Source organism: Eptatretus burgeri, chromosome 10 (assembly GCF_056783735.1).
Source record: "Eptatretus burgeri isolate ZD-2024b chromosome 10, Ebu_testis_v1, whole genome shotgun sequence".
Lineage (NCBI taxonomy): Eukaryota > Metazoa > Chordata > Myxini > Myxiniformes > Myxinidae > Eptatretus > Eptatretus burgeri.
In genome coordinates, this window is record NC_140970.1 from 99,850,948 (window position 1) to 99,921,657 (window position 70,710).

The following is a 70,710-nucleotide window of genomic DNA, read 5'->3' on the forward strand; positions in this document are numbered from 1 at the left end:
CCAGATACCTCCACCATCGAAGGTGGACATCGGTTATGTTTCAACCCTTGTCTGTCTGGCTGTCAGCAAGATATCTCAACACGTTATGGACAGATCCACATGAAACTTGGTGGACATGTCGGGTGTGTGACAAGGACAAACTGATTCGATTTTGGTGAAGCTCCGAATCCAGATCCAGATATGATAATTTTTTTTAATTTTTTAGTGATTCTTCACCATTGAAGGATGGGGCCCAAGAACGATATATATAGGATGATATTTCAAAAAGTTGTGGACGAGTAATGACAAAACTTGGTGGCTGAGTTGGGTAAGTGACAAGAACAAGCCGATTCGATTTTCGTTATGATCCGGATTCAGATCCAATCTATAAGTGGGATACAAAACATAAACTGTTCAGCCTGGTGGAGGAATACGCTCCACCGCTGTTCCAGTTATTATAATTACTAGTGCATGTCCGTACGTGCGTGGTCATACGTGCAAACAAAAAAACTTTCAAACCGCGTACAAGAAACAACCACACAGGCTGTTCCTTCGCTCTCGTAAACGACACACACACACACACACACACCTCTTCATAAACAACATTGCTGAGGAAACGGCGCTTCTTCTTTGTTTCCTCGTCCAGGGCAAGAATGCGGAGGCTGCTGGATCTGCCAACATTTTGATAAATTATTAGTTTTTATCCGTACGTTGTAACCCGTAATGGGGTACGCGGCTGAGCTTGCCTTCCCCCATCGGCCTCGCCCACGCAGCAACGTGTCCTGTGATTGGTTGGTAAATAAATGGCCATAACTTGGGAAGCACTTGTCGGATTAATATCAAACCTTGAAAAAGCACATCCTCAGGTCCCCAGCAATATATCTGGCAAGTTTCAATTAGATCGGACCAGAGGTTGTCGAGAAACCACGGTCACAGACACACACACACACACACACACACACACACACACACACACACACACACACACACACACACACACACACACACACATTGCTGGAATTATAGATAGATGATTGTGTTTTGGTTAATTGGTGATAAAGAAGAAAAAATAATGATCGAACATGCACATTTACTATTCACTTCACAAATGAAATAATTTACCAAAATGTTTAGGGTTTATATAATTTATTTTTTACAATTCAAGAACAAGTGTCATTAAAATTTACACAAGTGTTATGAAAGTGCGTCTCAACAAATGTTTATAGCTGCAAGATAAACCTCAACTGTTGCTTCTGATAGGACTTATTTCTACTTAGAATTACAACAATCCTTATCAGACGATGTTTTTGCGACAGAGAAAGAAGACGGAGAAGACAAAAACATCATCTTTATTGCCTGCACCTGACTTATTTAGAGAGATACTTGTACCGAACGTGCAGGTTATTCCAGGTAAGTACAATTGTAACTCATTGACTGTGAATATTGTTATGGTGATTTAAAAGATATACATATGTATTGTCTATAAAGTCGAGGCTCGTGGAAGAGCTAGGACCAGTACATCAAATGGATCAGGACACAACAGGACAAAAGGAACAACTGAGAGAGGGGGGGGGTGCACCAACAGCAGAGTTTAAGGCCAAGACAGAAGCAGACTTAGACAAACAATAGGTGTGGGGAGGAATGAGGGGCAGGAAAGGATGCATGGGGTGAACCAGATGGATACAAAAGGAAACTCTCAGTGACTGGAACTATGAATGTGTGTATGTGTGTATAAATAAACAGGCAAACATACATAAAATGTATATGTGGGAAAACTACACACCCAAACCAGGAATCAAACCTAGGTGCTCTGGTGAACTGGACCAGTGCTCTGCCATCTGAGCATGCAATTTCTCCCACATACAGAAATGACACTCTTTCCACCACTGATTTCAGAACACTCACTGCCAACCTTAGGAGCAGCGCCGGCCTGTCCATAAGGTACACCAGAGGACCTGGGTTTGATTCCTGGTCTGTGTGCAGTATGTATATATATATATATATATATATATATATATATATATATATATATATATATATATATACATACATACATACATACATACATACATACATACATACATACATACATACATACATACTAGACGACCCGTGAACCCGTTGGGTTGCCATTGTGACAGCGGTTCATAAAAAAAATCATTTCAAAAAAAAAAAAGAAAAAAAAAGATAGCTCCAGCAAATTATACCGTTGAAGTTGTTTGCATTGATCAAATTCTCCCGAAGAGTACTTGACTCAATCGGGAATTGATTTTTTAATAATTTTGTTCATTGCCCGATTTGAACGAAACTTGCTGTTGTGCGTCAATGTGAAAAAAAAAACAAAAACGGAGAAAAGAAAGTCGAAGAAATTATTGTGCGTAATCTTCTAAACACAATTTTATTCATTAATGAACTCAGAAGTATTAGATCAAAATGGCGATGTTTCTTTTATGCTTAAAAATAAATCGTTCTTTGTCTATACTAAATGTTTGAGATTTTTAAATAAATCATTTCAAGAAAAAAAAAAAAGATAGCTCCAGCTAACTATCCCGCTGAGGTTGTTTGCATTGATCAAATTCTCATGAAGTCCCACTTCGGGAGAAGACAGAGGTTGAAGACAGGGGTTGAAACATAACCGATGACTGAATCATAAACATAACCGATGACTTGACTGAATCGGGAATTGATTTTTAAAATAATTTTTTGCGTTGCCCGATTTGAACGAAACTTGATACTGCACACCGCAGGTGAATGGCGAGTAAGGTGGCACTAAAATTTTTGCGCGATCGTGTACCGTTTTGGCTGTATTTCAGGATCATACATACATACATATATATACATTTCTATATATATATACATATATATATATATATATATATATATATATATATATATATATATATATATATATATATATATACAATCATATACATACATACAAGAGGAGAGTTTTATTAATATAATATGTATATACATAGATATATATACACACACACACACACACACACACACACACACACACACACACACACACACACACACACACACACACACACACACACACACACACACACACACACGCACGCACGCACGCAATATTGATAATTCCATTAACTTTCAAGCATAGACGGTTAAGCGATCAATCATTCCATTCTCGGTACAATGGTGAATATACGAATCAAGAACGTGTGATGGAATGGTATGGGATGTGACAGGAGAGGGTGACCTTCGAACAAAAATCCCATAATGGAATGGTACCACAAGCACCTGGCTGATCTACTCAAGGACAGGCGATGGTGCAGAATATATCCCTGGTGTTGGTTTAATGGTTAGGTTGGTGGGCTTGGGATCCTAGGGTCTCGAGTTCAAATTCCACTTTGCCATTGAATTAATACCAGGTGGGGTTGACTCAGCCTGTCATTGTTGTGAAGTTGGCAAAAATGAGTACCAGCTTGCTGGGATGATTGATCTATTCAAGTATCCTGCGTTGAAGTGGTGACCCATCCAGGATTGTGCCCAATAGCTCAGGAGACTGCTTTGGCAGCAACAATGCTCTATTCAGAGTGTGGTCCCAATGGATGGATGGAAAGTGTAGAATGGGATTTGATGGTAGGGCAATACAATAATGTCAATAACATACCTCCGCCACGTAATGCCTGATCCATGAGAACATATCGGGCCCAATACATTTTTGAAATATCATGCTATACAGTACGATATCGTTTTTGGCCCTATCTCTCGATGGTGAAATGGCACTGGAAATGCCACCCACCAGAATGTGCCGTGAGGTCGTCCAACATGGCAAGTGTTTTGGAAGTGTACTTTTGATTGGGAAGGACAAAATAAATGGAGAAATTTGTAGTAAATTTAAATACCATTAGCAGAATTGTTAGTTATGCCCACAAAGTCTGAAGACAAAGCATGATGCAGTGAAAGAGAAGATAAGAAACTAAAGAAGAAATACAGGCAGACGGATGGACAGACAGACATCATCCTTTTATTTATTTCGATGAGGGATCTCACATGAATTGCAAAATTTTTCATTTTTAACTTAAGACTTACTTGAGTGAAAGAAAGTATTTCTTTACAGCTTTTTGCTTTTACTTGCAGTTGAAACCGAAGCGGCCTACCTTGGTCAAGTGAATCATCTTCTTAGTCAGAGGCAGTTAATGAATTCTCAAGAAGCAGACGCAATGGAGATGGCAATAGATCTGTTTCCCGGACAAGAGCGTTTGCACCAATCGAACATGACCGATGACAAGAGCGTAATGATTGCAAGACATTTGCGTGGTGCCCTGGGTCCTTTATGGGCTATTCCGCAAGAACAGCTTTCCCTGAGAATGCTTCTGGGACAAGGAGAGTTTGGGAAGGTTTGGGCAGCAAACGTTCTGGGAGCTCCGCTTCGTGGCCATTCTTTGGTGGCTGTCAAGGTTCTGAAAGGTGACTTTGATGACACTTATTCATCTATTTTTTTTTACAATTCATGAAATAAATGTGTTTGATGAAGCTATTACGTTTTTGTTTTTAATGTTAATTTGTTTTGTTCCGATTGCCTTTTACAGTCGAGCAATCCGTGCTACCTATGGAGGTGAATTTCTGGCACGAAGTGCGGTTGATGACGATGCTCGGCCGCAACGTCAACGTCATCGGCTTTCTTGGTTACAGTAAATCATCAGATGGTAACTGATCGTATTATATTTTCTATGTACATAAGATTATATCGTATAATATTACGTCCCTTGCAAGGAACTTCAAGGCAGGAGGTGGCCATTAGGTCCACCAAAGCCTGCGCTATGGTTGTTGGAAGATGTATTTATTGATAAGATGATCAGAAATAAAACATTGTTGGAGGGTGAGAATAAATTTTTTTTAAAAGTTGGAAGATGTATTTATTGATAACTCGTAGGGATTACCTGGGGGGGGGGGGTGGGGTTAGGGGGAAAGGGAAATGCCCGACTGGCTGATCTTTTCCCGGCAGTGGTTTCGGGACGTTGGACATTGAAAAGCTATGGAGTTATTGGCCTCATGGTGGTTCCATTTTCACCCGTGCCAGCACTGCCTGACCCCATATCCCAATATACATTTTAGGGCGGCCTTTGTTGGCCTCAAAACACACGTCAAGGCCAACGCGTGGTAGCTTCAAACCTTGCCCAGATCCTGAAGTATCTACACCCAAAATTTTGGACCTATTGGTGCTATGGTTTGGCCATGAAAGAAGAACGTACAAGCAAACAAACACACAAGCACTTAAAAATATTTACAAGATAATTTGGAAAACTCCCAATAAGTTTCCCCCCCCCTCCCCCCATTTCTCTTTTTCCAATTGACTTTTTAAGCTCCACGTCATTTAGTTTGAGAGAAACCCTTTAAAGTAACATCCGATTAACCTTGTTTTATTTTTTCCATTCTCCTTCATTTGGAAGACCCTGAATGATGAACAGTCAATCCGATTTGGTGCAAATGACGCCATTACATGGCTGCTGCAAGTCATCTTGCTCTTTCTTTCTTCATTGTTTTTTTCCTTGTTATATTCCTTCCCCGTTTGTATTCTCTGTTAATGGATCTCACCTTGCGAGTGTCAGTCCAATAGTTTTCTAACATTTTCATTTCCACGAGTAGCTCAGCAAGTTTGGCAATTGCAAGAATTGCTCAAGAATTTGCATCGATCGGCATGTTTCGATAAAGACAACTCAAACCTGATAAATGTTAAAGATTGATTTGTTGACATCAGACAAACGCTCATTTTGCTCGAACGAATCCCTTCCCTTTTCTTTTCAGGAACTCTTATGGCCATCATGGAGTACGCACCGGGTGGAAGCCTAGCTAACTACCTACGTGCACATCGTCCATTATATGGGAATGTAGAAAATCCAATTGGAAGTCACAAGGTTCCAGGAAGTCTAAGACTTGTCGAGATAGCACTCGGTGTGGCCCGCGGATTAACTCATATTGCTAACCATGGGGTAAGATTTCCTCTCGAGTCGGTTTACTCAAAGAGTAACTTGTAATAGGTCACCTTACCATTCCTCTTTCAAATGACAAAGGAAGTTTGGCCACTGATCTAATGACAATCTAAAGACAAAATTGACATCATGTATAAACTGGAGTAATTCGACTGCGCGCAGTCGAGGGGTACGCCTCCGCTCTCCCACACAAGCACTTGAGTCTTGACATATTTGACCCTTCACCTTCATCATATCTGGCCCAAAATCTAATCAGTTAATTGCCCTGTCTAACTTTACCATTGTACCAAGTTTGATGAAATTCTGTCCAACATTTCTTGAGCTCGGGCGTAAACAGTAAAATTTCAGAGTTTGACCTTGACATTTGACCCTTCACCTTTATCACATCTGGCCCAAAATCTAATCACTTAATTGCCCTGTCTTACATTACCTTTTTACCAAGTTTGATGAAATTCTACAATTTGCTTCTCGAGTTATCGCGTAAACGAAAATCCGGACGGACAGATGGACGGAAACATAATGCCTCCGCCACCCTTGGTGCGGAAACATAAAAAAACGAGAAAATCATCATTTACATCACGTATAAAAACTTCACCAATTCTAATGTATTGTTGCTCTGACCTTTACTCTGGTTGTGCAGGTAATACACCATGATGTTGCTGCACGTAATGTGCTGATTGGAGCACATGACACATTCAAGGTGTGCGACTTTGGTCTGGCACGGCATCAGTGCGAATCGGACAAATTGAGCACACAGGTAAAGTGATGTCACATTTTAGATAAACAAGTCAGACACAATAGCTTTTCACATTTCTTTTGTTTATGTATTTATGACTGACTTAAAAAAGGGTTCGAAGGGAAATTGATTTCTGAGAGGTGGGTTATAGGGGTGGTAGCTCAATATTATGTGAGAGATTGAGATGAGGTGAGCTTGAGCGAAGGGGTAGGAGTACGGTATAAGAAAGAGGGGAGTGTAATGTGTGATAGAGGGGAGTGTATGCGTGATAGAGGGAATTGTAATGCGTGATAGAGGGGAGTGTAATGCGTGATAGAGGGGAGTGTAATGCGTGATAGAGGGAATTGTAATGCGTGATAGAGGGGAGTGTAATGCGTGATAGAGGGGAGTGTAATGCGTGATAGAGGGGAGTGTAATGCGTGATAGAGGGGAGTGTAATGCGTGATAGAGGGGAGTGTAATGCGTGATAGAGGGGAGTGTAATGCGTGATAGAGGGGAGTGTAATGCGTGATAGAGGGGAGTGTAATGTGTGATAGAGGGAAGTGTAATGCGTGATAGAGGGGAGTGTAATGCGTGATAGAAGGAAGTATAATGCGTGATAGATGGAAGTGTAATGCGTGATAGAGGGAATTGTAATGTGTGATAGAGGGGAGTGTAATGCGTGATAGAGGGGAGTGTAATGCGTGATAGAGGGAAGTGTAATGCGTGATGGAGGGAAGTGTAATGCGTGATGGAGGGAAGTGTAATGTGTGATGGAGGGAAGTGTAATGCGTGATAGAGGGAAGTGTAATGTGTGATGGAGGGAAGTGTAATGCGTGATAGAGGGAATTGTAATGTGTGATAGAGGGAATTGTGATGTGTGATAGAGGGGAGTGTAATGCGTGATAGATGGAAGTGTAATGCGTGGTAGAGGGGAGTGTACGGTGTGATATAGGGAAGTGTAAGGCATGATAGAGGGGAGTGTAATGTGTGATTGAGGGAAGTGTAAAGCGTGATAGAGGGGAGTGTAATGTGTGATCTAGGGGAGTGTAAGGCGTGATAGAGGGACAGTGTAATGCATGATATAGGGAAATGTAAGACGTGATAGAGGGGAGTGTAATGTGTGATAGAGGTGAGTGTATGGTGTGATAGAGGGGAGTGTATGGTGTGATAGAGGGGAGTGTAATGTGTGATAGAGGGGAGTGTAATGCATGATAGAGGGAAGTGTAATGCGTGATAGAGGGGAGTGTAATGCGTGATAGATGGAAGTGTAATGCGTGATAGAGGGAATTGTAATGTGTGATAGAGGGGAGTGTAATGCGTGATAGAGGGGAGTGTAATGCGTGATAGAGGGAAGTGTAATGCGTGATGGAGGGAAGTGTAATGCGTGATGGAGGGAAGTGTAATGTGTGATGGAGGGAAGTGTAATGCGTGATAGAGGGAAGTGTAATGTGTGATGGAGGGAAGTGTAATGCGTGATAGAGGGAATTGTAATGTGTGATAGAGGGAATTGTGATGTGTGATAGAGGGGAGTGTAATGCGTGATAGATGGAAGTGTAATGCGTGGTAGAGGGGAGTGTACGGTGTGATATAGGGAAGTGTAAGGCATGATAGAGGGGAGTGTAATGTGTGATTGAGGGAAGTGTAAAGCGTGATAGAGGGGAGTGTAATGTGTGATCTAGGGAGTGTAAGGCGTGATAGAGGGACAGTGTAATGCATGATATAGGGAAATGTAAGGCGTGATAGAGGGGAGTGTAATGTGTGATAGAGGTGAGTATGGTGTGATAGAGGGGAGTGTATGGTGTGATAGAGGGAGAGTGTAATGTGTGATAGAGGGGAGTGTAATGTGTGATAGAGGGGAGTGTAATGTGTGATAGAGGGGAGTGTAAGGCGTGATAGAGGGACAGTGTAATGCATGATATCCGGAAATGTAAGACGTGATAGAGGAGAGTGTAATGTGTGATAGAGGTGAGTATGGTGTGATAGAGGGGAGTGTATGGTGTGATAGAGGGGAGTGTAATGTGTGATAGAGATAGTGTAATGTGTGACAGAGGGAGAGTGTAATGTGTGATAGAGAGAGTGTAATGTGTGATAGAGGTGAGTGTATGGTGTGATAGAGGGGAGTGTAAGGCGTGATAGAGGGACAGTGTAATTAATGCATGATATAGGGAAATGTAAGGCGTGATAGAGGGGAGTGTAATGTGTAATAGAGGCGAGTGTAATGTGTAATAGAGGGGAGTGTAATGTGTAATAGAGGGGAGTGTAATGTGTGATAGAGGGGAGTATAATGTGTGATAGAGGGAAGTGTAAGGCGTGATAGAGGGACAGTGTAATGCATGATATCCGGAAATGTAAGGCGTGATAGAGCGAGAGTGTAATGTGTGGTAGAGGGGAGTGTAATGTGTGATAGAGATAGTGTAATGTGTGATAGAGGGAGAGTGTAATGTGTGATAGAGAGAGAGTGTAATGTGTGATAGAGGGAGAGTGTAATGTGTGATAGAGGGGAGTGTAATGTGTGATAGAGGGGAGTGTAATGCATATATAATGGAGGGGAGTGCAATGCTTAGTCGAGAATGTACAAGCCTTCTCGTGATTGGACAGTCGTCGAGTTTCAACTGATCTGATTATTCTCCCAAATCCCAATCCATCATTCCCAATGCTTTAGTTTTTTGTAAAGTTGCACCATTATGCAACAAGTGCAACTAAAGTGAATTCCCCGGTATGTCTGAAGGTGTGCAGACACTTCCTGTCTGTGGTTGGTTGTGAAACATATAACGTGAATTTTTATCACTCAGAGGCAAAACATGTTGGCTCTTCATGTGGCTGTTATTTCTCTCATTCAGGCAAGCATCCCATTTCGATGGTACCCTCCAGAATATTTCTCAAGACAGCAGTACACGCATGCAGGAGATGTCTGGGCATTTGGAGTCTTCCTGTGGGAGCTGGTGACATTTGGTCAGTACATATAATTATGTATATTATTATTAGAAAGTACTTTTTACGTAATGCTGTCATCGTGTCACAATCTCCACATCCTTTGATATATGTAACTGTATTTTTGGAGTAGAGCTTTAAAACATTTTCAAGTCCACATAGAATTTTACAAACATATGACAGTGTTTACAAAAGATGGGAAAACCGTGGAGTGGAAAATGCACAAACACAACAAACTCAAAGTTTGATGCAAAACAAAAACGAGAAAGTTTCTGAAAATGCAAAGCCTGTCCGTGTCCGCTTTTGGACTTTTTTTTTCTTCTTCTTCTTCTTCTGTATGCTAAACATGACGAAAACACCTAAAAAAAAAAAAAATACACAATTTTTTTGACGATTTTAGGCGACCTTGACCTTTTGACCTCAAAAGCAATAGGCTTCAGTGACCCAACATGCAAACCCTGATCAAATTTAACGTCAATCGGATGAAAACTGCTGATTTTATGTGACGTTGACCTTTTGATCTAAAACACGATCTGCTTCGACCTTTTGATTGTTGAACCAATTCAGTGACCCAATAAGAAAATTCTTTAAATTTCAGGTCAATTGGATGAAAATTGACGATTTTATGTAATGTTAACCTTTGTGACCAAATTATTAATTTGTCTCCTCCATATTGTCATGATAAAGTTTTGTTGAAAATCTGATGACAAAAGCCCAAATTTTTTTTTTGAAAGTTACAGCCCAGACAGACACAGACACACACAAAGTAGTCCCAAGTGGAACAGACATTCATCTCCCAATGGAGGGCGGCCGTAGTCGAGGTGCATGCATTCGGTGATAAAGTTGATTTTCAGTTTATTAGCTAATATTATCATTAACGTCATATTCATGTAATTACATTTTAGTTGATTATCTCATCATCTGGATGGAAATTGAAAAAAAAGGGCTCCATCAGTGTTTGGGCAATGACAAATCATCATGAATCATTATGCTGAGTTTCAAAATGCTCCGTTTAGTGCCGAGGAGTAGGGAATAAAACGAAAAATTGTGAATGAACCCAACGCCTGACTGACTGAAGGACATCGTGATGGTTTGAAGAGCTCGTCGACTACATCTCGACGAGTTAAAAAAAGGCTCAGAAAGTCTAGCATGGTCTTTGTCAAAGACCATGCAGGCCGTTTGTACCCAGATCCAAAATTACCACTTGAAGGGTCAGAATGACAAAGGCCTGAAATAGAAGATAAAACCCAGATAACTTTGATAAAGGCATTGATGTGAAGATTAAAACTGCTTTTTCCAATGAAATCACATGTTTTAACTGGAGAGTTCACAGAACACCTTACCCCATGCAGTGTTCAGGAATATAATTTGATTAAAATAAAATAAAGATTGGAAAAGATATATAAAGATAGGACCACTGGATCTGTAGCTTATCTGGGCACTGGCCTGATGTTGTAAACCACATTTGGTCGCATTTTGACTGGTGGGTCTGTAGAAGAAGATTTAAAAAAGGAAATAAATGCGATTTCCCCCAAACGTTGACCAAGTCGGCCATTTTGATACCCTTCTGGTTACATGATCAGCATGACCTCCATGACTGGTGGGTCTGGAAAAGAAGATTTTTGAAGAAATTTACTAAGTCAGCCATTTTGACTGACTTCGTCACGTGACCAGAACAAGCTTTGCGATCCCCGTTACCAGTCAGGAGCGGAACCTTGCTCCCAAATTTCAGTCGGATCGGCCCAATGGTTTGGCTGGAGAAGTCGAAAAAGGAGATGGACGGATGAACAGACGGACAGACGGTGCACAATGACAATACCTTATCTGGAATTTAAATTTAATCTGGAATTTATATTCCAGACAATCTAGAAATTAATTCTGGGTTTTACTGCCATTTCCCCCAGTGTTTATTACACCACCCTGTCGAACACGTTACATTAGTTCTTCGTGCCTGTTGTTTGTGTCCTTTATACCATTCTCAAAAAGAGTAAGTTTCCTGCTTGGAATGATTTTAAATTTTGTTTCACTACCAGGCAGAGTTACAAGTCTGAATGCAAAACCTGGATCTTTAATCATCGTGCTTGTGTAACGTTAAAAATTATAGATTGAAAAGTTGCAGAAAATACTAAATATGGAGCAATGAATCATTACACACGTTATTAGCATGTAATGGCAGGACTGGTCTGTGCTTGGTGTTGACCAACTGGACAATGCACCTTGCTACTGTATCTGTTATAAATTGTCTTGAGGATAACAAATTTGAAAGTCTGTAGTCGCCATCCCCAGAGTACAGACTTAAACCCCATTCAAACTACTCTGGGACTTCATTCAAACCAAGCTTCAATTTATTCACCTTCAACACATTATCTGTGGCTGAATGTCACTTATGTCATATATGCTGTCCTTTCCACTGCAGCATACACACCTTACCAAGAAATAGCATCGCATCAAGTGTTGGCATCCCGCCTACTGTGTGGTTACCGCATGCCTTGTCCATCACACTGCAGCAAGGCCATGTGAGTAGAAGTACAAGGAATGTGGATTCATTGCCATGTGATCTTGAGTACTACCTACTGTTGTGCAACGTTAATGTCAATTACTATTTTCAGTGTTTGTTACAGACAGATTCTCAGTGTACAGACAAATGAGGATCATGGTGACAAAAAACGTCAATTACATTTCACAATAAGCATGATACCTGTTTGTATGCATACGAAAGATCATGGGGATGATGTAAGATGGTGTTGCATTGCACTTGCATTAAGCAGTGGAGGGAAGGGTGCGATTGAACAAAACAGCTCGACAACTGGGAAAAAAAACAGGAACAAAAGGGTGAGGGTTGAACAACAAAATTGGATTTTGGGAGTGTCACCAGGAGTGGGATACTGGAAGAATGTGCATCTTCTTGACGAGGTATGGAGAGTTGTAAAGCTGAGGAAGTGCAGGGAGATATAAAAAAAAAAGACGACAACTACAGCCATGTCTGGAATGCGAGAGCAACAGGCGTTGTTTTTCTTCCTCATCATGGGCGATGGAAATAATATTGAGAGCTTTAGATGACATTGTATCTCGAAGAGACAGATGTAATGCTGGGGTGGGGGGGGGGAGTACCCATTGGAGAGGGCAATTCTTTATTGGGCTACAATAAAAATCCTTGTAGCTGTGAGTGCTTCTGATGTACAGTAATTACTTTGAATGATCGAGGATGCTCAGTCTACTGCCAGCTTTGCTTATGGTCGACCCAGGCAGGAGGAGTCATGGATGAGTATGATGCCTTGAAGTTCAAGACAATGAACATCCTCCAGTAGATGACCATGGAAATAGATGGGTGGGTTTGTTTCACAATCCCTCCAGAATGACAGGGTGAGACGGAGATTTTCCAGCATTGAAAGACATGTTCCATTTATCAGACCAGCATCGAAGACGACCAAGGAGTCGCAATGCTGCCACCTGCCTGTCATCGGCTGAGGATACTGCACAACAGAATGCAGAGCCATTTGCCCAAGATAGTGCCTTGAAGCACTCAAGGCGACCCTGAGAGAGGGTTCCATTGAATGCATGAGAAGAGGAAGTCATCGAGCGAGGAATAAAGGTTCCCTTGCATGCTAGGAGATGGAGATGGACCATTGATCTGCCTGGGGGATGGCCAGACGGAGGCCCCTGGAGTACCGACGGAAAGTGGACGCAGCGACGTGCTGCAACGGCGCATGCTCCCATACCTGACCTGACCTGTATGCTGGAGGCAGCGAGGTTGAGAAGTCATTTGGGATTTTTGATTGCGTCAAATGTCCGATACATAACCCAGCAGAAGGAGCTCTTATTTGAGATTTATGGCCTCTTTTTCCGAGAGAAGCAGCAGCATGCGCATAGTTGACTGACCAGGATGGAATCCAAACTGATGGTCAAAGATCAGACTTTAAGAACACGATTGACCTGACAACAGCAACAACTAGAATGGCACTCGGTAGAGTGCATTCCGCCACCAGGCTGAACAGTTTACATTTTGTATCCCACCGACTGTCACAGACCAAAATCTAACTAGCTTGTTCTTGTCACCTACCCAACTTATCCACCAAGTGTTGTCATAATCCATCCACAACTTTTAGAGTTCAGACTTAAAAAATATTATGCTGTATGTCGTTTTTGGCCCCATTACTCAATGGTGAAGAATTAATAAAAAAAATTGTCGGATCTGGATCTTCAAGAAAAATCGAATCAATTCATCCTCGTCACATACCCAACCTGTCACCAAGTTTTGTCCGAATCTGTCTTATAACCTTTTGACAGACGGACAACACAGTAGTGAAAGCATAACGTCCGTCCACCTTTGGTGGTGGAGGTAATGATGAATTCCATGACTTTGCTTACAAATGGAAGGAAGCTTACTTGCCTTTCAATGAAAGGATCCCTCTTCTTGTGAATGGGAATGATTTTGGTTGACTTACAGGCAGATGGGAAATGGCCAGAATAGAAAAACCAGTTGAAGAAAGCAAATAAAGGAGAAGCAAGAACTGCAGTTCAGAATTTGAGTCCATGGGCACCGCTGTCATCTGGACCCATCACTAATGAGCAGTCGAGGCTGGACAGAACTTTTTCTACCTTCTCAGGTGTGAAAGACACAGTGTGGCGAGAAGGCAGTGGATACAAGGGGGTAAAGTGCAGACCGGGTGGGATGGGTTAGGTACATGAGGAAATATCTAGGCCATCAGAGGTGAGCAGCAGGATGGAGTGGCAGCACACACCAGAGAAAGCTTCCCAAAGATTTTGAGGAAGGTTGGAGAGTTCAGACTTGAGATAGTAAGATGGTCTTTTCTGGTTTTCGTCATGTTAAACACACGCTTGTTGCGAACCGTGCAGGGTCGGCTGAAGTTGCGCTCAGTCGGATTCGCCTTCCATGTTGAGAAAACAAGGCTTTTGACTGCAACTGCCTCCCTCCCAGGATTCAGTGTACTGGGGAAGATAATATGGATAGGACAGCAACTCACGGGATGGGATGAACTGGTGCATCAGTGGGTAAGCTTAAGTGACAGTTTTCCCAGACGTAATCGCAACACATCAGATGTTGTGGAGATGGTAGCCTGCTAATCATTTTGTGAAAGGGCAGGATTGCATTTCCTGCCAGTAAGCCTGTGCAAACACTCATATTCTGCGGCATTGGGGTCTCTCTCGAACAATAGACAGAGATGATTTTTTTTTTAATGATCTGAGGAGCTGACAGTGGAAGATGAGGAACAGGCATGTTATGTTTGGATGCAAAGTTCTTCATTTCCAGGTCCTGCAGCTGGGAGGACATGGATCATCGTCGTCGGGTGGACGGTACACCTCACAGACAAACATTAGGTGGTTGCAGAGATTTTTGCACACCCAGAGAGCTCAAACGGTTTAACGTGGACAATGGAGAGTGAGGAATACAATTTTTGAAGAACAGAAACACCACCACAACTCGTTTCGGGAAAAGTGGCTGTTGAAACGTCTGTCAAAAATAACGTTTGTATATATATATATATATTTTTTTTTTCTCAGGTACGACCTCATGCTGGCATGCTGGGAACCAGAACCAGAGCATCGACCAACGTTCGCTCAACTGTGGCAAAGACTATCATATCTGCACCAGGCTAACAAGGTAGGACGTAGCCACAACTTGTGCTGCCTTGCTTCCTGGTGCACCGGATTCGAGTTTTCAAAGCGTGCAAAAAAAATCAGTGCATTTCAGCTCTTGTGAAAATTTTCATCTGCATCGATTGCTTTATTTCCCCTGACGCTTGTCCGTTTCATTCCTTCCAGCAATACGTGAACCTTGCTGATTTCGGATCCGAGGTCTACGTGGATTTGGTGCCTTTGCCTGGAGAAAAGCTTTGATTTCTGCTCGCACACGTACATACGAGAACTTACAAAGTAAACATTATTGTTCAACAGAATGTTGTTTTTAAGTTTTTTTTAAGCAACGAGGTTCATCTCTAGGGGGTATTATGTACATTAATTAGTTTAACATTACAATGAAACATGATTAAATTGAGTTGTTACAAAAAAACAAACAAAAAAAACTTTGAACATCATGATTGTAAAAAGAAAATACTGTACAAAATCTATCTGCACAAATGAATGAAATCCGTGAATTTAATCCACCCTTTGGATGAACTCATCACGTGACATTATCGCTCTTAAAAAGGAAGGGCAAAAAAAAAAGAAGGTCCTGACAGTTCTTGATTGTTTTCTTGTAATTCTTATCTTATTTCGGTTGGGATTTCACAGCAATTGGGAAGCATTGACAAAGTAAATCAAGAGCATTAAGTTTAGAGATCATGTGCATTTTGTCGGTCAGTGCTGTGATCAGAATCCATGTTTTCTGGAAAATACCTTCCATCCATGTTTTTTTTTTTTTAATATCAAACGAGTTTGTATGAAGTGTTGGCTCATCATGCTGGAGTAATTCGGTTTGACATGAAAAAGCTTGATGGTAATATGTTAATCTTTGAGTCCACATGCGTGCAAAACTCGTACAATGAGCTCGTACACCGTCCACGTAAAAGGAGCTAAGAGGAGGATGAATGAGCAATTTGTAGGCAACCCTCAGCAGACATATAGGAAGAGGGATATTAAATAAAGGAAATGTACATTTGGCCCAACAAGCATGTGGCATATAGACACCTCTGCACCCCACACCTCTTACAGGTAGTGCTAATTATACCAGGTAAGCTCAACCAGGGTATTTAGCCATTGTGTGGGCACAATGTGGACAGTAGGATACCACCATTGATAGCATGTTCACCTTTGACTCTGTATAGTCTGGGTTTGACCTCCCGGTATCGATATATAAAGTTGAGTGATTAATTGCATTCATTCTTCCTTTTTAAAACTTAATACTGTATGTACTTCATTTTGCTTGACATCTGATTTTTTTTTAAACATTTTATCTTTTTTGTCGAATCCAGTAATGTGATGGTATTCCCTTTTGGAGGTAATGCTAACGATTGGCCCATGTCGCAGTTTTCGGGCAGCTTCATGTTTGTACAACTCATATTATGAAAGGTAAATATCCCATAACGAATGTCGATGAAAGAGAAAGTTTGCAAGTTTGTTTCGTGTGGCATGCCGACATTGACACCCGGCATCTCACACACGCTGAGAGTTAAGGCCTGAACTTTAACCCAAAGCTGCAAGCTTTGAGATATTTTGAGAGCAGAACACAACTGTTAAATCATGGCCGATCTGCGGTGATTCACAAACTGAACGTTCCATTGGAATCTTCTAGGATCTTCGGTGACGGCAAAACTTTGTGGATCTAAAGAATTATTTGCCCTGTTGCGTGTCATAAAATAAACTTTAAATTTCGTTTTTTGGGGGTTTTTGTTTGTTCAACTGCAAAAATCAAAGGTTGGAGAAAGAAAAACTGTTGTCACCAAAGCAGGTAAGGGTTAGAAACTGAATCTGCTTTCACCGGGCCTCATCATATAGTACTATAGTACTATATTTTTGTTATGGTTGCCCTTCATAAATAGCTGTTTTCACATGACATGCGAACACCTGGGTGCATGAATGTGTTCGTAGTGAAGGAGCTGCTGTTCACATAATAACTGCATTCTGAGATATCAAGCAGTATAACTTGGTGTGAAGGAGTAAACAAAGCATATTTAATTAGACCAGTTGTTACCTGCAATTTATGGCAGGAATTTGATCAAGGTGTTGGTGATACCGTGCACCTACCTTCTCTTCGTGAAAGACATGGTGGGGTCTTTTACATCCACCAACTAATGCTAGCAAGTAGGACACCCAGCTTAACATCTGTCCGAGAGAAGGTGCACACTTGATGCTTCGTCCTGGTTGTGAAACACAAGGAGGACAGTTTACAGCTGAGTTGGCATTCAAACCCAAGCTAGGCAGCTCAGTGGTGATTCACCGCATTCACCTTTCCATCGACTCAATTATAACGGAACACGATTCACCGCACGTACCTGAACATGATTCATTCAAGCTTACATCCTGGATAATCAAGAGGAAGACACTGCACCATGTTTACCTGCTTTAATCTGAAGGGGCCGTGGCAAGACAAGTCTTGTCTTCATGCAAGATATAAGAAAGTCTTGTCTGGAATGAATTCAACATAAACATTCTGCATGTTAAAGCCGGATCTGTCAATCATGTCAATTAATGTTCCGCAGAATAAAAGATGGGGTTACAAGAGGTGCAGTGGGACAACTGGTATTTTGGGAACAACTTCTTGGCCTCAGAGGTTTTATCTCTTGGGCTGCTCAGCCTCAGCATTAGTCTTGACTTTTCCAAGCTGTTGTCACATATCAAAGGTGGCCTCCAAAGCCAGCCACAGACGAGGCATCCACTTGCAATCAAATTTTTTCTTTGGAAAAATCATACCTACTCACAATATACAAGGCCTTTGTCCATAGCTAAATGGAGCACTGCTCTCTGGTGTGGGCTAGCGCTCCAGCATCGTATCTGGCTCTCTCAAATTCTGTTCTATCTGATGCTCTCAAATTCATTGGAATCTGCCGTGATGAGGCTGAAGAACAACGTCTGTTGCTTTCACATAACAGGTAGGTCAGTGGTCTGTTTTCTCTCTGTGTTTTCTCTCTGTGTTTTCTCTCTGTGTTTTCTCTCTGTTTTCTCTCTGTTTTCTGTGTTTTCTCTGTTTTCTGTGTTTTCTCTGTTTTCTGTGTTTTCTCTGTGTTCTCTCTGTTTTCTCTGTGTGTTTTCTCTGTGTGTTTTCTCTGTGTGTTTTCTCTGTTTATTTTCTTTGAGTGTTTTCTCTGTGTGATTTCTCTGTGTGTTTTATCTGTGTGTTTACTCTGTGTGTTTTCTATGTGTGTTTTCTCTGTGTGTTTTCTCTGTGTGTTTTCTCTGTGTGTTTTCTCTGTGTGTTTTCTCTGTGTGTTTTCTCTGTGTGTTTTCTCTGTGTGTTTTCTCTGTGTGTTTTCTCTGTGTGTTTTCTCTGTGTGTTTTCTCTGTGTGTTTTCTCTCTGTGTTTTCTCTCTGTGTTTTCTCTCTGTGTTTTCTCTCTGTGTTTTCTCTCTGTGTTTTCTCTCTGTGTTTTCTCTCTGTGTTTTCTCTCTGTGTTTTCTCTCTGTGTTTTCTCTCTGTGTTTTCTCTCTGTGTTTTCTCTCTGTGTTTTTCTTTCTGTGTTTTTCTCTCTGTGTTTTTCTCTCTGTTTTTTTCTGTGTGTGTTTTTCTGTCTGTGTTTTTCTCTCTGTGTTTTTCTCTCTGTGTTTTTCTCTCTGTGTTTTCTCTCTGTGTTTTCTCTCTGTGTTTTCTCTCTGTGTTTTTCTCTCTGTGTTTTCTCTCTGTGTTTTCTCTCTGTGTGTTCTCTCTGTGTGTTCTCTCTGTGTGTTCTCTCTGTGTTCTCTCTGTGTTCTCTCTGTGTTCTCTCTGTGTTCTCTCTGTGTTCTCTTTCTCTTTCTCTTTCTTTTTCTCTTTCTCTTTCTCTTTCTCTTTCTCTTTCTCTTTCTCTTTCTCTTTCTCTTTCTCTTTCTCTTTCTCTTTTTCTTTCTCTTTCTCTTTCTCTTTCTCTCTCTCTCTCTTTCTCTCTCTCTCTCTCTAACCCTCCCCAGCAACTCCAGGATGTATGTGTTCTTCTCGTAGGCCCCAACTGGTTAAATTTCCAAAATCCAGGCTGAATGCACATCACAACTCTTTTATTCATCGCTTCAATCATCTTTGGAACTGCCTTCCTGAGACTGTTCCATCTCACTCTTCCCTCTGGGGCTCCAAGCAGGCAGGGAATCACCACCTCATGTTATCGAGCATCATCTCCCATGGTCTTTCTTACCTCCATTAACCTTTCCAAACCCAACCCTCTTAGTTTCTGGTTTCAGTGTTTCCTCTCCTTCTCTCTCTCTTGTTCTTTCTTTCCTGGTTTAGTATTCCTTTTGTGGGTTGTGCCCAATTGTTTCCCTGCTATGCCATCTTGCCACAGTCAATTTAACTTCGAGAGAGAGAGAGGGGGAGAGGGAGGGGGAGAGGGAGGGGGAGAGAGAGATTTTTCAAAAATTGCAAAGTCCCGTTGCTAGGCAACCAAAGGGGAATTAGCATCCAGTACCTAAGTGGCACAATGAGGTCATAAACTGGTCCTACCACCCAAATTTCATAAAAATCGAAAAACTGCAAGGGGGTCAAAAACCCCCGACAAACACACACACAAGGACAGACCGACACCACGATCAACAAATAAGGGTAGATCAAAAAAAATAATTTTAATCGAAAAAAAATGTATTGAAATTTTTTTTTCGACTCGATCGACTACCCAACAGCCGGACACACACCCATAACGATTATAGTGGTCACTTACTGACTCGTGAACCAACAGAAGAGATGATATGATGGATGAATGGATGATTTTCTGTGAAAGAAAGAATTCCGAGCTCAGAAATCATGAAGAGATTAAAAACAGCTTGATGACGTGGAAACCAAGGTCTTCAAGATCATTGGAATCTCTCTTGATGAAACTGAGTCTATGGGCCTATCACTTTGCCATCGCAGACAGGTCGGTGATCTCTTTGTCCTCTTCCGCCTCCTTTCTGGTCTTGTACCCACTGCCCTTTCCGTGCTTTGTTCCCCGCAGGTATCTGCAAGGTGCATGAGGTCCACCAGCATCCCCCTTCAAGTGTGGCGATGTCCCATACCTCTGAAAATTCAATGACTGGGTCCTGTCCATAAAAATAAATAATTGCTAATCCTTCTCAAACAGATGTTTTGTATTAGCTGAAGTCGAGGACTTAATGTGGGTTAGGGTGATGCGAAAAATGACATTAAATGCAAGGCTGAAGAGAAAAGCACGCTCAATGCCAGAGGCAGCGATGAGACCACGATTCACGGCACGTACCCGACCATGATTCACGGTACGTACCCGATCATGACTCACGGCACGTACCCCACCATGATTCACGGCACGTACCTGACCATGATTCATGGCACGTACCCAATCATGACTCACTGCACGTACCAGACCACGATTCACGGCACGTACCCGACCAAGATTCACGGCACGTACCTGACCATGATTCACGGCACGTACCTGACCATGACTCAGGTACGTACCTGACCATGACTCAGGTACGTACCTGACCATAATTCACGGCACATACCTGACCATGATTCACGGCACGTACCTGACCTTGATTCACGGCACGTACCCGATCATGACTCACGGCACGTACCCCACCACGATTCACGGCACGTACCCGACCATGACTCACGGCACGTACCCGATCATGACGCACTGCACGTACCAGACCACGATTCACGGCACGTACCCAACCATGATTCACGGCACGTACCCGACCATGACTCACGGCACGTACCCGATCATGACTCACGGCACGTACCCCACCATGATTCACGGCACGTACCTGACCATGATTCATGGCACGTACCCAATCATGACTCACTGCACGTACCAGACCACGATTCACGGCACCTACCCGACCAAGATTCACGGCACGTACCTGACCATGATTCACGGCACGTACCTGACCATGACTCAGGTACGTACCTGACCATAATTCACGGCACGTACCTGACCTCGATTCACGGCACGTACCCGATCATGACTCACGGCACGTACCCGATCATGACTCACGGCACGTACCTGACCATGATTCACAGCACGTACCCGATCATGACGCACTGCACGTACCAGACCACGATTCACGGCACGTACCCAACCATGACTCACGACACATACCCGACCATGACTCACGGCACGTACCCGACCATGACTCATGACACGTACCCGACCAAGATTCACGGAACGTACCCGACCACGGTTGTCTGCACGTACCCGACCATGATTCACGGCACCTACCCGACCACGATTCACTGCACGTACCTGAACATGATTGACAGCACGTACCTGACCTACCTGACCATAATTCACTGCACGTATCTGAACATAATTCACTGCATGTACCTGAATATGATTCACCACACAAACCTGCAATGACAGGACACTCACCAAGGAAGAGACAATGCTGAAATAACCAGTGTGCTCAAATAGGGAGTTTAAGTTGAAGATGCAGGATAACTCACAGCTTCTAAGACTGTTTTTACAAAATATCAGCTCATGGAAGAACAAGGTGAGAGGATAAAAATGCAATGCCAAGATAGAGTCAAGGTTCGACACAAACCCTTGGGAGTTGGACAGAGTGCCGAGAACTTTGACGTGCGCTGGTCGATGATCGCCTTCTCTCAGCTGTTCTCTCAGGAAGCTTTCACCCTCTGATGAACACCATGTCTGAAAGATAGAGATAGACTAGTGATGGCAGGATTGCTCAATTGGTAGTGTACTTTGAATTAGTTACCTGATGTGCTCGAAATCCATCAAAACCTTTTGTTCTGGTGTTCTTTCAGCAAGGGGAAGGGATTCTACATCTCAGAGCATGCCATCCTTCAAGTGTGGACAAAGGCTGCCTGTCACGTGTGCACAAAATGAGTACAGCAAAGTGTTTAAGCAACCTGATAGAATTCCTTGCACTCTTAAATTAGGTGGGAATCTTGGGATGTGCATTTGGCACAGGAATGATGGGTCAAAATACCTCAGAATCACAACAAGCTCAAATGAGCAAGATCTTCGTCCTCTTAATGATGACGTCATAAAAACAAATATGACGTCATTGTGATGCATCAGGTTTGCAATCAATTATCTGTGCTAATGCCCGGCTTAATTCCCGCAAACAAAATTCAAACAGCTTGCCTAGTTTCAGAGATAATGGTATAGACGATTTCCGTTAGCGGCAATATTATGACGTCAACTTTTTTTCTAGGAAGAATTTCCAAAATCAGAGGTGGTTCCTGCCTGTGTGTGGGTTTTCTGCATATACATGGCAAGTTTCACGAAGATCCGATGAAAACTCTGTGTTGTGAAACAAAAAATGTCAAAAAATAGGGATGACGTCATAAAAATTGATATGACGTTATAGTGATGTATAATATGTGCGGTAATTCATCTCTGCTAATGCCCCGTTCAATTCCCGCAAAAAGAATTCAAAAAGCTTGCCTAGTTTCGGAGATAGTAATAACAGGACCTAGAGTGGAGTATGACAACATTTGAAGAGGTTTGGTGGTTGCACTTGCTTGTGTACATTTGAGATCCTATCATATCCTCCATAACGAGAACAGCACTTGGAAATGCACATACAGCGGCCTGAAAAAGTATTCACCCACTCCAAAGTTTGATGCAACCTGAGCCTATTTTATGATACTTTTAAATCAAGCTTAATAAATAGTCTTCACAAACTACTCCAAAGTGATAAAGCTAAAAACAAATTGTAGATAAAATGTGAATAAGTTCTATTAACTGAGAAAATCAGATGATTCTCAGTTGGATAAGTACTCAAACTCTTTGCCAAATTAACCCGAAATAATTTCAGGAGCAAATTATCTGTTGAAAGGTTAAAAAAAAAGTGTAATAGGTTTCACCTGTATGTAATCAGTGGTTTAACTGAAAATTTAAGCTCCTTCACTTATCAAAACAGTTTTAAGGTGTAACTCACTTGGCGAACCAACAAGGCAAACATGAAGACCAAGGAACTTCCCAAAGAAGTCAGACATGAAGTGGTACAGAAGCACCGCTCAGGAGAGGGTTACAAGAAGATTTCAAAGACACTAATTATCCCTTTGAGTATGGTGAAATACATCATTAACAAGTGGAAGACGTATCGTACCACCCAGATCAGGTCACCCATCAAAACTCAGCAGCCAGGCAAGCAGGAAGCTGGTTTGGGATGTCACTGTAAATCCAACAATGACGGAAAGATCTGCAAGGCTCCATGTGCAAGATGGTGGTCAGTATTCATCAATCAACAATATCCCGCTGCCTTCACAAAGCTGGCCTCCATGGACAGGTAGCAAGAAAGAAGCCATTACTGAAAAAGACGCATCTAAAAGTTAGTATGGAGTTTGTGAAAAAGCAGCTTGATGATATAATATTGCAGGCATGTGGAGAAAGGTTTTGTGGTCAGATGAGACAAAAACTTGAACTTTTTGGTCTAAATTCAAAGCGTAACATCTGGCGCAAGCCGAACACTGCACATCACCCAGTCAATACCATCCCTACTGTCAAGCATGGTGGTGGCAGCATCATGTTATGGTGATGCTTTTCACCTGGAGAATTGTTTCTACACAATTAGTAATTCATCTAAATGTGGCATTATTGGTGGGGCGCTGTGTATCCTTTTCGGCTCCATCTTTCAATGGTGAAGAATCATTTAAAATTCAGAAATTCTCGGATCCGGATTCAGATCCTCGCCAAAATTGAATCAATTTGTCCTTGTCACACACCAAACCTGTCTGTCAATTTTTGTCCGGCTCCCTCAACAACCTGCTCAGACAGACAGACAAACAGGGGTGAAAACATAACCTCCGTGGGTTAGATAACATAACGAAGCTTAGAAGCAAGCACACACACAACCATTTTATACATTCAATATACAAAGCTCTTTCTCACCGCTGATTGATATTAAAGATCGGGACCTTCTGGGTGAAATTTTGTGTGCTGATGGATATCTAAGCCAGTACACTGGGAGACATCCAAGAATCGTCAGACAACATCCATAACTATAAATATAAATAAATGAAGACAAAATAAGTGGAAAAAAATTGCAGGTGAGCGACCTGAGACAATGGGGAAGCACGGGAATTTTATGCTGATGGATTTCAAAGCTGATACACCAGGAAAAAAAATCACAGAAACATCAGAAAGCATCCGTAAATGGGAAAAAGTGGGGGGAGGAAAAATAAAAAAATAGGAAAGAAAAAAAAGAAGAAAAAGACAGAAAAAGAAAAATAAAGAAAGACAAAGAAACAAACAAAAAAGAAAAAGAGAAAAAGAAAGAAAGAAAAAGAAAAAGAAAGAAAAAGAAACAAACAAAAAGAAAAGAAGAAAAAGAAAGAAAGAAAAAGAAAAAGAAAGAAAAAGAAACAAACAAAAAAGAAAAGAAGAAAAAGAAAAAGAAAGAAAAAGAAAAAGAAAGAAAAAGAAAAAGAAAGAAAAAGAAAAGAAAGAAAGAGAAAGAAAGAGAAATAAAAAGAAAGAAAAGGAAAAAAGAAAAAAAAAAGGGGGAAAAGGGGCAAAAGGAGAAAAAGGGGAAAAGGGGGGAAGGGGGGAAAGGGTGGGAAAAAAGGGAAAAAGAAGAAAGAAAAAGGGGGGAAAAGGGGAAAGGGGGGATAAGGGGGGAAAGGGGTCAGGTCAGGTCAGGTATGGGAGCATGTGCCAGCACAGCACGTCGCTGCGTCCACTTTCCGCCGGTACTCCAGGGGCCTCCGCCCGGCCATCCCCCAGGCAGATGCCAGGCCCATCCCCATCTCCTTGAGATGATGGTCAACCTGTTGCAACCATGAGGCACGTGGTCGACCCACTGGCCTCCTCCACTCATGAGACTCCCTCGCTGAGAGAATCTGGTGAGCAGGATCAGAGTCAGGAAAACGAGCCACATGTCCATACAGCCGCAACTGACGCTCACGGACTATGCAGGTAACAAATCTCATCCGAGTCTCTCTCAGCAACCGCTCGTTGGACACAAAATCCGACCAGCGATAGCCAAGGATTCTCCGAAGAGACCTGGTACCAAAGAAATTAAGTCTCCGTCTCAGATCCTTGGTCAGAGTCCAAGTCTCGCACCCATAGAGCAAGACTGGAAGTACCAAGGACCTGAAGACTCGGACTTTCGTCCTCCCGCACAGGTACCGGCAGCGCCACACCCCATGATCCAGTGAATCCATGACTCCTCAGGCCCGACCCAGACGTCTATTGACCTCTGACTCGCAGCCAGCAGAGACATGAATATCACTGCCAAGGTAAGTGAATCTCTCCAAGACCTCAACATCCTCACCACAAACAGACACAGACAGGACAGCAGCATCCAAGATGTCACCGAAAGCCTGGATCTTAGTTTTGACCCAAGAAACCCGTAATCCCAACGGCTCTGACTCCTCATTCAGCACCTCGAGGGCCCCCAAGAGGATGTCTAAAGTCTCCGCAAAGATGACTGCATCATCTGCAAAGTCAAGGTCCGAGATCTTGACATTCCCAAATGACGCACCGCAACTTGATCTCTCCGACATCCTCCCTAAAATCCACTCCATACAAGTGCTGAAAAGTGTGGGGGCAAGTACACATCCATGACGAACTCCAGTAACAACTGGAAATAAGTCAGAGATGGTACCACCACACTTCACAGCACTCTCAGTACCAGAGTAGAGTTCAGACATCAGATCGATCAGTTTTGGTGGCACCCCACGAAGACCAAGAATCCTCCAGAGGACATCCCGATTCACTGAATCGAACGGTTTACAGAGATCAACATAGGCTGCAAGCAGCCCCTGCCGAAACTCTCATCTGCGTTCGGTGAGGACACGAAGTGCAAGGATACGGTCAATCGTTGACCTCTTTGGTGTAAAGCCTGACTGCTCTGGACGCTGGTGCTCAAGCAGATGGTGGCGAACCCTATCGAGAATTATCCGAGCAAAGACCTTGCCCGGCACTGAGAGCAGCGTCACCCCTCGGTAGTTGTTGCAGTCTTGGCGATCACCCTTCCCTTTCCAGAGAGGGACAACAAGGCCCCTCTTCCAGTCAGTTGGGATGATGCCTGTGTTCCAGGCAGAGCACAAAACTGCATGCAACGACATGAGTGCAGCATTTCCACCAGCCTTGTGAAGTTCGGCATGGATGCCACAGATCCCTGGAGCTTTGCCCCGTTTCAACTGGTTCACCGCAGCCTGTGTTTCCACAAGCGTAGGTGGACCACAGTTGATTTGAGGGTCAGCAACAGGGATAGTAACACCCTTGATGTCCAACTCGACAGTTGGGGGATCAGCCTGGTACAACCGCTCAAAGTAACTGGCCCAGCAGGGAAAGGGGGGAAAGGGGAAAAGGGGGAAAAGGAAAAAAATGGGGAAAAAGGCAAAAAAGGGAAAAAGGGGAAAAAAAGGAAAAAAAAAGGGACAAAAAAAAGACAAAGAAAAAAGACAAAGGACAAAGACAAAGAAAAAAAGACAAAAACAAAGAAAAAAAGACAAAAAAAAAAAGACAAAGAAAAAAAGACAAAGAAAAAAAAACAACGAAAAAAAGACAACGAAAAAAAGACAACGAAAAAAAGACAACGAAAAAAAAGAGAAAGGAAAAAAGAAAAAAAGAGAAAGGGGGAAAAAAAAGAAAGGGGAAAAAAAGAAAGGGGAAAAAAAAAAGAAAGGGGAAAAAAAGAAAGGGAGAAAAAAGAAAGGGGGAAAAAAGAAAGGGGGAAAAAAAGAAAGGGGGAAAAAGAAAGGGGGAAAAAAGAAAGGGGGAAAAAAGAAAGGGGGAAAAAAGAAAGGGGGAAAAAGAAAGGGGGAAAAAGAAAGGGGGGAAAAAAGAAAGGGGGGAAAAAAGAAAGGGGGAAAAAAGAAAGGGGGAAAAAAAAAAGAAAGGGGGAAAAAAAAAGAAAGGGTGAAAAAAAAAAAGAAAGGGGAAAAAAAAAAGGGGAAAAAAAACCCGTTTTTGTTTATTCTGTCCTCATAACTCAGAAATATGGGTCGAAGCTGCCTGAGAATAGTGGTGACTCATTTACGTATTTTTCTCCTCATTTCACAAGAGCAACATCGCTTGACTTTGGGTTCGATTTCTGAAATAATGGCGATAGACGTGTTTGCTTTCCTTTAAACGGTTGTTTCGCCGGAAACGACGTCATCGAACGTTGAGATTTCAGAGTATATTTTACCACAACAGGCTCTTCGAGACGGAACCGCAATGAATAGATAAACTCGACCTGAAAAAGCTGCTCAGTCATTCCGTCCTGAAGGAGGAGTAGTACTTTAAATATTAAGATCACGAAAGGGTCGAAGGGACGATTTTTAAACCACAACAAGCGGATATAGATGGGCGTGTCTCCGCTTGTGATTGATCCGTGAGGTGCTCACGTGACGTGATGATATAGCGGTGTCTCTCCGTACTTTTTTTGGCCGCAGAAGTTTGTTGCATTCCGATTGAATTACATGATAAAGTTATTTTTTGAAAATCGTGATAATTGTGCGGGGCGTCGGTAATTCCGAGCTGAAGTAGTTGGACGAGGCGGTGTCGGTCATGCTCGCACCTCGCCGCGGTTCCGTTTTGCTCGTGCTGGGAGCTCGACATTGGCGCCATCATGACGAAAAAGATGAACCAGACTCGAACATATGACGAAGATGGGTATCGCCGACGGGCAGCGTGTGTATGCCTGAGTGGGGACAGGGACAACGAGGTACGGATGGCGCCAAAACACACATCACCCACCTTAACATGTCTTTATCACATGAAGCTCTTTTCTCCACTTTGACACAACTAAACTGGAACTCTTCGTGGCTTCTCTTCTTATTCCTCAATTGTGTTGATGCTCGGGGAGGAGATCATAGCCCATCCGGACATCCTCCATCCATCCCTCATCTTCTCCCGTCGACCCACAACCCCTCCCTCCCTCCCTCCCTCCATCCATCCATCCATCAACCGACCATCCCTCCCTCCATCCATCCATCAACCGACCATCCCTCCATCCATCAACCGACCATCCCTCCATCCATCCATCCATCAACCGACCATCCCTCCCTCCATCCATCTATCAACCGACCATCCCTCCATCCATCCATCAACCGACCCTCCCTCCCTCCATCCATCCATCAATCGACCATCCCTCCATCCATCAATCGACCATCCCTCCATCCATCAACCGACCATCCCTCCATCCATCCATCAATCGACCGACCACCCCTCCATCCATCCATCAACCGACCATCCCTCCATCCATCAATCGACCGACCACCCCTCCATCCATCCATCAACCGACCATCCCTCCATCCATCAATCGACCGACCACCCCTCCATCCATCCATCAACCGACCATCCATCCATCAACCGACCATCCGTCCCTCCATCCATCCATCAACCATCCCTCCATCCATCCATCAACCGACCATCCCTCCCTCCATCCATCAACCGACCATCCCTCCCTCCATCCATCCATCAACCGACCATCCCTCCCTCCATCCATCCATCAACCGACCATCCCTCCATCCATCCATCAACCGACCATCCCTCCATCCATCCATCCATCAACCGACCATCCCTCCATCCATCCATCCATCAACCGACCATCCATCCATCCATCAACCGACCATCCCTCCCTCCATCCAAACATCAACCGACCATCCCTCCCTCCATCCATCAACCGACCATCCCTCCCTCCATCCATCAACCGGCCATCCCTCCCTCCATCCATCAACCGACCATCCCTCCCTCCATCCATCAACTGACCATCCCTCCCTCCATCCATCCATCCATCAACCGACCATCCCTCACTCCATCCATCCATCAACCGACCATCCCTCCATCCATCAACCGACCATCCTTCCATCCATCCATCAACCGACCATCCCTCCCTCCATCCATCCATCAACCGACCATCCCTCCCTCCATCCATCCATCAACCGACCATCCCTCCATCCATCAACCGACCATCCCTCCCTCCATCCATCAACCGACCATCCCTCCCTCCCTCCATCCATCCATCAACCGACCATCCCTCCCTCCATCCATCCATCAACCGACCATCCCTCCTTCCATCCATCCATCAACCGACCATCCCTCCCTCCGTCGACCCACAATCCCTCCCTCCATCCGTCAACCCACAATCTCTTCCTCCCTCCATCCGTCGACCCACAATCCCTCCCTCCATCCGTCGACCCACAATCCCTCCCTCCCTCCTTCTGTAGACCCACCCTCCCCCTCTCAGTAGACCCACCCTCCCTCTCTCTGTAGACCCACCATCCATCCTTCCCTCTGTAGACCCACCATCCATCCTTCCCTCTGTAGACCCACCATCCATCCTTCCCTCTGTAGACCCACCATCCATCCTTCCCTCTGTAGACCCACCATCCATCCTTCCCTCCATAGACCCACCATCCATCCTTCCCTCTATCTGTAGACCCACCATCCATCCCTCCTCATATCTGTATACCCATCATCCCTCCCTCCTATCTGTAGACCCGCCATCCCTCTCTCCATCCCTAGACTGACTCACCCACCAACTCCCCCTTCATCTCCAGACTGACTAATTGACTGACCGACCTTCCCTCCACCTATCAACCAACCCCTCCCTCTATCCAAAGACCAACCAACTTATTTGAAGCATATCATGTGTTGCTTCTCTCTGAGGTTTTACTCGTGAGCAGCAGCCAAAAGCCAGAGCACTGGATCATCCCAGGGGGAGGGATGGAGCCAGATGAAGAGCCAAAAGTGGCTGCAGTGCGTGAGGTTTGTGAGGAGGTAAGAATTGTCGTGTGTACTGGTTGGTGGACGTTCTGCACCACACACTGCAAAACTTGAACTTGTGTCATTTATCACTTGGGTGCCTCAAGGAATTGGAATCCATTTTCTATTATCCATTTTATACTCATTAGCCTCGCCCAAAAGGGTGATGACTCCTCTGTAGACTCGGAGCAGTGCCTGTTTGAAAAATGTTCCCGTTCAACCCACACCACAGACAAGATCTGATTGCATATTCTGCTTGGGAAACCTCTGCACATGCCCATGGAGTGCGTAAAGTCACATTGTCGTATCATTTTTACTTTGCACGCCCCACACGTAGTGAAAATCCGGATTAAGCAATCGGTTCACTTTCTGTCTCTGTCTGTCTGTCTCTGTGTCTCTGACAGACGTCAGTCGACAATCGAGTAACTTCTTGATTTCAATTTAATTTTATATTTTGAACACCACAACATGAACCTGCAATTTAGCAGTACTTTGGCTCTGAATTTGGCAAATTGTACAGAAATCATTCCAAACAGGAAACTTCGTGTTTTAGGACCGTCAAAAAGGACAAACACAACAGAACGAAAAACTAATTTAACGCATCAAACAAGGTGGCGTAAAAGATGCTGCATCAACAGCGGTAGACTTCTGAAACAAGTTTATTTCAATTTATTTTCTCCAGCCTTTGAAAGCATTTTATTTTATTTCAATTGATTGAAATACTTGAACACTGCAGCAAGAACACGTATCACCTGGATGACACTTCCAAAACCTCCAGTTTAGCAGTACTGTACTTTGATGGAATTTTGCGCCATCTCGACCAATCAAATTTTCCGCCCGCAGTCTCTGCGTTGGGGAATATCGACATTCAGACAAAATCGCAGCTTGTAGGAAATATAGATCGTGCTCAGAAACGCAAAGCAAGTTTTTGAATGATCCTTCCAATGTCCTTTTTTACAGGACGACGTGACTCATCCCATCGATTTCTCAAAGAATGATGGGTGTTCTGTGAACTCTAGTTATTTTTTCTTCTTTTAATTATTGGTTATTGTTTGTGGTGGGATCATATTCCCAATTGATGATAACTGCAGAGGTATGTGGTTGTAACACACCTATATCTTGGTGTTGAGCGTTTTTATTTTTTCGACTGGAAAGGTCAATCATGAACATCATGAACATACATACATGCCTGGTGTTGGCTTAATGGTTAGGGTAGTGGACTGGGGATCCAGGAATCCTGAGTTCAAATCCAACTCGGATGTTGAACGAATACCAGGTGGGGTTGACTGCCTGTCATCCTTCCGAGGTCGGTAAAATGAGTGCCAGCTTGCTGGTATCCTGTGTCGGAGTGGCGACCGGTCCAGGATTGTGTCCAATAGCCAAGGAGACTGCTTCGGCAGCACCAACGCTCTGCACAGAGTATGGTCCCAATGGATGGAATGGATGGATCATAAACATAGCTGTATTCCATACCATCATATTTTATCATGATTCTGAGTCCATGGCATGAGCCACAGTCCATGGATATGGTAGATAATTGAAACGCAGTGAGTAGTTTCTGTATCTCCTCCTCTTCACGCTTCATTCTGGGTGGTGCTGCTTCTTTGTGTTGTATCGACATGGTCTGAGTTCCCAGTCCCACACCGGTCTTTCAGCAAGTTGTGTTGTTGCCGCAGCGCCCTCATGGTTTTCTTGATACCAGTCAAAACAAATACGAAATAAAATTGTGGTTTAAAAAAATAAAATAAAATAAAACTTGTGCTGATTGATCTACCTTGAATAAAATTGAAGCTGACGTTTCGGGCCTTAACCTTTGTTGTGGCAAAAGGGGGCACTACGTAGAAACTGGTACTGTAGAACACCATGTGTTGGCTTTTTCAGACAATGGCACCTGTGAATTTTGAGTCTATGTTGATTGACAGTTCCGGTACCATGTCTTTTCAGACTTCGGTAAATGCTTGGCTTTACTACCTCCATCACCGAAGATGGACGGAGGTTATGTTTTCACCTCTGTTTGTCACCAAAATCTAATCAATTTGTCCTTGACACACACGGAACCTGTCCACCAAATTTAGTCCGAATCTGTCCATAACTTTTGAGATATCCTGCTCACAAACAAACGAGTGGATCCATAACCTTCGGTAGCGGACAAATTGCACCAAAAAAAAAAAACCTTCAGTGATATCATTGGTATCTTTTTCTTTTTTACCCTCGCCGAAGGAGAGGGTATTGCATTTAGGTCCGTCCGTCTGTCTGTGTCTGTGTCTGTCCGTGCAGAACTTTCATGCTTTTACTCCGCAACCGCTTGTCGGATTGAGAAATTTTCACCATCGGTGTGATTACTCACGTAGAATGTTTTAATCATAATTATGACGTCATTGGTCACGTGATTTGGCAGCCATATTGTTTAAAAAACAAAAAAAAACCTTCAGAAATCTTCTCTAAAGTGGCTGAACAGATCGAGGTGAAACTTTGCACGTATGACCGCCTATCTCTGAGGAACAAAAGGTTCACACACGTCATGCATCACATGGTTTGGATTTACCCTAAAACCTACAAAAAAAAATCTTCTCCAGAACGGTTGGACAGATCGAGGGGAAACTTCACACAAATGTTCCCCAAGCATTGCGTGTTCAGGGTTGTTCAGGAATAATTGATACGTCACATGGTTTGACAGCCAGAATTATTTGATTTTTTTTTGATCTAGGTTATTTTAATTTTTTTGAAAGGCTCACTTAGCTGTACCTGGATGGGTTTGAGGGTGGAGTTGTCGCAGCTGAAATGGGAATCCTATCCAGGTTCCTCCTGATGACTTCATCATTACTTTTTGCTTGTTCGGGTTCTTTCTGATTACTCCAATGCAGGACTGTACCGATTTGGTCTTCCATTTGATTGGAATTGAATTTTTTCTTTTTTCATCCCATTCTAAATTCAATTGAATAATTTTTTTTTTTAAAACGTCACGGGTCAGGGTCAGGTGTCCAATCAAAGTAGGATGTCTTGGTACCTGGTCATCACTGCCAGCAGTTATAAAGTGGCAGTTCGAGTTATGTATATTATTAATTACGTAACACACCGGATCTCCAATAATACGTAATTGTTGTTGTTTGGATTGCCTTGTGTACTGTTATACATTTTCTCTTGCTTCAAGGAGTACAGTAAACCCTTACATATCGTGGGGGTTACTTTCCTGGACAATGTTGTGGTATTGAAAACCGCGATGCACGGAGTACGGTCCCAATGGATGGATGGATAGCTCCAGCTCGCTCTTGGATGCTGTGCAATCCAAAGGTCTCAACATCCATAGGATCTCAGGCATAGATGCAAAGGCACAAAGCTTGTTGCTGTCTAATTGCATACAGGTTGGGAGCCTTTTTGTTTCATACCGCCTCTTCTCAACTTGCTCCTTTATTTTTCAGCCCTCTGTGTCTCCCCAACCCTTTGTTAGATGTCGGTGTTCTTCTGGTTTCTCCCTCTTTGTTAACCTTGTAAAACCCAAACTTGCTGCTCACTTCCATTCTTTTGCTTCTCCTCTTTCTACCCATTAAATTACCTTCCTGACTCTACCGCACTCACTTGCAACCCTACACCTGATCTTCTCTACCTCCATTTTAACCCTCCATACTCATCCCTTTTACTTTTTGTAGCTTCTTTCCTCTCCTATTCTCCTCCACCCCCCTCTATAAAGTCACTTGTATCTGGTTTGGTTGTTTGATCACCATCCTGTTGTGAGTGGTTTCTGTCTTCTCTTGTATCCTCCATACCTTCTTTTTCCCCAAACCAAGGTTAGTTTTTTTTTTTTTTTTTAAAGCATTCGTTTTGTTTTTATGCATACCTCTTATCTTTGTGTTTGTCTATGCAGGCTGGAGTGCAGGGTACATTGGGCCGATTGCTTGGTATCTTTGAGGTGAGAATTGCTGTCTTGAACTGCCAGTTCTATTACATCTGTTAACTTCATACCAATCATTCCCCCATGAAAGATAACAAAAACGTGTTATTGCCTACTTTGGATTTCATTCTGCTCACATCATGTAATTTGTCTATCCTCATCCACATTCCACAAGGATCAAGATCGGAAGCATCGTACATACGTGTTTGTTTTGATCGTCACGAAATTCTTGCCGGACTGGGAAGATTCCACAACCGTTGGTAAGCAATGAAAGTCTCTTTTGTTATTCCTAAACTGGTTTTCTTACTTGTATCACATGCCAAGACATTGACATTGATTACATGCATCGGTCATCTGCCCTCCATCATACTGGCGATAACCTACCTTCCTCTCTGAACGTTCCCTGTGCCTTCTTTCACTTACTTTTATATTGCAAGAAAAGAGTCTGCCCATCAATAACATATTGTCTCCTTCAACATTACAACACGTGCCTTTGTATCTCAACAGTTGATCAGACTACGTATATATATATATATATATATATATATATATATATATATATATATATATATATGTTAAAAAAAAAATTGGGCGGGGGGAGGAGGTTATCTGGCTTTCCAAGACTGCTGGACGAAATGAGTTAAACTGGTGGTTGTACTCGGGGATTGGGGAGGAGGGAGAGGTACCTGGGAAGGTTTTGGGCTATTTTCAAAAAACAAACGAACAAAGAAAGAAAAAAAAAAAACCTCCTCACCCCAACAGTGGTTTCAGGGTGACGGGAGAACACGAATTCTCCATGTAAATGTGTATCGTATAGTGCCACTCCCCCTGGTGTAAGAGGGTATTACAAGTCAACAAAATACCCAAATTCTCTGCATGAAAACCATCGACGTCATAGAAGCGAGGGAATTGTCATACTGTTTTTGTTTTTGACTTATCGGCACTCCTGAACCACTACATGAGTTGAAAACTTGTGGTTGTATGTGGGGGTTGCACCGGTGTAGTTTTGGGGGGTAAAAAAAATAAAAATCATAAACCCTGGGGTTCAGGGTCAGAGAAGGACCCCGATTGTATTTATGTAGAAGTGTATCGTATAGCATCATCAAGTGAACCTTGTTACAAGTCATCATTCAACTATATATGAGAAAGTAAAGTGTGTGTGTGTGTGTGTGTGCGTGTGTGTGTGCGTGTGCGTGTGTGTGTGCGTGTGCGTGTGCGTGTGCGTGTGCGTGTGCGCGTGCGCGTGCGCGCATGCCTGTGCCTGTGCCGATCTTAAAAATCATTGAAAAAGAAAAAAAAACAGAGCTGAGCCAAACTCCACATCTTTGCATATGTGGTACCCATTGTTAGGTTAAGCGCACAAAAATAAAATCCCCCAATGAGGAGTGGGGGGGGGACTATTTATGATTTTGCCTGCACACCTGCCACATTGAAAATGGTTTACTGATGCCTGCTGAAAATGGAGATTACTACCCATTCCTCAAAATATATTTTCTCCACTCCCCCCCCCCACCACCCCTCCGAAACACCTGAGGGGAGTGGGTGTTTCCAGTTGATTAAATATGCTGGGATACACCATAAATGGTAGGGGAATTACCCATTCTGTAAAGACAGCCTCTTTGCTTGTATACAACAAAATGGAAACACGAGCAACACCAAAGTGGGAGAGGTTGACAGCCTAACAACAGCTTTTTTTTTCTTCTTGGTTTTTTTTTATTTGAGGGGAGTGTGGGGGTGTGAAAGTAGAGGCATTTACAAGAAAATCATCATCATGTACCCATGCTCTCAACAGAACATCGGTCTTGCCGTTGCGGTTTCTTGGCTACAGTTATAATCTTTGAAGGTTCGCCACTCCCACAGAGGAAGTTGGGGCAGGAATTGGTCATAACCTGTCCACAACTTTTTTAGATATCGTGATATATATACAATATCTATAAAAAGTCTACACCCCCTTTAAAAATTTTCACCTTTTGTTGCCTTCTAGCCTGGAATGAAATTTCATCAAATCAGACTTTTTTTCCACTTTTATTTACAGATCGTAACACACAACTTCGAAGTGAAAAACAAATGGCACAAATTTCATAAAATTAATTTATAAATACAAAACTGGAATATCTTGGTTGGATAAGTGTCCACCCCCTCATAATAGCAATTTAAATTAGCTCAGGTGTAACCAATCACCTTCAAAATCACACACCAGGTTATTTGGTGTCCACCTATGTTAAATTGTAGTGATTCTGATTATTTCAAAATAAATCTGGTATGATAATAACAGAATTCAGAACAACTCAGGATGTTCGGATCCCAAGCCCACCACTCCAGCCATTAAGCCAACACCAGGCATATATGTAACCATTTGCATTTTAAATGGCCTTATTTCTTTACTGTATTGGAAGGTTACCAGCCTACGATTAAACATCGGAGTCCCTTACCCCAAGCAGACTGGGAATCTAAATAATCTTTATAAGGTAGAATATTATTTTTATATTCTCTGTAGCTTATTAAAATACATATACTCAATATTAAGGGATCCTCGTGCATTAAATATTTTTCTGGATGGAGCAAAATGCAGAAAAATCCTAGAGGAAAACCTGCTGCCCTCTGCAAGAAAGCTGAAATTGGGACGGAAGTTCAACTTTCATCATGACAAAGACCCGAAGCACACAGCCAAAGCTACACTGGAGTGGCGAAGGAACTAAAAGATAAATGTCCTTGAGTGGCCTCGTCAGAGCTCTGACCTAAATCCAATCGAATATAATCTGTGGCATGACTTGAAGATTGCTGTCCATCATCACTCCCCATGTAGCTTGATTGAGCTTGAACAGTTTTCTCCAAAAGAATGGGCAATTATTTCCCAATCAAGGTGTGCAAAGTTGGTAGAGACCGATCCCAACAGACTCACAGCTCTAACTGCTGTCAAAGGTGCTTCCACCAAGTATTAACTCATGGGGGTGGACACTTATCCAACCAAGAAATTATAGTTTTGTAGTTTTAATTAATTTTATGAAATTTCGAGAATTTGTTTTTCACTTTGAATTTGTGGGTTACAATGTGTAAATAAAGGTGGAAAAGTCTGATTTGTTGCAATTTAATTCCAGGCTATAAGGCAACAAAAGGTGAAAATTTGGAGAGGGTTGTGGACTTTCTATAGGCACTGTGTTTTTGTTTTTTTGGCCCGATCCCTCAATTGTGATGTCCGGATCGTCATCAAATTCCAATCAATTTGTCCTTGTCACACACCCAACATGTCCACCAAGTTTTGGCCGAATCCGTCCATAACCTTTTGAGATATCATGCTCACAGACAAACAAACAAATATACATCTCTCCAACTGGTGGATATTTTACATTATTGGTACCCTACCGGTTTTACCGGAGGGGACTATTGGTTTGCTCTCCATCTCTCCATCTCTCCATCTGTCCATCCATCCATCCATCCCACCTGTAGTTTTTCACACTTCCCCCCCCCCCCATACTCTTTAACGTATTCAACTGATCCTTGGTACACGGTTTTATTATGATAAATTGCAGAACAAGTTCAGGTTTCAGGGTGTTTCGTCAATTTTTCACAGTTTTTTGTCCTTTTTGAATTTAGAAAATATCACACATTATACATGGGTCAGTGATCAGCTGCCCTGACTCCACCCCCACGGCTTTGCACTTATTGGTTAGACAGCTGCCCTGACTCCACTCCAATAAATCATGTGCTGCCATTGCATGAAGCAGCACAGATCGACAGGCCTTAGGCCTGGGTGTTGGTCCATGGCCCACTGCAATTGCAATGATTCCAAGTATATAATCACGATGTATTATATATGCACATAAGCCATACGCATGTTTTTTGCTTTGTGTATGTACATTGGGTTATTACCCTCGCCAGAGGAGAAGGTATTGTATTTGGGTCCCTTTGTTTGGCTGTTTGTTTGTCCACACAGAATGTGAGTGTATTAATTACATTCGACCCTTTAGAACCTTTTACAACCCTGAGATCCATGAAGGTCCCAAAGACCACGAAGACTCACAAAGACCCTAAGATCGCTCAAACTCTTGAGCGTCTTCGGAACTCTGAAGTCCCTTTGAGGCCCTGAAAACCTTTTAGACCCTTCATAACCCTGGTGAACCTGGTGTTGGCTTAGCGGTTAGGGTGGTAGCTTGGGTTCCTAGGCTCCTGAGTTCAAACCTTGTTTCCTGCTGAATTAACACCAGGGGGGTTGACTCAGCCTGTCATCCTTCTGAGGTCGGCAAAATGAGTACCAGTGTAGCAGCCAAAAGGCTGCACATGGGGGTATTGACGGATTTATTACAGCGCGTGCGCTGTATACAATTGCACCGAGTTTGAAATGTCCCCGGTGTCTCCCGCGTCTCCGGTGTCCCCCGTCCCCCCTCTCCCCCCCCCCCACGTGCCTCAAGACAGCCAATGACGGCCGTCCGGTAGATGGCAGTGCGTAACCTAGACGGAAATAGCGAGAATTGATGGAAATACCCGAGTATTTCAATGGAAATTTGTGAAACTAATGTGTTACAGTATATATGTGAAAACCATTTAATTTATTGCTTGACGGGAAAAAACCAAGAAATGCGCCCCTCTCATGTACGAATGAACGAAAGACGTCATTTCCGCCCACCATGGCATTTCGCGCCGAAAGACGTCATTTCCACCCACCATGGCATTTCGCGCCGAAAGACGTCATTTCCGCCCACCATCGCATTTCGCGCCGATCGCCGAATGCTGAAAGCTAACTCCTTCTTATGCTATCATTCTTTTGCGGCCCCCTGCCACGCTGTATCGAACGATTTCATTCCTTCTGTTGTATATAAAGGTGCTTATCACAATAATAACAAGATTTTTACATTTCAAATATTAAGTCCGCTTTTTAATTGTTTTTCAACTGAAAAAGCATAAATTGCATATTTTAACATTAGTGTACTCATTTCCTTCACCACACGCGCTGTATTGAAGGATTTCACTTTTTAAATCTGGTATTGGTGTGGTGCAAGCATGATCGGCCGAATGGCTTCCTCCTGCACGTAAAAATTCCATGTAAAAACCCTAAGGACCCCAAAGACCCTGCAAACCTTTTAAACCCTTTAGATCCCGAAGACCCTTTAGTCCCCAACACACCTTTTAGATTCTTTTAGACCCTTTCAAACCCTGAAGAGCCGTAAACTCCATTCTACCCTTTAGACCTTCACACCTTTCAGACCTTTTAATACCCTGAAGACCCCTTTGACTTTTCGGCCCTTTTTGGACATTTTAAGACCCTTTCGTCCCCTTCAGACAATTCCGACCCTTTAGACCTTAAATTACACCATTGAGACCCCTTTGACCTTTAGACCTTTAGATCTTTAGACCATATAAGCGTGACAACTTTTCAAACCTTTGACCCTGACACATATATAACGAGACAATTTATACCTTTCATTTCGTACATCCTTCAATTTATCTGCCACACAAAATACACCACACCAAACAAGTCCTGGTGAGGGTCTGCAATCTCTGATTGCTCTTTCTTGTTTTCAATATGAAATGGGAAAAGTCGAGAAACGATAGAAACATGGTTGGTTGGAGAGGTTGTTCTTCTTCATTTAGGTTCCAGTATCAGCTGGAGTGTATGTTGAAGCAAATTAATTTATCTCTGGCTTGTTATCCTGGTTGTCCATATTGGTTTCTCATCGACAAAATATATATAAATTAATGAAAAATTATTTTCATTTTATTTTGACAAATGGAACCAACCAAACAGGTGGGTTATAGGGTTTCTTCTTCTTCATTTTAGTTCTCGTATCGGCTCAAGCATGTCTTAAACGCAAACATATTTTTATCTCCCGGAGATTTATTGGGACCGGTCGGGGACGTGTTGCAAGGGCATTTCTCACTCTTTTTCAGTAATATTCTGTTATACCCATGCTCATATTTTCAATCTTCTCACAAAATTTATCCTAATAACGCAAAAAGAACAGACATTGCCAAAGCTTTTCATCTTGCACTCAGGGCACATCCCCTGAGTGGCTCCTGTGGACATGGCAGGCTTGTTGATATATATGGACGTCTACAATGGAACAGACGATGCTCTGTCAACCGACTTCAACAAAGGAATCTCGCAACGTGAAAATACACAAATATTGTGCCAGCTATTATTTACATGGGAGCCAGATGTACTTGGCAGACTTCCTTGAGGGAGACACCGGACCTGGTTTGATTGCTTCTTAACAGTGATGGGAAGGTCATATCTGGGGATCATGAATGCACAGGCTAAGTTTATTTACTATTAATTATGTTGGTGTGGTGGGCGTGGGGGGGGGGCGGTAGGCAAGTTGGGAGCTGTTGTGAAGATTTTTTTTTGTTATTCGGTTCCAGGGTCACAAGAGAAACTACATTGTTACTCGGTAAAGCGCATACCTCCGCCACAATGAACAGTTTCAGCTTCTTTTTTTATCCCAATGATAGGCCTGATCCGGATCTTCGCCAAAATCAAATCATTTTGACCTTTTCACAGACCAAATCTTTCCTTCAAGTTCCGTCCAAATCCGTTTCATAACTTTGTGAGATATCGCGCTTTTCATCATTTTTTGACTTTATCTCTCAATGCTGAAGAATCGCTTCAAAGAAATTCTGGTATCCGGATGTTCTGTGATTAACGTTCAAGTAGCACTATGCGTTCAGAAGAAACTGCATTGCCGAGTTGTTTAATTTCCGGATGCGGATCTTCTGTAACTGTCCGTCCCCGAACCATTCAGTCTTGGGGCGAGCCCTGACAAACCTTCTATGGAACCTTTTTGGGTCCCAGACGGTGTCCTAAGGTGGGTGGAAGGTTTCATAAATACCTCAATACAATTATGATTTTGAGTTTCGATCCGTACGATGTTGTTCCCTATCCAGATATAATGTCAGAATGACATTTATATTTGTTCATCCTCATGTGTGTTTAACATTTTATTTTGTTATCTTAATTAATGGTCTGGTATTAATTTTTATTTGGAAAGATGCTGTTTGGAATGAAAATATAGAAAGATTTAGTTTAAAGGAGAAGGAAATTACGTGAGGGTTTCCATCCGTGATATTCGCGGATTTGGCATTTGCAGTTTCGCCATTGACATCATTGAAATATTGTTGTGGGGCCGGGACATCGGCCGCAGTCCGTCCGCTGGATGGAGCCGCGAGTCGGCTCGACAGATCGCTCGGAATTCAGATCGTCGCCCCAGATAAGTCCGGAGTCGACGGGTCCTCTATCGGACCGAAATTCGCCAATGGATAGACCACGTGGGGTAGGGTCGATTGCCAATTTCAATTTACCTAAATACCCACGTGGTCCACTACCGGAGAATTTCACACTTGACGGAACTCGTACGGAAATGAGCCGCTTAGCACGCTCGTTCTGTGTGCGATTCTGAGCGGTTTAATCGCTGAGACCCGGCTGACTCGATTATCCTGTGACAACGGCAATGGCCAGCTAATCCCTCACACGCAACACGCTCAGTCAATGCAAGACTGGACACGAACGAGCTGAAAACATTGAACAAACGGGGTTTATTTATACGCAATTGGGGAAATGAAGGGAAGCACGCAAGAGCAGAGCTAAACCGATTATAAGAAATGAAAATACGAATATATATAGCAAAAGCACTTGTACAATTCTCTACTTGAAGACGGGGCTCCAGACACACACAAATACCCCAAAAATGACCGGACCAGTTGGTCTTTATTGAGACCTAACTCGGACCTGCCCGCCTCTTGCGGTCTTCAAGGACCAGGTCCTCGGGGCCGAACTGGACCCCTTGCACGATCTGGAGGATCCAAGCTTGCGAAGCCGGCAGGGCAAGGGCTGGCAGGAGAAGACCCTCCGTCCGCAGACGCTTCCCAGAGCTCGTACGCGACCAGGACAGCCGGAGAACCACGCACGAACGCGCAGAAGAACAACGCGCAGAACGACAGGAGAGCCACTCAACCACCACACGAGCGCGCAGACCGCGCCAGACCCAGAACTCGAACGCGCAGACCGCGCCTATAATTATACCCCCCCCCCCCCGCTTCGGAGGGGGGGGGCTCGCGACCCTCCCTCTCTCACTGGCTGGTCTTGGCGCGCAAAGTTGCTCTTCGTCTCTCACTGGCCAGTTTTGGTGCAAAAATCCTCACCGTCCCTCTCACTGGCCAAAACGGGCGGCAAACCCCTCGATTGGCCCGGGGGTGTGGTGACATCACGCAACCCCCGTTCCTCCTGTCGCAGGCCCGGATTGGCTGAGTGGCAGTCACCCCACTCGCTGCACGCCGATTGGTCGTGGGCCGCTTCGTGGCTCCTCCCCGAACTCCGCCTTATTCCAAAGGACCGCCCCTTACACAGTCGGGGAAGTTGAGCAACATGTGTCTGCAGGGGCTCCGCCCACCCCTGACGTCGGCCAGAGCTCGGTGAAGGAAGCGAAGTGACGGTGAGAGAGATGTGGCGTCATCGGCGTTGATGTCGGTGGTGTAAAAATAAACCTGACTATTAAAATAACTCCACAGCGCAGGAACATTTAATTACCCATTAGACTATGGTCGGGACCCTAACTGGCAATATGTACTTACCGATATAACTGATCTAAAGGACCTGTATGTTGTGTGCTCATGGCTTCCAGATTCGCAACAATATTACCCACCTTACTTCTGTTGCGGTCAGCTGCAGTAAGTTTTTTTTTTTTTTTTTTTTTTTTTTTTTTTTTTTTTGCCCAAGTCCTTCACGAACCGGCTGCCCATGCCTGATGTTCGACTCGAGGTATCACAGGAATATGGAATTTATTGGTTTATGGTTTGGCATTCGCCGTTTCCACATTTTGTCTTTGCTGTTTGCCTCCCTCCTGTGCATAGCATGGATGCCTCACTGGTGTATTATATATGCACATAAGCACTATGCATGTTTTCACTTCATATACATAACCTGGGTTAATTTTATTATCGGGAGCGATCGAGTCAGGTCAGTTGCTTAGACACCTCCCAAATAAATGGACGTGTCAGAAGAACGTGTTACATACTTGGAACAAGATCGCCTGTGGGGTGGGTACTTTGCTATGCTATTAATAATCACAAAGATAATAAACATGACCACCTCCGCCCCATTCCCTCTCCGGGGGCTCCCGTAGGGAGTGTGTGCTTCTCGTAATGACAATTGTATGAGATTGTTTATGTGGAAAGAAGTTGAACATTTGTACACAAGCCTGTCCAGGCTGGAGTTCCTCAAGGTAGCATTCTGGGCACTGTTCTTTTTCTGGTTTTCATCAATGATCTCTCCGACTCTGGAAAATCCTCTATATCTCTTTGCTGATGACTCCACCCTCTGCCGTACCATCGGTCATCCCTCAGACCGGCAAGCAGCAGCTTCTTCGCTCACTGCAGATCTGGATAAAATCACAAACTGGTCCAACACGTGGAACATGTTTTTCAATCCGGACAAATCTCACACTCTCACTATGTCTCTCCGAAAGGACTGTTTAGAACCCCCCCCCACCACCCCCCATCCACTTTCTCAACAATCCTCTGGAAGAAGTCCTTTCTTTCAAGCTTTTGGGTCTCCCTATCTGCCATGACCTTTCCTGGGAAAGCCACATTTCAAACCTCCCCTCCAAAGTCAGTTGCCAACTGGGAATCCTCCGTCATGCAAAGTCCTTTCTCAGCCCACCTGAGCTCCTGACCACTTACAAAGCTTTCGTCCACAGTCTGATGGAGTACTGCTCTCCCCTCTGGGCTGGTGCTCCTGCCTCCCACCTTTCTCGGCTTCACACTGTGGAAACCAAGGCATTTCGGATCATCGGCATCTCCCGCAATGAGGCTGAGTCTTTGGCCGTCTCACTCTCTCACCGCAGGCTGGTCAGTGGTCTTTCTGTCTTGTACAGTCTCCTTTCCGGCCTCGCCCCCCCCCCGCTCTCTCTGCGATTTGTCTCCACCACATTTCCGCACGGCGTTCAAGGTCCGCCAACAACCCCCTTCTGGTAAAACTACCAAAATCACGAATCGCTGCTCACCTTCACTCTTTCATTGCTCTTTTTTCCCGCCTTTGGAATAAACTCCCTCACTCTATTCATTCCCATTCTTCCCACCAGGCCTTCAAAATAGCTGTTCACCACCACCTCTTATCATCCCCCATCCAAATCCTCGATCTTTTCTACCCCCGATAATCCACCAAGCCCACCTCCATCAAATTCCCTGCTTTCCTTCCTGAAAGTCCCTGTAATGTCCATCTTGTATTCCCCGTGTTCCCCACTCCATCCCTCTCCCTTCCACAGATCTCCTAATGTCTCTGTTCCCCACTGTTTTGTTCTTCCCACTCCCGCCCCTCTTGTGTCATGCCCCCCTTGCTGTTCGTTGTGTGTTCGCTCTCATACGAGCCTCGACAAGGTATACAAAAAAAAATTGTAGTTTGGGTTTGTGTAATTGTGTTTTTATTACCCTCGCCAGAGGAGAGGACATTGCCTTTGTTCTGTTTGTCATTTGGCAAAAAAAAAAAAAATTTTGCCAAGTATGTTGATCTGTTCCGTTAGTTTGTTCGTTTGTTTGTTTTTTCCCGCTCGCCTACAACCCAAACAGCTCAGCCCATCGTTTTGAAACTTTCGGAGATTATAGGTACCGTCCCTGTGATGGTCGATGTATGGTCAACATAGGCCAGATTTCTAAAATTGTCAATTTTCATCCGATTGACTTGAAATTTGAACGTGACTTTCATATCACCTCAATGAATTCAACCACCAATTCTTTTTGAGTCAACATCGGCCAAAGGTCAACATCTGAGGTGGAGTTTCTAAAATCCTCAATTTTCATCCGATTTACTTGAAATTTGCACATCAGGTCACTGAATTGAACCACTAATTATTTTGGAGGTCAGAAGGTCAGCATCGGCATAATTTCTGAAAGTGGGAGATAGAGCCAAAAACTATGTTTAGCATGATCTATCAAAAGGTTGTGGACGAGTTATGACAAAACTAGGTGGATGAGTTGGTTAGGTGACAAGAACAAGCCGATTGGATTTTGGTTCAGATCCAGCCCATCAGTGGTATACAAAACGTAAACTGCTCAGCCTGGTGGAGTAAGGTATGTGCTCTACCGAGTGCCGTTATACTTTGTTATGTTTTGCCGAGTGCTGCAATGAGTGATTTTTAATCTGTTTGTCTCTGTCTGTCTGTCCGCACATGATGTAGACCACAATTTATTTTTATTTATTTCAACCAAGTTCCTCTTTAAAGTATTACAATTTGAATATGAGTATTTCTATAAAGTATGTTTGGTACAATTAGAACGCGTTTACGTCTGTCTATAAGATACATGCTATAAAACCACACAAAACAAGTCTTTGATTGCTCATTCTCATTTGTTGTTGTGCGACAGACGTGAAAAATGTCATGATAGTAATTCATAAAAGGATTGTGGTGTCATTCCTTTTTTCTTTGAATTTCATCCCAAGATGTTTTTTGTTATTATTGTTATGCCTCCGTTGACGAAGTCGCCGGTGGCATGACGTTTTTTGGGTTGTCTGTCAATACGTATGTCCATGCGTCCGTCTGTCCATGCTAATTAACCTCCGCCATCTTCGAAGATGGATGGAGGTTACTGTTTTTACCCCTTTCTGTTTGTTTGTTTGTTTGTGAACAGTATTACGGAAAAACTCCTCGACGGATTTCGACGAAACTTGGTGGGGGGAGGGGAGGTTAGGTATGGTCCAAGGATCATGCCATTAAATTTTGGACTTGGTCCCCCCCCCCAAAAAAAATTGTTAGAGAAAATTTTTTTTTTTTTTTGCATTTCTACATGTTTTAATTGATTTCCAACCCCCGCACCCAAAATTTTTTTTCACCCCCCCCCCAAAAAATTGAGAATTTTTGTTTTTCGCATTTCTACATGTTTTAAGTGATTTACAACCCCCCCCAAAAAAAATTGTTACCCCCCACCCCAAAAAATAGAGAAAAAATTTTTTTTGCATTTCTACATATTTTAAGTGATTTCCAACCCCCAAAAAAATTGAGAAAATTTTTTTTTTTTGCATTTTTACATGTTTTAAGTGATTTCCAACCCTCCCCCCCCAAAAAAAATTTAGATAAAAAAATTTTTGCAACTTTTTTTTCAACAAAATTTCGACTTTTTTTTGCATTTTTACATGTTTTAAGTGATTTCCAACCCCCCCCCCAAAAAAAAAATGTTGGATTAAAGAACTATAACTCAACCACCAATTCTTTTTGACATCAACATCGGCCAAAGGTCAACATCTGAGGTGGAGTTTCTAAAATCCTCAATTTTCATCCGATTTACTTGAAATTTGTTGACTTTGATGTCAGCACTGTTGACATCATATTTCATGAATAAGATATAAGGTTCACTTGAGTGACCCAGCAGTATTGGCGGCGGAGGTTTTGCACTCTCCCGAGTGCTTCCCCTCTAGTTTTCTCTGTTTTCTCTGCAGTCGCTTATCCGATTGACACAACATTTTCACCATATGTGCGACTACTCATGTAGAATGTTTTTATGATAATTGTGACGTCATAGGTCACGTGGTGTAGTAGCCATGTTGTAAAAAAAAGGAAAAACTTTGGACCTCTATCTCCGAAACCGCTCCATGGAAAAAGATAGGAACTTAGCACATGTGAAGTAATCCTCATGGGAAACAAGTGTGATTTATTTAATTTTTTTGATGTTGGAGGTGGCTTCGTTATGACATCATAATTGCATACGTCAAACGCTTTATCCGATCGGAATGAAAAATTTTGAGGGTCATCCAAGGCTAAATTGTAATTGGCAAAAAAATTGATGTCATCGGTCACGTGGCTTGGCAGCCATGTTGCTTTTTTACATCAAAACCTTCAAAAATAATCTCCGTAACGGCTGAACAGATCGAGGCGAAACTTTACAGGTATGATAGCTTATCCATGAGGAACCAAAAGTTCTCCACCGATGATGTCATAGGTCACGTACTGTAGTTTGGCAGATATGATTTTTTTTGAAGAATAAACATTTTAAAATCTTCTTCTGCAGAACGGCTTGACAGATCGAGGGGAAACTTCACTTACATGTTCCCCAAGCCTTGGGGATACCAGGGTGTTCACAAATAATTAATAGGTCACATGGTCTGGCAGCCATATTGGTTTCAACGAAATTCTTTAAAAAAAAATCTTTTTCTTGAACTGCTTCATCAGTCGATGTGAAACATCACAGTTATGATGGAATGGACGTGTGGAATATACCTTATAAATTTCAACCTGATCGGACACATGGTCTGGCAGCCAGAATTATTTAATATTTAAAATCTGGGTTCAGGGATTTAAATCAAACATGGTACAAGTATGTATGATGATGTAATAATGTGGGCGGAGTTATATCTGGCGACATCATGACGTCGAAGGTTGTCGTTCTCGTTTTTGGGTGGTCGCTGGACTACCCTTATTCTCAGGTTTTCCGTCTGTCTGTATGTATGTAATGGACAGCTCTGGAGGCCAGAGGAGTCAACCGATTTTGATGAAACTTGACTGGTAGGTTCATACCAGGATCTAGTTATATGCTTTTGAGCACCGTTACTATGGACCCACCGTTGCACAGCAACGGGACTTTGAAATTTTTGAAAAAAATCCGAAAAATATTTTTATATATTTTTTTTTTCGAAAATCAAAAATCGGCTTCCGTGTTTTTATGCGCACTTTAATCCTCTTTGGCAAAAAATTTCAGCCCGATCCGTCAAAAACTGTATGACTAGTATGCGATTATATAGCGACCACCCATGTCGCCTACCGGCTTGTTTCTTTGTTTTTTACATAATTATGTTTATTCTGGCCCATTTTCCTTTATAAATAATGGATTTTGTCGTAACTTGCAATCCACGAGGCATTGCCATTTACGGCAGACATTGTTTATGGCAGATTGAGTTTTACGATGGTTTCTCAGTATGCACATGCGTAAATGTCATTCAACAGCTTTTGCAATATTGTTTTTTTTTTCTGTGGTACCGGTACAATACCCAAGAGACTGTCCCCTCTTCCCATTGTTATCGTTGCGATCGCTTCAGCCATCATTTAGCTCGGCTGTCTGCCACAATTGAGAGAGTAAGCATAATTTGGCGATTTTGCGATCTCTCGATTTGGTACTTTAACCGTGTATTGTGGCGTCTTTATCAGTCATCTTCGTTCTGAAAATACTCAAATAAAAGTTACGGCTTTTAAAACTTATGACTTCAGTCTATTGTATATGTTCAGTGTATCATTCCATGCACATTTTATGAGGCGGCCATATTTTTCCCATGCCATCCTGACGTATGGAGTACCACGATATTCCATGACCACCATACTCCATGATGATAGCTGCAATTATATTGTACTAGTGCGTGGCCGTACGTGCAAAAAAAAATTAAAATAAAAAACTTTCAAACCGCGTGCCAGAAACAACAATGACACAGGCCGTTCCTTCGAACTCGCGTGTCCGTACGTGCGTGGCCGTACGTGCGAAAAAAGATAAAATAAAAACAACAACTTTGAAACAACCACACAGTCCGTTCCTTCGCTCTCGTAAACGACGACTGGATTGGAGCATTGTGTTTATCTATAAATTCGCATTAGAAATCGAGAAATTATTAGAATACAGTAAGTCATCACTATCCGGAAGTCCGTACGTTGTAACCCGTAATGGGGAACGCGGCTGAGGATCTCTTCCCCAACGGCCACGCCTACGCAGCAATGTGTCCTGTCATTGGTTTGGTAAATAAATGGCCATAACTTGGGAACCACTTGTCCGATTAATATCAAACCTTGAAAAGGCACATACTCAGGTCCCCAGCAATATACCTGGCATGCTTCAATTAGATCGGACCAGTGGTTGAGGAGAAACGGTGGACACACACACACACACACACACACACACACACACACACACACACACACACACACACACACACACACACACACACTGCTGGAATTATAGATAGATGATGATGTAAAAAAAGAATTTGCTAATAATCTTTGAGCTCTTGTCTACGACTTTACAATATCAGAAAACCCCAATAGTCTGATGAACAATATAAACAGATACTGATGAAACAACTTCAATACGAAGAAAGGTTCGTTTAAATTAACCTGGAATATTCAACAAGATGCTCATAGTTGTCCATGAAATGCCAAAAAAAATCCCAACATGTACAAACTATTTGTAATTGGTAAGAATACTACTTGCACGATTTACGCATGGGTTGCGTTTATTTTGGATCACCCTGTATATCGTCTGGCACCTGGCAATCTTATCACAAACAGACATTCTTCCCTCAATGCCTGCTTCTCATTTTCCCCCGAAACAGTTATGTGCCCCGAACCTATTCCTCTGCCATGACATGCAGCGTGGTCCCTGCCATCTCGCTGCCCATCAGGTCGGAAAAGAGCCTGGTTCTCGATGGAAGAGGCAACAGCGGCGCTGGGATGTCACAAGCCTGCGCAAGCCGGGTATCTGCAGCACCTACGACAGAATGAATCATTGGGTCATCCTAGCTCCTTGGCTGCTCCTCCCAGCACTTCCATAATTAAATGAAGCTTTTGCAGCGTGTGGATTGTTTTGGTTTGGGAATACGCTGAAGCCTGATGCAACAATGTGAGTGATGCAGGGAGAAGAGTGAAATTTGAGTACAATGTACTGTATTGGCATCTCATGCCAAATCAACGAAGTGCACATAAAATGCATGGATCCTCTCACCAACCTGTGTGTGCGTGCGTGCGTGCATGCATGCGTGCGTGTGTTTTGAGCCATGACATAAAGTTTTGAGTGATTACGTATTTGCATGGCCTGTTGTATTATTGTACAGAAGGCACAGCTGGAGCAAATTTAAGAATTTTCATTTATTTCCTCGTTTCCTCCAGTTTTCCTTCACATGGTTTCTTTCTTAGCTCTTACTGTTTATCCTCTTTTGTCTTGCATTGTCCTTGTTCCTCCCTTTTTTCCCTAGTCTCACCCATTATTTCTTCTGTTTCTCATCAGTGAAGCTGAATAAAAGAGGATTCGAAACCCAATTCCCTGATGTTTATGATTGTAATTAAAATTATGGATAATCTTATCCATTAATTACTAAATGCATGCTAAAGTGGTTTCCTCTCAAAAGGCAGGGGATTATGGACCGGTGGGAACACAAAAGAGGCACGGTGAGTGAACGTGCGCTCTTATTTGATGAGCCTGCCATTCCTCCGTCGAACTGCCAAGATGCTATCCATGCATCTGGGCTGTTTTCCTTTATTTCGATAACGTTGATTCATATTACCATCAGAACGATGCAGTATGGGGTTTATGGGTTCAAGGTGAGATGAATAATAAGGATGATGAGATTGTTAATTGAAGATTGTTGGGGAGTTCAGCAGTGATAGATGGGTTGAAATCAGTTGAGCTTGTGGAATGAGAGAGTGAGAGGAGCTCAGTGACTGAGCTATGAAAGGAGTTTGATTTCGGATGTTGGGTATGGAGGTCATTGTCTGAGAAACGATTCGGAGCTGCGATTCCCTGTAGGATCTGCGCAGCCTTGCTCTACGGTTCTGGAACCAAATCTAAAATGGATAGAGAAGCAATGAAGATATTCAAGCAAGATTTCTAAATGAACACTTGGATCTTTTTACACAAAGGGTGTTCACACTATAATTTGTCCATTTTAGGGAAGAGGTGCTCCTATTGGGGTTTACAGGAAGTTGAAGCAGTTTTGATTTCTTACCAAGACTCTCTCCTCCTGCAGATGAAGGTGTAGTGCAATGGTGCGAGCAGTACACACATCAGGATATGGATTTCTGAAGAATGCTCTTTCCATAACATCCAACTACACGGGAAAAAAAAAAAACAAGTCATTAGTCTGATGATACGAAAGGTGGGAAGAGTGTGAAGCTGTTGGGAAAAATTTTTGAAGACACAGAGTTTAAATATCTTGCAAGTGGGTGCATAAATGTTGGGAGGATATGAAGTTTGAATTTGTGAAATGATTTTGGAACAAAACTGTTTAATCCAATTGAGACACCTGATGCCGTTGAAAGGAAGTCCTTGGTCGTCGACTTCTGTACCAGCTCTCTCGTCCTTCATCGCTCTCTCCCTCACTCTTTCTCAGTCCGTCTTGTGTTTTACCCATTGTCTCTTTTTCGCTCTCACTTTCCATATCTTCCACACTTGTATGGCACATCTTTGCAATCCCTGCCTCTGTCTTGCAAGTCGCTGTTCTCGAGGAAAAACACCTGGCTGGGTGTGCGTGGGAACATGTTACTCAATCATGGGTATGGATGTAAAAATGGTGTGATGTCACAGCTATGGTTTTTAACCAGTAGCCATAGTTAGTTATTTTGAGTTGATACCCACACATTGCAAAATGTTTGTTTTTTGTTAGGAAAGCATTTCATCGATTGCATATGATGTGCAAGATAAATGGCAAAGGTTTGAGCATCGTTGGAACTTTATTTTTAAAAATTAAAAACCCCCCAAAAACGGGATGTAAATTCAAATATTGACGGATATAAAACAAACCAAAAGAAATGCTATCATTTTATTTATTTATTTTTAGTAACATCTTTATCTTCTCCATTTCAATACCACCTAAATGCTCAGATATTTCTAATCACATCCACATAACCCATATTGTCAGAGATCTCTTAAAATCGGGATGTCCTCAATTTTTTTTTTTCGACATTCGTCGTAGCAAGCCCTTCAGGTTATGTAAAGTGCTTACCTGCCATGGTTTCATCGCTGTCTCGTGTCCTGCTCCGAGCTTGCGTTGAGGCTTTCCCTCCTTCGGGCAAGTTCAGGATCCAAGCGATAGAGAAGGGCTGTGTGGGCATTGCCTCTAACTTTGAGCTTCTGGCCATCCTCTTCAACACACAGAGCTGCCCTGTTAAACAGCTGCAGATGCCATTCTTCTTTAACCATGATCTCATTACCCTCCCAAAGTCTCAGTTTGTGGTCATTTATACTCATTGCACTCTCGTGCACCCCACCCCTTCTCTGGTTTGTTCTTTCATTCCCTTTGCAGCATTATTTTAAGATTTCAACCCATCATCACTTAACGTGTTCTCCCACATGTATTTGTCAGCCCTTCGATTTAATTATTCACACCCACCTGCACACTCGAATGTCTCTACCCATGCTGATGCACATCTACGTTTGTTCGGTGATCTTACACATTGTCATTCAACTCAACCATGAGCTTTTTTGACATGGATATGTAATAAAACAAAGATTACTCATTGAGAATAAAGATTCCACCACCCTTCCCACTTTCCCCACCAAATTTCCAGTTTTCCCTTCATGAGAGTTTGCATCTGTATCCATCTTATCCACCCTCAGTATCCTCTCCTACCCCTCATTCTTACCCGCATCACTTTTGTCCGTCTCTATCTATTTTGTCCGTCGGCTCTGCTGTTGGCATCCCCCTCTTTATCTGCTGTTCCTTTTGTTCTGTTGCATACTGATCTGTTCTGGGTTCTAGCTCTTCCAGGAACCTTGACTTTGTTCATTTAAAATAAAAAAACAGACACTCAAAGCAACATATGTACTGGTACATGTCTTACCTGTTCGCTCTTGCTCCTTTCCCACAGCCTCACCTCACTCCTTTTACTACTTCCCTTTGCTCTCAGCTGCTCAAATCTCCCACCCACTCTGGCATTCATATAGAAGACTGATTATGGCAAAACAATGGGAGCTGGGAAGCAAGGGGACGGCAGAAGGTAAGAAACGCCCAGGGAAACGTGCAGTCCAAGGATGATTGAGCTTGGCAGGGTTGACTTGGCAATGTTACAGCCGTGTAACCGAGTGGTAAGAGTTGATGATAAATAGGGCTTTGAAATGGTAATTAGGGTAAGTGAGTTTTTGTTATCAACAGGTTCGAGTGATCCCGAGAATAGATGTTGTGGAATAAAATCTGGACGCTGGAATTCAGCATCCCACATCCTTTAAATGGACAAGCTGCCACCTCTTCCCTCTCTGCAGACCTTGACAAAATCACGAGCTGGTCCTACATTTGGAAAATGTCTTTCAATCCTGAAAAATCCCACACTCTCTTTCTCTGCAAAAGGACCATCTGGCAAACCCTCTCAATCTATTGTCTTTACAATCCTCTTGAACAAGACCAGGAACAGTAACAACTTTTGGGTCTCACCATCAGCCATGATCTTTGTTGGGCAAACCACATTTCAAAGTTTGCCTCCAAAGCCCCTCACCGACTGGGTGTCCTACGTCATACAAAGTCCTTAGCACACCTTAACTCCTAACCACCTACAAGGCCTTCATCTGCAGCTCTCCTCTCTCAGCAGGCTCCCCTGTCTCGCATCTTGCTTTGCATGATGCCGTGGAATCCAAGCCCTTCAAGATCATTGGAATCTCCCGTGATGAAGCTGAGTCCATGGGCCTCTCACGACGCCATTGCAGACATGCCGGTGGTCTCTGTCTTCTCCCACCTCCTTTCTGGTCTTGAATGTTCTGCCCTTTGTGTACAGCTCTCATTCTTCTCCATATCCTTTCTTCCTCCAAGTTTCCCTTTATTATGAACTGTTCAGCCACTGTGAGCAAGACATGGGAGGGGAGTGGGATGGATGCTGTGGAAGAGCGCCATCCCCATCCTGAGCAGCGATCAACGGGCACCTGTCGTAGGCGGTCCCTGGGTGGGAAAAAGTAGTGTGTATGTGTGCTCCCTCTCCAGCTCCCTCTTAGTCTCTGCTTTGGACCAAAGAGGAGGAGAGCTCTTTCATGCTGTGTGCCCCGATCGAGAATGAGACTCGTGTGACAATGCCTTCACCGAGCACCGATCGTGCTCCTGTTCCACCGACCGCCGATTGTGTTCGTGTTCTATCGACTGCCATCGTGCAATTGGAAAGTCCTCATCTGCTTCCCCTTTGTTTGTAAGGGTCTGGTACCTCGAAGTACACACTCTCACCTGTAAGCTATCTATCCTGGGTTTGAATCCCAACCCAGCTATAAACGGTTTCACAGGCAGGGTGATTCATCAATGTGTGTGACGTCCCTCAGATGGATGTAGAATGAGTGTCCTGTGTTTGCCAGCATTTGTTGGTTGACGTCAAAGATCCCACTGTGTCCTTCACAAAGAGTAAGCAAGCTATCGTTGGCACCATGGCCAAATTCCAAATTCCTTCCCCAACCATCAGAGGGCATTGCGTCAGCTGTATAGCCATGCCCGTAACCAATGATGCTGTCATACAGCCGTGTACTACATACACATGAAGAAGAAGTAAGAGTCTGGTGCCATAGTTGGGTTGGGTTAGGTTTTCATGTTTTATAAGTTTGCCTGTCCCTCGCCGCTATCTGTCGACCACCTGATCTGTTTCGTACTTATCGATTGTCCCATCTACCCTTATCCCCGTATTTCATTGTAAAGGCCCGGTCACACCTTGACGTTTTAGCCAGCGATGGCAACGTGTTAAAATGTATGTAAAACGCTGGCTTACGTTGAACTTTTGATGTTTTTTTTTAAAGATTCGGATGTATTCATAGCGACTTGGTCTTTTGTATAACGCATTGGTAACTACACAGAACGTTTCGTTGTGTTATAGATAACTTATACCAACGAATGCTGAACCTGTTGTCGGCCTACACAACCGATGCCCAACGATAGTCTAACTCAGGCATAGCGCGTTGCACGCATCGCCGACGATGTCGTGGCGTAGCATATTAAAAGGCTGACGCACAACGATTCGAATCATAACTGCCGTAGAAATGGAAGGGTCAAAATCGCGGTCACACCTTGGCGATCTTGCCAGCGTATGCCGACGTAACAAAAAGTGTGTCTAAAACGTTGGGGCACGTCGAATACGGTATGGGTAAGTTTGGTATGCGCGAGTAGAACGCTAAATACGCTATCATAAGTCGTAGTAAGTAGAGTACGTCAAGAAATTTTGAACATGTTCAAAATTTTACGACGTACTCGGCGTATGACACACGTTCCGCATGCGATGGGGATAAGTTTTACACACGATATGCGGACGCTTACACACGTCCACAAAGGCTACTTATAAGCTACTCATAAGTCGAAACACGTTGCGGTAATGTCTTTTTTACGCGAAACTTATTTCTAACTTATGTTTGACGTGCTTTGAACCAATTCTTTACGTAGTCCCAACACACATCGACGTATGTAGACGTATTCCAATGACGTCTTCCGGTCGACAAAAAAAAATAAATGAACGTGTTTCTAGCTTACAACTGCCATATAAAGACGTGTTCCCAGCGGTTTTGGGAATTGGTATATAAAAATGCTGCTCATAAAAGGGAACTCAACAGTGTTTTCGAGTTCCTTTTTGAGTCGATGTCCATGTCAGCAGTAACAGTATCAGTATCAGTATTAGTATTAGTAGTAGTTTGTACATGTTGGCAGTAGTAAGTGGGTGTGAGGGGGAGGGTGTGGGTTATGATGGATCCTCCTTGCGTCCGCGTGTCCACGGGTAGGTTCATAGGCTGCCACTCAACGATGTAAATGGCTGCATCTCCACTATTGAAAGTAGACGCTTGCGCTCAACAATTGGATTTTTTTTACACTCAACGACTTTTAAACGGTACCACTCAGCTAGTTTCATTGTTTACAATGAACGATTTAAATTGCTGTCACTCGCCTTTGTTTTTTTTTTTTTGTTTTTTTTGACGCTGGGGTTTGGAAATTTGAAACGTTTCTTCTGAACGTGTTAAAACGCTCAAACTCGACTATTTTAAATAGACGCTGCCGATGGACAATTGGAATCATAGCCAAGCTCGACATCGAAGTGTGAACATCCTCGTCATGCCGAAGAAAATTTTGAAGAATGCTGCAAATAAGTGTCCTGGCCGTGGCCGTGGACGCTGACGCAAGGACGATCCATTATACCGACGTCTTTCAGCCTATGAGTAACTTAAAAGTAACGTCTGTCGACGTGTGGCAACGATCGCGTAACGTGCCAACAACACGTTAATCATAGGTAGGAAATAAGTTTCGGGTACGCTAAACATTACCTCGGCGTTTCTCAACTTATGATTAACTTACAAGTAGCATGTGTTGACGTCTGTCAACGATCGCAGACCGTGCCTACAACTTGTGGCCAGCGTAGCGGAACGTGTGAGTCATACGCCGGCATACGTCGTGAAATTTCAAGCATGAAAAAATTTGAGGACAACCGAAAAGTACAACGTTTAAAGCCAACGTACAACGACGTATGGCAACGTACTACGGCGTATGCCAGCGTGCTCTTAATGTTATCAAAACTTACCCATAACGTATTCAACGTGTGCCAGCGTTTTAGAAAAAAAATTCAAAAATCGGCATACGTTGGCTAAAACGTCAAGGTGTGACCGGGCCTTAAACAAGTAAAAAAGACATAAAATGTAAAAGCCGCTGCTGTTTTAGTAATTTTGTTGTACGGAGTTTAAGGGCTAGCCCATATTTATCAACAACTAAAACAGCCGCCAGTCTACCAATCCATCATCTTTAATCAGATCACAAAATAAAGTGAGGTACGCGTGTATGCCATCATGTACCGTGCCTGTGCCAAGTTTGAGCAAAACCGGACCGTGCATGTGTGATAAATGATTGGGGACACATTTGAGTAGCAAAATAGCCACCAGTCAGCCATCTTGGATCTGATCTCAAAGAAAAATGACGTGCATATGTGAGCCATCATTCCTTAGTCGGGGGTCAAATTTGAACATCAGTAAATGCATGTCCGATAATTGGTTGAGGACGTGTTCAACGTCGGGGTTTTTAACAATTAAAATGGCCGCCAGTCAGACATCTTAGATCTGATCTGGAAAAAACAGACGTGCTTATGTAAGCCATCATTCATTTAATGTGTGCCAAATTTCAACAACATTGGTACTTGCATATCTGAGAAATGGTTGAGGACGTGATCAATATCGGGGTTTTTACAATTTAAATGGCCGCCGGTCAGCCATCTTGGATCTGATCTTGAAAAGCAGAGGTGCTTATGAAAGCCATCATTCATTTTCTGTGTGCCAAATGGGGTGATTTTCACCATTTTCCTCTTTTGTTGAGTTATTTTTGCTTTTTCAGTGCCGCCGGGGTGGTTTTTTTCATCCTCGGGACAGGTGTTCTGTTTTTTTTAAAACCGTGACGTTCCATCATGTGCATGAGTTAGTCAATTTACTAAGGGGGTGGGGGGTTGTTTTGTGATCGTGCAATAATTTCCACTGTGGAATTGTTAAACAATATCGATATGTATTAACAATATGAAATATACTAATTTTATTGTAATTATTGTTGTATTTGTAAACATTAAGCGTAGTTATTATTCCACTTGCTTTCTCTACTCACCTGACCTTACCCACTAATTTTGTGATATTGCAGTCCTTTGTAGTTAAACATCAGGGAGAACAATGTTTTAATTGATTCATGACGTCACAGTGGTTTCTTTCCTTGAGATGGAGCATTCCCTTTGTGCTGTGTTGATCACCACTCACAAGTTCATCGGTTTTGTCGGCAAAGTGAGACCCCGCCATGTGGGTGGGTCGTGTGGAGCCCCTTGTTAGTTTTTGGGTTGCACGACCCTCACGCTGCCTCTGCCCGGGACACACGTTGAACTCGCCACCCCTTCTTGAGATCCGACTGATTGACAATTTGAAAGCTTGATTGGGTGAAGAGTGGGCGTATTAACTGCGGCACTCCATCGCTTTAACCAATACCAGTGCACAATTGATCAGCTTGTGTGAGACGCAACGCACAAACCATTCAGGACTTGCTTCCCTCCCCAAACTCACCCCCTCCCCAAACGAGAGATGCAGGTAAAATTTCACAGAACATTTTACCTTGTTGATTTATTCAGCAAATAAAGTTTTATTTATTAACCTCCGCCATCTTCGAAGATGGATGGAGGTTACTGTTTTCACCCCTTTCTGTTTGTTTGTTTGTTTGAACAGTATTACGGAAAAACTCCTCGACGGATTTCGACGAAACTTGGTGGGGGGGGGGGGGTTAGGTATGGTCCAAGGATCATGCCATTAAATTTTGGACTTAAACAAAAAAAATTTTAGAGAAAAAAAAAATTTTTTTTTGCATTTCTACATGTTTTAAGTGATTTCCAACCTCTCCCCCCCCCCCAAAAAAAATTGTTAGAGAATTTTTTTTTTGCATTTCTACATGTTTTAAGTGATTTGCAACCCCCCCCCCAAAAAAATATTGTTAGAGAAAATTCTTTTTTCATTTCTTACATATTTTAAGTGATTTCCAACCCCCCCCAAAAAAAATTGTTTGAGAAAAAATTTTTTACATGTTTTAAGTGATTTCCAACCCCCAAGAAATTGTTACCCCCCCAAAAAAAAAGAAAAAAATTTTTGTTTGCATTTCTACATGTTTTAAGTGATTTCCAACCCCCTGAAAATAAATTGTTAGAGAAAAAAAAAGTTTTTGCAACTTTTTTTTCAACAAAATTTCGATTTTTTTTTTTTGCATTTTTACATGTTTTAAGTGATTTCCAACCCCCCCTCACCCCCCCCCCCCAAAAAAAAAATGTTGGAGAAAAGAACTATAACTCTCAGCACTGTTGACATCATATTTAATGAATAAGATATAAGGTTCACTTGAGTGACCCAGCAGTATTGGCGGCGGAGGTTTTGCACTCTCCCGAGTGCTCCCCCTCCAGTTATGATCTTTTTTCACACCACTGAAAACACATTAACCCACATTGACTCCTCAAACGCACACCTCCAGGCTTCACTCTCGTTGCTCGTCCGTCGATCCATCTGCTTGGTGTGTCGACTTGCTCTTGGTGGATGATCTTCCAATATCCATCATTCAGCTCCTCCACAAATAAAAGTCCTCTACAAATTCTTTACAAAATTGGAGAGACAAGAAGAGGAGTTGAGGTGAGATCATGGGTGAGAAGGATTTACTGCACTTGGTCATGAAGATACTATTACTACGACTACTTCTGCTTGGTATCATTGAAGGAAATTACAATATCAATTATCATTGCTACTTAGATGGCAACCAGATCTTCCTGTTCATGAAACTTGATGCACTGTCTTCCACAGCACTGACTTTGAGTTTGGTGAAATATTTTTTTTTTTAAATCAATATTCATGAAGTTTCATTCACTGAAGTTTGCCAAGATCAACATTCATGATTTTGGCTCTTCGTCAGTGCGTGAAAAGACTGACATGGTGGCCAAGAGGGATGCATACTCGCTTCTAAGCTGTTTAGTGTGGGTTTGAATCCCGACCCAGCTATAACGTGTCATGTTCGTGTTTCACAGGCAGAGTGATTCATCATTGTGTGTGTGTCGTCTCTTGGATGGATGATAAACTGGACGTCCCATCTGCTGGTATGAGTTGGTAGATGGTATAGATCTTCCGGTGCTCTCCGTGAAGAGTCTGCGAGATATCGCTGGAACCGTGGCCAAATTCCAAATTCCTTCCCAAACAGCAGAGGGCATTGTTTCAGAGGCACAGCCGCACCCTCCACCAGTGATGCTACTCCGCAGCCTTGTACTGCATATAAACAAAGAAGTGCTTGAAAAGTTTAAAACTCAAACAATGAAACTTAAGCATCATCAACTGATCACGGCTATTTCATTCCCAAACTTGTTCTCAGCACAGACCCAACTCTTTCCTTTAATCTGCACATTACTAAAATCTGCACATTCATCTGTTTTTCATTTGTACAATGTTGCCCAACTCTGCTCAACATCTGATTCAAGAGATGAATCAGAAACTTTTTTCCATTCCTGCCTGGCAGTGTGTTCAGACCTTTGTAACTCTTGCAGACTACAGTATCCAGTCAGCCAGGCCTTGCAGACAACAGTCAGGCTCCATCACTCAAGTACAATTTTCAAGACACTTTACTAGCATCCCAGACATCAACGTATACATTTTATAATCCTGTTGGTACCTGTGAAAGCTATATATAAATTGTTTTACTATCCATACAATCTGAGCTCTTTACACTGATGCAAGGAAGCGACAAACCAGTACTGGGTTAATTGTCTAGTTGTCTCTTGCACTAAAACGAAGACTTTTGTTGCCCTTTTCTCCTGCCTGAAGAATGTACTCCCCTAAATCATTCCAATCTCCCTTTTACCTCAAGCATATTCAATGTAGCCAGAAAGTTTAACTATAATCTTTTTCTTAGCACTGTAAACACAAGCCACATTGCCACCTCGAAACGCTCATACCTCCAGGCTTCACTCTCGTTGCTCATCTGTCGCTGTCGCTGCTTGTTGTGTCGACTTGCTCTCAGCAGATGATCTCCCACTCTCCATCATTCAGCTCCTCCACAACCGAAGTTCTGACACCAATTGTTTTTAAAATAGGAGAAACTAGAATGGCATTTGGTGGCGTGCCATACCTCCACCAAGCTGAACAGTTTACGCTTTATATCCCACTGATGAGTTGGATTTCGATCCGGACCTGGATCAGAATCAAATTGGCTTGTTCTTGTCACCGAACCAGCTCGTCCACCGAATTTTGTCATAACTCGTCCACAACTTTTTGAAATATTATGCTATATATTGTTTTTGTTCCATCTCTCAATTGTTGAAAAATCACTTAAAATAAAATAAAAAAAAAATTTATCGTATCCAGATCCAGATTTGGATCTGCACCAAAATCGAATCGATTCGTCCTTGTCACAGACCCAACCTGTCAAGCAAGTTTAGTTCGAATCCGTCCACAACTTTTTGATATCTCGTGCTATATATCGGTTTTAGCCCCATCACTCGATGGTGAAGAATCGCATGAAATAATTATCGGATCCAGACGCGGATTCAGATCTTCACCAAAATTGAATCAATTCTTACTTGTTACACACTCAACCTGTCCACTAAGTTTCAGCTGAATCTGCACAAAAATTCTTGAGATATTGTGCTATACATCAGTTTTAGCCCAATCACTCAATTGTGAAGAATTGGTTCACCAAAAAATATTTTCATGAAAAAAATAAGTGACCACTATATTCGTTATTGTTGTGCGTCTGTCTGTCTGTCTGTATGTCTTTCTGTCCCGAGCATAGCTCCGTGGGTTTTGATCCGATCCTGATAAAATTTTGGTGGGAGGTTTATATCATGATCTAGTTGTGTTTTCCTGAGAATGGGCGTGCTGTGCCCATTTTGGGCAGAGCCACGCCCAAAAAACATGTTTTTAGGGGGTAGCCGATTTCAATTTGCATCTTCTCCCAGGGGGTTTGTCGAATCTGACAGCGGTTTCAGTATTTCGTTAGCCCAATGGCACCTGCATAGCCCCACGGAGCTCGATTTTTCATTTTCGTCCCAAGGTCAAGGTCACAAGGTCACGAACTTAGAAAATTGTGAATTTTGACATAAAAAATCATACGACCGCCAAAACTTTGAGAGCTACGATAACAATATTTTTTATGCATAATCTTGAGGTCATTCCCCACCTAAAGTCTTGAAACCATTTTGCTCTATCTCGAACACCTTGCCCGTGGCGCCCCCTTCAAGTTTGTTTTTACGCTGATTTCATCAAAGTCTGGATAATTCGAGGAGTGCGAAATGCCATATAGCCTATATGACATTATATTCTTTCTGGAATGTTCCAGAGGAAGTTTTGCACCAAAGGTCATAATCCTTGACCTTTGACCTTTAAAGTTCACAAAGGTCAAATTTTCAAAGTTGTGGGAATCGAACCGGGTTTTTGACCTTCTTCGACGAACTAACTCCAATAAGCTATAGCACGTATCCTGTTTCCTTATTTTAATGTCCACAACATTGTTTTGGGACCTTTAAAGGTTATGCAAAGGTCAAATTTTGAAAGTTGTTGAACGAAACTGGGTTTTCGACATTTTGCAGTGAATAACCCGTCACTCGTACCACTTCATGTTGATCATTTTTATAACTTGGTCAAACATTATCACATCGTCTCATCCTTGACTTCTGAAACAATCTGCATCATCAAATACCGCTCGTGGACCATCGTCGTCTTCAGACTTGTCACTTTTAAAATTGTCGTATCCGGATCCAGACCTGGATCGTCACCAAAATCTAATCATTTTGTCCTTGTCACATGCCCAACGTCTCCACCAAATTTCGTCCGAATCCGTCCAGAACTTTCTGAGATATCCTGTTCACAGACAGACAATGGTGAAAACATGACCTCGGTGGTGGAGGGAATAAATATGAAGGTCAAAATACATTTGCTACAAACAATTTGAATGCTTACCCTACCTAGTTACCCCATGTGCAAAGCACAAAGTGCATTTATGCAATTGGTTCACTCTGTCTGCTTGTCTACAGCTGTCAATCTTTGATTACAATACTTGGGTGAAGGACACAACTGCAGTCCAGACCTTACTGTGCCTTTTAACCCTCCGGGGATCTTTGCCTGGTCGAGGGTGAAACATGACCATCACCGCCGCACCTCAGCACAATGCGCCCTTTCCTGTGTGTTTTATATTTAACGGCGATGGCCCCACTTCACACAGGAGCGACAAAGGCTTCATCGGTTTGACCTGTAACCTCCTGAGCCAGAATTGGAGGACGGCCAACTCAACAACAACACAATGACTGGGAAATCTCAGTTACGAGAGGGCAGAAAAATCTGAAACATTGAACCTAAAACATTTAGTAATTCCATTAGAGAGGTGGTCAGCAGCAGACTTGAAGACATAGAGGGACAAACACAGGAAACTGACTCAGGAGAGTGAAGCTGGGGAGGTGGGAGAGGGTGGCATCAGGTGGCAGACAGAGGCCGAGCACCAGACAGGAAAGTAATGTCTCAAGGATTGTAGTTCAGGATCAGCAGCTCTGGGGTGAATTGGAGTAACCTAGGAAAGGACAAGATTGTCAGATATTTTGGAGGGGAGACAGTGAGTCACATTGAGGGGATATTTTTCCAAAGACTGCCATGATGGAGGCAGGCGGCCTCAGATAAATATCTGGAAAAGCGTAGAGGAAGAGCACCAGACAGGAAACCAACATCTCAAGGATTGTAGTTCAGGGTCAGCAGCTCTGAGGTTAATTGGAGTAACCTAGGAAAGGACAAGATTGTCAGACATTTTGGAGGGGAGAGAGGGAGTCACATTGAGGGGTTATTTTTCCAAAGACTGCCATGATGGAGGCAGGCGGCCTCAGATAAATATCTGGAAAAGTGTAGAGGAAGAGCACCAGACAGGAAACCAACATCTCAAGGATTGTAGTTCAGGGTCAGCAGCTCTGAGGTTAATTGGAGTAACCTAGGAAAGGACAAGATTGTCAGACATTTTGGAGGGGAGAGAGGGAGTCACATTGAGGGGATATTTTTCCAAAGACTGCCATGATGGAGGCAGGCGGCCTCAGATAAATATCTGGAAAAGCGTAGAGTAAGAGCACCAGACAGGAAACCAACATTTCAAGGATTGTAGTTCAGGGTCAGCAGCTGTGGGGTTAATTGTTGGAGTTAACCTGGAAAAGTAGGGCAAGATTGGCAGATATTTGGGAAGGGAGAGAGGGAGTCACCTTGAGAAGGGTAGAGGTATGGGGATTAATGAGGAGGGAAGGGGGTTATGATTTGGGTTCAGGTTCAGATTAGGTGCCCAAACGTAACTAAAAGTTGTTCTTCAGTCATCATGAGTTGTTGTTTGATGTAGAGTTCCATCACTGCAGACTGGAATGATTTCCAGTTGGAACTTCTTTCTCAACTTAATATTGAGTTGTGTAGTTCAGTCAGATGTTTTTAACCAAAAATATTTCCTGTAAACTTGGGGGCTTTTCTCAGGAATCCAACTTATGTACTACTTTCGTCTTCTTCATCCGTTGTGTAGATTTTCAGCATTTGTTCATTGCCATCTTGTCACCCAGCAACTGTGGTTGCACAAGTTAGTGCACTCTCAGCACTGGTCCCAAGCCTGGATAAATGGGGAGGGTTGTGTCAGGAAGAGCATCCGGCGTAAAACCTGTGCCAAATCAAATATATGCGGATCATAAACCGATTGCCATACCGGATCGGTCGAGGCGCTGGTTACCAATGACCGCCACCAGTACTGTTGGCCAGCAGGGTACCGGTGGAAACGATGCCACTGCTAGGCAAAGGAGGGGGGGAGGCATATTCAGAGGCAGTGGGAGAAAAGGAAGGGTAGAAGTGAGAGTTGGAACTTTGAATGTTGTTACCATGACTGGCAAAGGGTGAGAGTTGGCTGACATGATGGAGAGAAGAAAGGAGGACATACTGTGTGTACAAGAGACCAAGTGGATGGGGAGTAAGGCTAGGAGCATTGGAGGTGGTTTTAAACTGTTCTACCATGGTGTGGATGGGAGGAGAAATGGTGTCGGGGTAATCCTGAAGGAGCATTATGTCAAGAGGGTTGTTTGTTCTTGTCTGAGGAGGTGAGGAGAGTGTCTGACCGAGTGATGAGTGTGAAGTTGGAAATTGAAGGGGTGATGATGAATGTCATCAGTGCATCTGCCCCACATATGGGGTGTGAGATGGAGGGGAAAGATTTCTGGAGTGAGTTAGATGAAGTGGTGGAGAGTGTATCCAAGGAAGAAAGAGTGGTGATTGGAGTGGATTTCAATGGGCATGTTGGGGAAGGGAATAGAGATTATGAGGAGGTGATGGGAAGGTACGGTGTCAATGAGAGGAATGTGGAAAGGCAGATGGTGGTGGATTTTGCAAAAACAATGGAAATGTCGGTGGTAAATACGTATTTTAAGAAGGAGGAGCACAGGGTGACGTACAAGAGTGGAGGAAAGTGCACACAAGTGAACTACATCTTAGGCAGGAGATGCAACCTGAAAGAGATGAGATACTGTAAGGTGGTGGCAGGGGAGATTGTAGCTAGACAGCATCGATTGGTGGTCTGTAGGATGATTTTGGAGGTGAGGTTGAGGAAGAGAGTGAGGGCTGAACCAAGGACCAGATGGTGGAAGCTGAAGGAGGAAGACTGTTGCGTGAAATTCAGGGAGGATGTGAGACAGGTGTTGGATGGTGGTAATGAGGTGTGGGATGATTGGGCAACTACAGCAGAAGTGGTGAGGGAGATAGCTTGGAAGGTACTTGGTGTGACATCTGGACAGAGGAAGGAAGACAAGGAGACTTGGTGGTGGAATGAGGAAGTACAGGAAAGTATAAGGAAGAAGGGGTTGGTGAAAAAGAAGTGGGATAGCCAGAGAGATGAAGAAAGTAGGCAGGAGTACAAGGAGTGGCGGCGCAAGGTAAAGAGAGGTGGCAAAGGCCAAGGAAAAGGCATATGACGAGCTGTATGAGAAGTTGGATACAAAAGAAGGGGAAATGATTTGTACCGATTGGCCAGACAGAGGGACCGAGCTGGGAAGGATGTGCTGCAGGTTAGGGTGATAAAGGAAGCAGATGGGAATGTGCTGACGAGCGAGGATAGTGTGTTGAGAAGGCGGATGGAGTACTTTGAGGAGCTGATGAATGAAGAAAATGAGAGAGAGAGAGAGAGAGAGAGAGAGAGAGAGAGAGAGAGAGAGAGAGAGAGAGAGAGAGAGAGAGAGAGAGAGAGAGAGAGAGAGAGAGAGAGAGAGAGAGAGAGAGAGAGAGAGAGAGAGAGAGAGAGAGAGAGAGAGAGAGAGAGAGAGAGAGAGAGAGAGAGAAAAAGGTTGGAAGAGGTGGAGATAATGAATCTGGAAGTGGGGTGGATCAGTAAGGATGAAGTGAGGACTGCTATAAAGAAGATGAAAAGTGGAAAGGCGGTTGGCCCAGATGGTATACCAGTGGAGGCATGGAAGTGCTTAGGAGAGATGGCAGTGGGGTTGTTAACCAGATTGTTTAATAAAGTCTTGGAAAGTGAGAGGATGCCGGAGGAGTGGAGATTAAGTGTACTGGTTCCGATTTTCAAGAATAAGGGTGATGTGCAGAGCTGTGGAAATTACAGAGGGATAAAGTTGTTAAGCCACACCATGAAGGTGTGGGAAAGAGTAGTGGAAGCTCGGTTGAGAGGAGAGGTGATGATCTGTGAGCAGCAATATGGGTTTATGCCAGGAAAGAGCACCACTGATGCGATGTTTGCTTTGAGAATGTTGATGGAGAAGTATAGGGAAGGCCAGAAGGAGTTACATTGTGTGTTCTTGGATTTAGAGAAAGATTATGATAGGGTGTCAAGAGAGGAGTTGTGGTATTGTATGAGGAAGTCGGGAGTGGTGGAGAAGTATGTGAGGATCGTGCAGGATATGGATGAGGACAGTGTGACAGCGGTGAGGTGTGCGGTAGGAATGACGGACCGGTTTAAGGTAAAAGTCGGATTGCACCAAGGATCGACTCTGAGCCCTTTCCTGTTTGCAATGGTGATGGAAAGGTTGACGGACGAGATCAGACGAGTCTCCATGGACTATAATGTTCGCGGATGACATCGTGATCTGTAGGGAAAGTAGGGAGCAGGCTGAGGTGAGCCGAGAGAGGTGGAGGTACGCACTGGAGAGAAGGGGAATGATAGTCAGTCGGAGTAAGACGGAGTACATGTGCGTAAATGAGATGGAGGGTAGTGGTATGGTGTGGTTGCAAGGAGTTGAGGTGGTGAAGGTGGATGGGTTTAAATACTTGGGATCAACTGTCCAAAGTAACGGAGAGTGTGGTAGAGAAGTGAAAAAGAGAGTCCAGGCAGGATGGAGTGGGTGGAGAAGAGTTGCAGGAGTGATTTGTGACAGAAGGGTATCTGTAGGAGTGAAAGGGAAAGTATACAAGACAGTAGTGAGACCAGCTATGTTGTATGGTTTGGAGGTGGTGGTGCTGACAAAAAGACAGGAAGCGGAGCTGGAGGTGGCAGAGTTAAAGATGTTGTTATTTTTATTCATATATTTTATTCATATATTTTTATTCATATATTTTATAACAGAGTTATTCTCGTTGGGAGTGACGAGGATGGACAGGATAAGGAATGAGTATATTAGAGGGACAGCGCAGGTAGGACGGTTTGGAGACAAAGTGAGAGAGGCGAGATTGAGATGTGAGATGGTTTGGGCATGTACACAGGAGGGATAATGGGGTATATCAGGAGAAGGATGCTGAGGATGGAGCGGCCAGGTAGGAGGAGAAGAGGAAGGCCAAAGAGGAGGTTTATGGGTGAGGTGAGGGTGGACATGCGGGTGGTTGGTGTGACAATGTAAGATGTAGAGGACAGAGTGAAATGGAGACTGATGATCCGCTGTGGCGACCCCTAACGGGAGCAGCCAAAAGAAGAAGAAGCAGAAGAACTTCATTACCATCTTGTGATGTTGTTGATTCTGGAATTGTAGTAAGATCTGCAACACAAAGCAACAAACAATACACCTTAAGAGTGGACCTTGAGTCACACGACTTCCTGTTTGATCCATGCAAGTTCTGAACAAAGTTTAAGGCCCTATATCACCTGGCTCACCAGCTCGGCTAACATTTGGCTACCTGTGTGCACACCGCAGCTGCCATCGCATCACACCCAGTCTGTCTCCAGCATTTTAGAACATCCCCTGCACGGTCTAACTGCACGCCCATGAGCAAACAACCTTCTGCAAACAACAGAGGTTGCTTCATATACCACGAAGCCTACTAACTTCTCCCCACTAAACCATCTACTTGGCTTGTCACTTGGACTGTACAAACTCTGGAGCAGAGCCACGTCCGCACTGACACGAGAGTGGTGATGTTTGACTTGCAATCGAAAATCTGTGGCATGACTTGAAGATTGCTGTCCATCAACGCTCCCCACGCAGCTTCTCTGAGCTTTCACAGTTTTGCGCAGAAGAATGGGCAAATATTGTCCAATCGAGGTGTGCAAAGTTGGTAGAGACCTATCCCAACAATCTCACAGCTGTAATTGATGTCAGAGGTGCTTCCACTAAGTATTAACTCAGGGGGGTGATCACTTATCCAACCAAGATATTCTAGATTTGTAGTTTTTCATTAATTTTCTGAAATTTGTGGAATTTGTTTTTCAATTGGAAGTTGTGGGTTACGATGTGTAAATAAAGGTGGAAAAGTTTGATTTAATGCAATTTAATTCCAGGTTATAAGGCAATAAAAGGTGAAAATTTTGAAAGGGGGGTGTACACTTTCTACAGGCACTGTATACTTACAGCAAGTTTGGTGAAAATCCCATCACTGGTTCACAAGTTAGTGCAGTAACAGAATTTTTACCTATTGACCCCATAGTCTAATCAGTTTATCTTTACATCATTATACACACTTGAACTGAGTTTGACATATGGTAGATCCCTTCAAGCATTCACCTGACATGACCTTTGACCTCTTGATGCTGAAATCTAATGAATTCCTCTTTGCATCATAATATATACATCGACGAAATTTGGTAAAAAAAATCCCATCATGGGTTCACAAGTTAGCGTGGTGATAGAATTTTTACTGAACAGGATTTCTGACCTTTGACTTGTTGACCCCATAATCAAATCAGTTTATCTTTGCATCATTATATATACTTGAACCAAGTTTGACTTGGATCCCTTCAGCCGTTCACCTAACATGACCTCCATGACGTACTGACCTTTGACCTCTTGATGCCAAAATCAAGTCACCGCATCTTTACATCATAATGTATACTTATCCTTTATCAAACGGTGGACCAAGAAGGAACCCGAAGATGTAAAGAGCAAAGATTGAGTCATCAGGAGGAACCTGAATAGGATTCGGGTTTCAGCCGCTACTCCACAACCCCAAGTTTGGTCAAAATACCATCAATGGTTCATAAGGTAGTGCGGTAACAGAATAATAAAAAAAAGTAATGCTCCAGAAAAGTTCATATCAAGGGGCACCAATTTTTCAAACAAATTAATCACACACACATGAACATTATCTCATGTGTTTTCGTTTTCAAGTGACACAAAAAAAGCTTTACGTACTGACGGGTTTTAACTGGGCGTAGTGGCATGCGCCTGTAATCCGGCTACTCGGAGGCTTGGGTTGGAGGATCGCTTGAGGACGGGAGCTCTGTGCTGGGCCGCGCTATGAGAGGGTGTAGGGCAGCCCAGAATCATGGCGTAACCCAATCCTTATCCCTGTGTCGTAAGAGGCGACCAGGGTTGCGTCAGGAAGGGCATGCGGCGTAAAACCTGTGCCAAATCACTATGCGGATCATAATGGATGATCCGCTGTGGCGACCCCGAACGGGAGCAGCCGAAAGACGAACAACAACAACAACAACAACACATACTGACGGGTTTTAACCCATATATGTGAGGTGCCCCTTTATATGAAGTTTTCTAGAGCATTACTTGGTTCCTTCCAAGAACACAAGGGTAGTACAGCATGTACACGAGATTTTTTTGAATATGCCTTATTTTCTATCATCTGGCATTTTCCACAATCCATAGAATGTCCCGTCTTTTCTATTGTTTGCCCTTTCCCACAAGCTATGCAATGTCCCTTATGTTTGTGTCGTTTGCCGCATGGAACATACCATATAAAGGGGTCTTTTCTTTGTCCCTGGGCATTGTTTCCCAAGAATCCCCTTCAAATTTCAAAATCAATCGGTTAAAAATTGACAATTTTAGAAATCCGGCCAATGCTGACCTTTTGGCCGATGTTGACCTTAAAAATAATTGGAAGTTGAATACAATGACCAAATGTGAAAATCCTCTTCAAATTTCAAGTCAATCGGATGAAAATTGACAATTTTTGAAATTTGGACTGTGTTGACATTTTGGCCTATGTCGACCTTTTGGCCTATGTTGACTTTAAAAAACAGTTGATGGTTGAATTCAATGACCAGATATGAAAATCCTGTTCCAATTTCATGTCAATCGGATAAAAATTGAGGATTTTAGAAAATTGGCCTCCGTTGACCTTTGGCCTATGTTGACCTCAAAAGAGTGACCACAATATCACATGGTCATGTAACATGTGGTAAAGTTTCAATTTCCTCCGCTGAACGGTTTTCGATCTTAACAAACAAAATGGAGACATGTACGACATACATACGTACGCCGCCGATTGCTTAACCATGCTTTTCGCTTGGCGAGCACAGGGTAATGAGTACGTACAATTGTAGACGACTTATTTGATGCTTGCTCAAATATATTGATTGACGAATGCATATCCATAAATGAGAGCTAGTGTTACCCTCTGGTGGAAACCAAGCAGAATTGCACAATGTTTCTGACCTGGATGATACGTGGATAGTTGAATATGAGCAAAAATAGCAAAAAAAGCTAAAACTATGTCACTTAGGTGGAATTTGTTTTGAAAGCCATTAATTAAACGTATTGTCGGACGTGTATTCCAAGTTTCATCTGGTTTCAATGTATAGCCTATGAGATATGAGCGCCAACACATTTTGGGTGGACGGACGGACGGACGGACAGACTGACAGACGCCAGCGTGAATTTCGAGGGTTTTTGTTAAAATAAAAAAAACTCAAGAATGAGGAAATGGACGTTGCTGAAATTTGGAACATATTACCTCGACGTACAAAGGACTTACCTCTGTAATTTGCAGCCAATTTCGTCCAGTAGAAGCCGAGAAACAAATTTTCAGTCCCTGTGTTAAAGATGCATCCAGAGAAATCGTCCCGTATAAAAAGGGATCAATATTTTCATGATCTTGCATGATCAATATTTTCCGTATGTGAAAAGAAGTTTGTGTTGACTCCACATAGAAAATTACAACAAAATACATTTGACCATATTGAAGAAAGTTACGCTGTGCTGATTGATATCTGAAACGTCCCTTTCTCAGAAAGAAATTGATATCTGAAACGTCCCTTTCTTCAGGGAACTTGATGCACACCTTCCTTACCTTGTTGGAGCTGATCATAGGATTTCACGACTGGTTTTCCAAATGCCGTCAGAAAAGGTGATGTTGATTCAATCTGGGAAGATTGCAAGAAAATACAAAAATATTAACAAGAAATGGTTCTCTATATCTTGAGAGACAGTATCGGTTCTCAGCAATCAAGACTTATCAATGATCTTTGCTCCCAGAGAGAAAATTGCGTTTTGAAGTTACTGCATTGTTTTCACCTTATTACTAATAAAAGGATAAATTAATTGAGTATTTGTTCATGAAAAAAACCCAGCATCAAAACTCAAGGAAGATCAGAACAAAGGGTGTAAATGGGGCAAGACATTCAATATGGGACAAAGGGAAAACAATAAGTCGA

The 70,710-nt window shown here is 43.1% G+C and overlaps 4 protein-coding genes across 13 annotated transcripts in view; 2 read left to right on the plus strand and 2 right to left on the minus strand.

The window, feature by feature from the left end:
* The window catches only part of LOC147019268 (uncharacterized), a 40,084-nt gene extending 35,851 nt beyond the window's left edge, over window positions 1-4,233 (minus strand). For all 3 annotated transcript variants that reach the window (XR_015062722.1, XR_015062721.1, XM_085899617.1), the window contains exon 1: window positions 4,110-4,233. Coding sequence is in view for 1 of the 3 variants with exons in the window: in XM_085899617.1 (XP_085755743.1) it covers window positions 4,110-4,127 (18 nt within the window). In the remaining 2 variants the exon portion in view is untranslated. The remainder of the gene's footprint in view (window positions 1-4,109) is intronic.
* Window positions 1-16,927, plus strand: part of LOC147019267 (fibroblast growth factor receptor 2-like) — a 60,617-nt gene extending 43,690 nt beyond the window's left edge. For all 3 annotated transcript variants that reach the window (XM_085899611.1, XM_085899609.1, XM_085899610.1), the window contains exons 5-13: window positions 1,296-1,389; window positions 4,090-4,419; window positions 4,542-4,658; window positions 5,758-5,942; window positions 6,583-6,699; window positions 9,501-9,612; window positions 12,008-12,107; window positions 15,115-15,214; window positions 15,376-16,927. In XM_085899611.1, the coding sequence (XP_085755737.1) occupies window positions 1,296-1,389; window positions 4,090-4,419; window positions 4,542-4,658; window positions 5,758-5,942; window positions 6,583-6,699; window positions 9,501-9,612; window positions 12,008-12,107; window positions 15,115-15,214; window positions 15,376-15,450 (1,230 nt within the window). In that variant the 3' untranslated portion in view covers window positions 15,451-16,927. The remainder of the gene's footprint in view (window positions 1-1,295; window positions 1,390-4,089; window positions 4,420-4,541; window positions 4,659-5,757; window positions 5,943-6,582; window positions 6,700-9,500; window positions 9,613-12,007; window positions 12,108-15,114; window positions 15,215-15,375) is intronic.
* A 10,521-nt stretch (window positions 16,928-27,448) lies between these two features.
* LOC147019269 (diphosphoinositol polyphosphate phosphohydrolase 1-like) lies at window positions 27,449-49,732 on the plus strand. 5 transcript variants are annotated; one of them, XM_085899620.1, is made up of 5 exons: window positions 27,455-27,809; window positions 29,756-29,866; window positions 33,714-33,758; window positions 33,916-34,000; window positions 49,069-49,732. In XM_085899620.1, the coding sequence occupies exons 1-5, from the start codon at window positions 27,714-27,716 to the stop codon at window positions 49,254-49,256; spliced, it is 525 nt and encodes a 174-aa protein (XP_085755746.1). In that variant the 5' UTR covers window positions 27,455-27,713; the 3' UTR covers window positions 49,257-49,732. The 5 variants fall into 5 exon arrangements, with proteins under 5 accessions (XP_085755750.1, XP_085755746.1, XP_085755748.1 ...); XM_085899622.1 differs by having other exon boundaries at window positions 27,462-27,809; window positions 49,099-49,732; XM_085899623.1 differs by lacking the exon at window positions 27,455-27,809 and adding an exon at window positions 33,003-33,213.
* A 261-nt stretch (window positions 49,733-49,993) lies between these two features.
* Window positions 49,994-52,391, minus strand: HESX1 (HESX homeobox 1). Of its 2 annotated transcripts, XM_085899619.1 has the most exons (5): window positions 52,253-52,391; window positions 51,415-51,584; window positions 50,716-50,930; window positions 50,419-50,520; window positions 49,994-50,257 (listed from the first exon to the last, which is right to left on the minus strand). In XM_085899619.1, exons 2-5 carry the CDS (start codon window positions 51,548-51,550, stop codon window positions 50,045-50,047), a joined length of 666 nt encoding a protein of 221 aa, XP_085755745.1. In that variant the 5' UTR covers window positions 51,551-51,584; window positions 52,253-52,391; the 3' UTR covers window positions 49,994-50,044. The 2 variants fall into 2 exon arrangements, with proteins under 2 accessions (XP_085755745.1, XP_085755744.1); XM_085899618.1 differs by lacking the exon at window positions 52,253-52,391 and having other exon boundaries at window positions 51,415-51,707.
* Window positions 52,392-70,710: the final 18,319 nt, after the last annotated feature.

What these genes read in the sequence shown, in the direction of transcription:
- LOC147019269 (XM_085899620.1), top strand. Translation starts at nt 27,714, where the DNA reads ATGACGAAAAAGATGAACCAGACTCGAACATATGACGAAGATGGGTAT. An exon ending in TGCGTGAGGTTTGTGAGGAG is followed by an intron (nt 29,867 to 33,713) that starts GTAAGAATTGTC and finishes TTGTCTATGCAG; the next exon opens with GCTGGAGTGCAGGGTACATT. An exon ending in GGAAGATTCCACAACCGTTG is followed by an intron (nt 34,001 to 49,068) that starts GTAAGCAATGAA and finishes CATGACATGCAG; the next exon opens with CGTGGTCCCTGCCATCTCGC.
- HESX1 (XM_085899618.1), bottom strand. Translation starts at nt 51,619, where the DNA reads ATGAGATCATGGTTAAAGAAGAATGGCATCTGCAGCTGTTTAACAGGG. An exon ending in CTTCCTTTCAACGGCATCAG is followed by an intron (nt 50,521 to 50,715) that starts GTGTCTCAATTG and finishes TTTCCCGTGTAG; the next exon opens with TTGGATGTTATGGAAAGAGC. An exon ending in TGCAGGAGGAGAGAGTCTTG is followed by an intron (nt 50,258 to 50,418) that starts GTAAGAAATCAA and finishes TATCCATTTTAG; the next exon opens with ATTTGGTTCCAGAACCGTAG.